The 72089-nt window shown below is 29.7% G+C and overlaps 2 protein-coding genes, 1 long non-coding RNA gene and 1 pseudogene across 5 annotated transcripts; 2 read left to right on the forward strand and 2 right to left on the reverse strand.

The window, feature by feature from the left end:
• Positions 1 to 9324: 9324 nt before the first annotated feature.
• Positions 9325 to 10370, forward strand: LOC129319245 (uncharacterized). The gene is made up of 2 exons (XR_008595467.1): positions 9325 to 9481; positions 9849 to 10370. It is a non-coding gene; the product is annotated as an uncharacterized LOC129319245 (long non-coding RNA).
• A 6069-nt stretch (positions 10371 to 16439) lies between these two features.
• LOC129319955 (uncharacterized) lies at positions 16440 to 19204 on the reverse strand. Its single transcript, XM_054965066.1, has 3 exons — positions 18969 to 19204; positions 18674 to 18877; positions 16440 to 18493 (listed from the first exon to the last, which is right to left on the reverse strand). Exons 1-3 carry the CDS (start codon positions 19063 to 19065, stop codon positions 16776 to 16778), a joined length of 2019 nt encoding a protein of 672 aa, XP_054821041.1. The 5' UTR covers positions 19066 to 19204; the 3' UTR covers positions 16440 to 16775.
• Positions 19205 to 29364: 10160 nt separating this feature from the next.
• LOC129319323 (uncharacterized) lies at positions 29365 to 31233 on the reverse strand. 3 transcript variants are annotated; one of them, XM_054964356.1, is made up of 3 exons: positions 30870 to 31233; positions 30642 to 30784; positions 29365 to 30459 (listed from the first exon to the last, which is right to left on the reverse strand). In XM_054964356.1, the coding sequence occupies exon 3, from the start codon at positions 30048 to 30050 to the stop codon at positions 29532 to 29534; it is 519 nt and encodes a 172-aa protein (XP_054820331.1). In that variant the 5' UTR covers positions 30051 to 30459; positions 30642 to 30784; positions 30870 to 31233; the 3' UTR covers positions 29365 to 29531. The 3 variants fall into 2 exon arrangements, with proteins under 3 accessions (XP_054820331.1, XP_054820332.1, XP_054820330.1); XM_054964355.1 differs by having other exon boundaries at positions 30642 to 31233.
• Positions 31234 to 48730: 17497 nt separating this feature from the next.
• LOC129319261 (putative calcium-transporting ATPase 13, plasma membrane-type) lies at positions 48731 to 51802 on the forward strand (annotated as a pseudogene).
• The last annotated feature ends 20287 nt before the right edge of the window (positions 51803 to 72089 follow it).

The following is a 72089-nucleotide window of genomic DNA, read 5'->3' on the forward strand; positions in this document are numbered from 1 at the left end:
TATTATTATTATTTTAAATAACTGATTAGTGGCTACTGAGTGCTCCGTAGCTCACTAGGATTTAGGTTCAAAATTCCATTATAACGTTATGATCCAACTAAATCAGTCTGAATCTTCTGGGCTTCGTGGGCTTAGAAAGACGCAATTTATGTTTCTGCTCAATATTCCCTTAAGGCCCATATTCGTAAGCTAGTCACGCCATGTCACGTGCTTTACCAGCCACCACTGATCATATGATTTTGTGATGCTAGTGCGAGACTTCGACTTTTTAGCAAAGACTATGAGTCGTCTCCTGAAAATATTCAAGTTATTTTGAAAATAATCATATGATTTATATTATTTCTCTTTTTATGACAGTTTTGTTCCTTATTTTGAAAATTATTTTCAAGCCAATATATATATATATATATATGAAAATCATTTCTCGTTTTGAATAGAGTTCATTAAAAAAAAGGAAAAGAAATTAAAGAAACCCAAAAGTTGTTTATTTTATGTAATATAATTTAGGCAAGGAACACAAAACTTAACACATAGATCATAGATGGATCATTTCAACGTGTTACCAGCTAATTGTGAATTGTTTTAACTAAAAGAATCAAACTTTAGTAACTTATATACCAGCTGCGACAAAGCTTTTCCCGAAAGGCAACTGCTTGTGTGTGTAAAAGTTACCGAAATTCAAAGTGAAACTTGTGAAGACACTAATTCAAAAATTTATAATCAAAATTACAATTGAACTATAATCAAATTGATCATAAATAAAATATTTTATTAAATTAATTAAGATATTAATTTAATAATTTACTAGTTTAACTAAGTAAATTGACATATATTTTCATATAATATTTATATTAAGTAAGTAGGAAGCTTTATCCAAAAGTAAAAGGATTGTATATTTTATTTCAGGGCCACATATTTTTTAGTTCTTGACTAGAATTTTCAAGCCACATGAAAAAGGGTTGATACCTTTGGAAGCGTTTGACTTGGTCGCTTTCTTAGTCTCACTTTTTGTTGTAATCCAGCCGTTATCCATTAATGGTGTTTTTTAAGTTTATAGGTCTCTAATTGGTCAGAGGATAGCAAATAGTTAGCTGGTAGGATCAACGAAAGCGATGTGTGTGTGTGTGTGTTTGGGTTGGATATTAAAGTGGGTTTTCATTGCAGATTAAACAAAAGTCTGGGACAGGGTTTAGATACATGCATGTTATGTTACTTTATTGCCCATACTCATTTTCAATATTACTACCATAGAATCATTTCATATCTTTGAATTATTTCACGCCGGCCAGATGATATAATTATCGTTGAACAAGGAATCACCTACTTTCATCGTTGTTCGATTTCAAAATCAATTAATCAACCACACATTTCTCATTGAATGTTGATTATTAGTCTTCCTCCTAATAAATCCTAATCAACCGTTAGTGTGATTATATGTTAATTAGTTACTTCTTTTTATAAAAGAGAGGGGCAAAGATCAATAATTCTGATTAGTGTCATTCGAGAAATTAAATAAACCATGACAGCTCATTCCTACCCAACATTTTCGTAACACGTATTCAAAACCGTAACAAGTATTCCCAAAATGAGAACACAATTTCTGATTCAACTTTCTCCTATGATACATGTTACCCACTTGTTGGATGTCGAAACTTGAAAGTTCTTTATTTTGTTCAATAAAGTAAACAACAAATCAAAAAGTTAATTCCTTGTCATTCTGTACATGTACTCCATTTTAAATAATATAAGGATTTTTCCATAAAATACATGAAAAAAAAACTGTAGTATAGAAAGAGTTATAGCCGCTTGTACAAGATCTTAATTTGAGTTTTTGTGAAAGCAAAAAACGTTTTTGAGAGAATACCCACAATTAAATCCAACAATGCTTGATCTGAGTCAAATACTCATATTTTTTACCCACAATTTATAAGATATTTTTTAACAAAATTCCGCATATCAATAAAATTCATTAAATATACTTATAATCTTAAGTTTTAAGAAAATAAAAATAAATTTTTAAAATACCATTCATTTAATATAACTTATTTTGTGAAAATTAAATTAAAAAATATGTCTAATGAAGGATAATATTGGAACAAATATAGATAATTAATGAAACATTATTTAATTTTTATCAAAGTGCTTTATATTTAGAATATCGAATTACACTTCAGAGTTGTTTTATGAACTGCGATGAAGGGAGTAACATCATTCTTGGATTCACATTCATTTAATTTGAAGGGCATGTTTTTCTTTTCTTCTTTTTTTTTCTTTTTTTACAAAATTGCCGTTATTAATGCACAAAATCGATCCATTAATTAATGGGTGTTCTCACATTAATAAAGGTGTTCAATGAATTCGATAGAACAGTGTGAATTGTTAACACATTCATTTTTTTTACTAAATAAATTAACCAACCACAGGATTACTATTTTCCATCATCTGCATTTATTTTCATATTTGAATTTAATGTGAAATGATGAGAGAAGCAGATGTAACAATAACAATTACCATGACATGTTTCTCACAGAATGCTTTTATTACTTTGTGAGATTATAACCACTTTTATGCGTATTCCACTTTTCTTGTCCCATTTAATCTCTGTTACGTACTGAGAAGTACTTCATAATTCATTTTTAAGATGACGCAGAGTTTAAAAATATAGCATAGATAAAGAAAGATGATATGTGGGAATGATGCAGAGGGTTGATTGTTCTTCCTCCTAGTCATCCCGCCTATACTTATATGTAATTATTAATTAATTCATTTGTTAGTGAAGTAAAGGACAAATATCAGACAAAGCAGAACTGTGACGTTTCATTCCGATGGTCAACAAACGCAAGTTTTTTCTTCTTTTGGACTTCAAAATCCAATGCATCAATGAATTCTTGATTATTCAGACTTGTCACCTTAATTTCAATGCGGAGCAAAAAGACACAACGTTCTAAAATGATACATAAGCGATAAAAAATTAATATTTGTTTTCCAAGTGGTAAAATAAAATTTTTAATTAAAAATTTATTAATGGAGAAGAACTTCAGTGAAATTATAACATTTTAAAAAATTAACTTATTACTTATATAATTTAAAAGAATTTTATTATTATTATTTTAAATTTATATTCTTTTCTAGAATATGTATATTTTGGGCTTATGGCCCATTACAAGTGTCACTTTCGTTGGAATATGTATTTTCCATTTTTCTAGTGATTAGTGATTTTTTTAACAAGTGATTAGTGATTATTGAGTGCACTGTAGCTCACTAGGGGTAAGGTCCAAAATTCCATCACAACATAATGGTCCAAATTAAATCATTCTGAATCACTTGTCTTGAGATTAAACTTCGACATTGGTGGATGGGCTTTGTAGGTTTAGATACATGCATGTTATGTTACATTATTGCCACAAACTCATTCAGCTTACATTTTTCAATATTACTACTGTTAATAAAGTAATGATTTTATTAATGTGATTCTTGACAAGTACCGTAGAATCACTTCATATCTTGTAATTATTTCACACCAGACGATATAATTATCGTTGAACAAGGAATCACCTACTTTCATCTTTATTAGATTTCAAAATCATCAATAAATCAAGCAACCACACATTTCTCACTGAATGTTGATTATTAGTCTTCCTCCTAATAAATCCTAATTAATCAACCGTTAGTGTGATTGTATATTAATTATTAATTAGTTACCATTACTACTTTTTATAAAAGAGAGGGACGAAGATCAAATAGTTCAGATTAGTGTGATTCGAGAAACAAACCATGACAGCTCATTCTTACCCAACTGGCCAACATGATGCATGTCATTTTCGCAACACGTATTCAAAACCTTACAAGTATTCCCAAAATGGGAGCACACAATTTCTGGTTCAACATGCTCCTATGATACACGCATGTTACCCATTTGTTGGATGTCGAAACTTGAAAGTTCTTTATTTTGTTCAATAAAGTAAACAATAAATCACAAAGTTAATTCCTTTTTATTTTATATATGTTCTCTTCTTTTGCATTGTTTTTAATATGTTTACATATGCTTGCTTCATTTTAAATAATATAAGGATTTTTCATTAAGACACATAACCATGAAAAACTGTAGTAGAAAGAGCTATGGCTGCTTAAGTCTGAGATATTAAATTCTAGTTATTGTGAAAGCAAAAAATAGTCTTGAAAAAATTACTTATAATTGAGCCCAACAATGATTGATCTGACCCAATCAGATAGTCATATTTTTTATCCACAATTTATAAGATGTTTTTTGATAAAATTATGCATGTCAATAAAGTTAATTAAATATGCTTTATAATCTTATTTTTTAAAATTTTCTATTTAAATACGAGTGTGTGTGTGTATTGTCTAGACTCTAGAGATTTATCAGGAAGATAAGAGAGGTTTATAATCCCCTCATTCACGTGGGGGTCTCTGTGTTTGTTTTGTCTCTTGCTTTTTTTTTTTTTTCCCTCGCTTTCTCTGTAATTATATTATTCAAGTGAGTGGGCACAAATTAGTCAAAGACGTTGTGTTGAAACTGAAAATATGATTTGAACGCGGTGGAGGAATGTGAATAGAAAAGGAAGGCAAATCCATGCTGGGAAGCGAAAGGTGATAGGATCACCAACGAAAGAAATATTTAATATTCTTTTGTTGGATTGTCAAAGTTGATTTTTTCTTCCTTCACAGATTCAAAACAGCTTGTCTGGTCAACGTATGAACAAGAAAATTAAACATGTTATTACATCACCACAGATTGGTTCAGTGTAGCTTTTTCTAATTAATAATTATTAATCATATATATATATATATATATATATATTTTTATTTGTTTCTTGACAAGTCTCGCGGACCAGAATCACTTCATATATCTTGAGTTTACACCAGAAAATAATTATTGCTGAACAAGCAATCGCCTACTTTCATCTTGATTGGATTTCAAATAATTCAAATTTGAAAAGCAATAAATAAACATATATTTCTTATGAAATTAATCAGACATGGTCCATGCATTTTGGTGTGTATGTAGATCACACCGATCAGATATCAAAAAAAGAAATTAAATTAGGAATTAATGCTTTGTGTGAACATGTTAATTATATGATACAAGAGAAACGTGAGAGTGATAGACACCAATAATAAAAATATGAAGAAAATGAAAGAGTTGAAGTGATTAAAATTTCAAATAACTAAACTATACAGGGAATTTGAATGATAAAGAATTATAATAAAAAATTCCTAGATTTTTAAGAATTGGCTCAAATCAAAATTCAAATACTTATTAATTCAAACAAAACATAAGTTAATCTCATATAACAATTTCAAGCAAGGAATATACAACATGGAGCCGTTGATTAATCTGATCTGTGCATATGAAAGGAGACCATTATGCACTGCTAATAGAAAATAGGATTGAAGACCATTTTTTTATTGATTTTTTCTAAGAACAAAATTCTTCTTCTATCAGAGACCCGCCATTTTCTTTTTTACTTGTTGATATAAAATAATTATGAGGCCTATATACGTTGAATGCAAGGTATTTGAAGAATGATAAATTTCTGTAGGTTACAATAATGAAATTTATGTAACATTTTAATATTTAATTTAAAAGTTACAAGTGATATTTAATTTGAGTAAAAATCATTGAGGAAGTGGTCGGCACTGTTTTAAACAAAAGTCCAAGTGAGAGAAAGAGGGGTGAGGGGATGGAGAAAGTAGCATACAAAGGGTTGATTGGTCTTCGACCTAATCATTAGTCGTTGTGTGTTTATTAATTATTAGTTACTCATTCAATTTCAATTTATACGACATTTGTTTTATAAAATTAGACATATTAATAAAGTTTATTAAATATATTTTATAATTTTATTTTTAAAAAATATAAATATAAATTGTTAAAAACACTCTTCATTTAATATAATTTTATTTGTGAAGAATTAAATAGAGAGAGAAAATATAATAAAGAGGGAAGGATAATACTCCCTTCATTTCTATATATAAGAGAAAAAAGTTGTATAACACAATTTAAAAAAGTTAGTTAATCATAATAATTATGTCTGAAAATAAAAAAATTAGATTAAAATGCCCTATGTTCATCAACATAAGTATGTATTAATTATTTCTTGTTAATGTAAATTATGAGGGACAATTTAAAAAATGTGTAACAAAAACTTATTAAAATATGTGATTTTACTTATATAAAAAAACAAGTTAAAAGTAGTAGTTTCTTTTATAAATAGAAATGAAGTAGTACTAAAACAAGTATAATTAATGAAATTTTATTTTTATTAAAATGTTTTATAGTTTGGGATATTAAATCATCCCTAAAAATGTTTTATAAATTAGGAGGGGAGAGTAATTAATTATTACTTTTTTATAAAAGAGACGAATAAATTAAAGATGAAGGGATGATCCATTTCGTCAATAGCAAGTTGTCTCAGCAGCAATATCATTTCCCTGCGGGCCTAACTCCCAAGGTTCAAACCTTGCTTTGTTACTTAAGTGTGTGTTTAAATTTAGCCAACGAAAGTGTGGCGCAGTTGGTCAAGAACTTAGCCTTTATCCCATAAGGGTGAAGGTTCAGATCATGTTGACTAATGTGAGCCACTTGTTGGTGGGCGATTTGTAATTCCTCCCACAAATTCTTAAAGAGGTTGGGAGGTCTGCCCTGACCCTAGTCGTTTATCAGCATCTACCCAATCCAAAACTTATTTTTATCCCAAAAAAAGAGATGATCCATTTCATACTAAACAGCTCATTCATTCATACCCAATAAAATGAAAATCTATAATACATGTCATTTTCCTGCCTCATAGTCAAACCCTAACACGTTTGATTTAAGGATAAAGAAGAAACAAGTACTCATAAAATTATCAACCATGAATATTTAGTATCCTAAAATGAAAAAAGTAATGAGTGATTATAACGTTATTTAAATTGATATAATAGTGAACAAATCGTTAATTTGCTCTGACATTCGTTAATTTCTGATATTAAATGTTGAGTATGTTTAATACCTACCGATGTTGATTACTCTAATTGTCACATGCGGAGCAAAGACACAACATTCTAAAAAGACACATAAGCAATAAAAAATTAATATTTGTTTTTCATGTGGGTGTCACATAACATTCTAGAGGTCTTTTTTTTCCTTTTTTTTTTTTTTGTCTTTGAATAAATTGACCGACACCACAAAGGAGTGAAGGACTTCAATCTTCGGAAAAGAAATTATAGTATCTACCCAGAGGACACAATGCAGTAATGAAACCAATAGGAGGATTTCCTGTAATGGATAATGTCATTGCTATCCTCAGATCCACAATATATAAATATGCCTTATTTATTCTCTTCCAAACCTAATTATAAAACACCTACTAAAAGCAATAGTTTTTAAATTTCTTTTTAATATATATATTTTCTAGTATAAATCACTTTGCAAAGCATATGAAACATTAATTTATATTTTTTTTGGATATGTCCTTTAATTTATTAATATATCAGAAGAAAAGAGCTTCACACACAATTTAATGGTTTTAACCAAGGGTAATTTAGATAAAAATCAAAACAATAATTAGTTTTAATTTTTTTTAAAATTTTTGTGATTTGGTCAAAAATGGTGTGTAAATAAAATCGGAGGGGAAGTATATATATATATATATATATTTAGTGCAATGTGTGTGACATGTTAATAGTAATTTTTCAATATAGAAGTCCTAAGTATCAACTTCTTTTATTAGTATATATCTTCAACATTTTGGTCTATATAACATATCATTTCTGCATTACAAGAAAAAAACTAAATCTACTTGCAAACTCATTGCTCATACTTGCAATTTGCCAACTTTCAAATTTCTGGTATTTAAATCACTTTAACTAGATTGTAAATTTAATTAAATGAAGTTTTGTTTTGGCTAAAAAGAGAGCTGTTAAATGAGGTTGAAAATCATTTCATTTGAGTTAGAAATTATAACTTCTAAACTTGAAAAACCTGCTAATATTGAGTGGGAAATTTTAGTCACAAAATAATTTTTATTATAGAAAAGGACCATGGAGCTCCTTGGAATAGATATTATTGATGCCCTTCTTATCTTGGCTTCAAGCCATTGATAGTGTTAGGGGTATTTTAGTCCCACAAAATTTTTATTATAGAAAAGTACCGTGGTTCTAAAATTTAATTTTAACTTCCTGGAGTCCCAAAAGGTTATTTTTCATTTTTGCAGGTCCTTTTTTATGATTTTCCCTGTATTTTTCAATGCTTTGATGGATGACATAAAAAGATATATAAATATTTTTATAACATAAATCAATTATCTTCTTATTATTAAAATGAAATGCGTGGCCTAGCCTTGTGTATGTTGTAGGCCTTGGACATCTTTTTCTTACCAAAAAAAAAAAAAAAGCAATGCGTGGTGGAGAATGGTCAAAGAGGCGACAGATTTCGGTGGATAAAGTATTCCGATGGTTTTTTTTTAAAACATGATAAAGTATATAATTTTTAATTAAAAAAATACATAATTTATTTATTAATGCAAGTAAATAACAAAGACTCATTGATGATGTAGTATATATACATTATTGTATGTCTTAATTGGATTAATTCAAAATACTCCAACTTCGGCTGTTAGAACCCAGAACGATCTTACCTGTTATATACATTATTGCTTTTCTTTCACCATACGTCCCCCCTTTCTTCTGTTTCTCTGTTATTTTTCAACGTTTGCGGCAGAATATTAACTATAATAATAAAAAATAATGGCCGACCAATTGATTAACAAATTATTTTTATTCACTTATTAATTATCATAATTAACTTATTTTAATACCTAAGTTTATAAAAAATAAATTTTAAAATATCTATATCTGTTCATTTTATGAACTTAGGGTCTATAAATTTCAGCATTGTAAAATGTAACTCAAGTATTGTACTACCGTTGTATTAACCAACGAGTATGATTGCGTTAGTAAAAGAGATTATTTTGAGTAGGATAAAAAAAAAACACAGAGAGAGATTATTTTGAATCATTATTAATAGAAAAATTTATATTTAATAATTGATCATATCTCAAATAAAATTGCATTTAATAGGAATTCTATTTTATTAGTATACCGCAATCTCAGTTGTTACGAGTTTATTATCCAAATTAAATTGATTGATCAATCTCATGTAAGTTGTTTAATTTTTTTTTTGGGCCAAAATGTGAGTTGTTTAATTAAGTGATTATAATTACGGGGAAAGCTTTTGTAAGGTGGTCACAACTTGGCTTCAAAAAGACTGAAATTAGTCTGGATTAGGGAAAACATTGTTCAATTAGCCTTTGACACATGCAATATTAATCTTACAGAGAGCCCTATACCTTCACGTCTTTCTCCCTCCGGCTATAAATATACCTCTATTCCCAAAGGCCGCTACACTCACCCACGCAGACACACGCCGGAAACTAATAAACAACTGATCGACCGGCCGCCGTTGCTTGCCCTGCAGGTAGGCTCATCCCCTATATATATATATATATATATATATAGATTCATTCAATCTATCATCTTTGGATCGTCTCTGGATCGTCTCATTCTTTGTTTTAGCTTCTTGTTGTGTTGATGAAACTGCACCTTTATGTTTCTGAATCGATCCAACCCTTTGACCCTACTGCCACCATCATCTGTAGTCGGAAATCAACGGCCGCCGTCTCCTCCTCTCCGTGGCCTGCCGTCACAGTAGTCACTGCTCTGTCACGTTCTTGCCTAGGAATTATCTTGAGAATTGCACCATGACTTTCTGATTTAAAACCGTCATATATAAAACTACTTCATGGAGAAAGTTAATTTGTCTCATATAATTTGTGTTATTGCAGGATGAGTTCGAATAGCAAGCGTGACTCCAAGAAGCTATTGAATCCCATCAGAGAAAGCCTGAGCTATGGGAGTTATTTTGGCACTTCATCAACAAGTGGTTCTTCTTCTTCATCATCTGCCACTGCCAAGAACACTTCATCGAATGCGAATGGCTCAACCTCAACCTCAACCTCAACCCCAGCAGGGAGCTAGCCTCACCACCGACAAGATCAATATCCTCCGAAAAAACATGGTCTATCAACGTATTCCGCTGCCGCCGCCGCCTGGCAAGACCATGAAAATCTGAAAATCATAGTTCTTAAACCTCTTCGTCCGTACCAGTCATTTCAACTTTCCCTTCACTCCTTTGTCTCTTAAAACTCTATGTGTGTCTTTCCAGTACTTGGTAGAATGATATTAATAAGGGAAAGTGGTCTCTGTTTCCAGTGTTTAGCTGGATGCTAGTTATCAATAAATTAGTGGTTTCTTGTTCTGTTTCACTGTTTGTAAGCCGATCTTGTAATTTAATAAGCTTTTATCAAGTTTTCATGTTGGTCATAACAACACGCGCTTGATGATTTCCCCGTCTTCCCACCGTGTGGACCACCGTCGACCGCGACCGCCGCAGATCACCACCGGCCACCACTAGGTATCTGCGCTCCGACATCGTTGGATGTTGAGAACCATAATTAGTAGTGAAAGATAGGCCCACCTTACCTAAATCTGTTATTAACTATCACGAAATAGCCTCAAATAATTATTAACATTATTTCCCCAGTTTTTCCCGGTATTCTTTCATCTTATCGCCGTCTTTCAATCGATCATCCTGAATCAACACAGAAATGATAATAAACCAGCCGGCCGAACCGGAAACAAAACAAACAAATCCAGAAACAAGATTCAGATGAACAAGGAATTAACGGAAACCAGAAATGAGATCCAGAGGAATCATATAGACATGTCCTTTATATTCACGGCAAGCAGGCCGGTGTTGCAGGGGCAGACGGAGAGGCCGTCGGCAACCTGTCCCCGGCCGATCAATTTTCGGCAGAAGTGGCTGTCGCCGGTGGAGCTGGAAGAAGAGGATAGAAAGGTCGGTGATGAACGAAGAAGAGAGAACTGAGAACGATGGACCATGGAAGTTGTATTTCAATTTGCTTATTACTAATACAATTAAAAGTAAGTAATAGTTTTCTCACTTTAAAAATTATGAGAAATGGTGCCAAATATCTTCACCTTCTTCCTTAGACATTTAAATATGCAGAAATAAAAGTAAAATATTTGGTTAATGCACTATATATATATATATATATATATATAATTTCAGAGTCACTGGTCAAACAAATCAAGATCATGTATATAATTGATAAAAGATTATTAGTTAAGTTGTGTGTGTATTTATTGAGTTATCTTTTCCTTCCAGGTGAAAATTTCAAAAAGGTTATTTGAGGGGATGACATTGTGATTTATGAAGGTACAACCGATAAAATGTTCTTGTTAAAAATGACACCACAAAATAAAAAAAAAATTAACTTAATGACAAATTGTGATAGTTATCGTATAAAATTAAAATTAAAATTAGTATACAAATAAACAGTAGTACGAATATTATATTCTTAATATATCACCCTGGAGGTAGAATCTTTTGGTGGTCCCATGCTCCACTTTTCATTGGATATGAGTGAAGCCCGTAGCTCATCCAGTTAGGAGGTACTAACCCCTCACCTACCAACACTTCCCGTTCAAAACCCCATAAAAAATCCCCACGAAGCCAGAACAAAACCTTTGATTCTCACATTTTTTATTTTTGTTAGAACACCTCGTCTTTTGTTTGTTGTGAATAGGTATTTTTTTATTAAAAATAATTTTATTTAAAATACAGTCAATAATTAATTGTAAGCATAACATCTACTAAGAATTTAAATCTTAATTGATTACATTATAAAAAATTAGTTCCTTTCACCAGATTCAACCATTGTTAGCAAGCATCTCAGGTTTTAAATAAGGGGAAAAATCTCCTTTAACATGATCCTTTTGTAAGAATTATTGGAGAATACTAAAACGCTACAAGTTACAAATTTTAACTTTATTCATAGTATTACTTGATGATAATTGATTTTCGCGCGCTGGCAAGAATTATATGTTGGGAAATTCTCTCTATGTTTTACTTTATTTCTTTTTCTTTTCTTTTTTTTTTTGAAAAAATATACTTGCAGGTCGTTACAGTTTTACTCAATTTTAAATTAGTTCCTTGCAGTTTATTTTATTTCAATCACGCCCTTATAGCTTCATCTATTATATATATTGACCCTTGAAGATTAAAATTAATAATAAATTATTAAATTTTACAAAAAAATACTATTGGAGTTTAAAAAAAAATTAATTTAATATTTTTAGCCAAAAATGAAAAAAGAAAATTTGATTTAATCCATTGTTTATATTTTTATTATAATTGTTTATGAAAATTTTATATGTATAAAAAATATTTAAAAGACAACCTAATTATATAAATTTTTTATTATAAAAATTAAATGACTAATTCTAAAGTCATATAATCATTTAATAAAAATATAAAATTTTTTAATTTTAAAAAAATGTAAGGATTTTAACTTTCAGATATTAAAAAATTTAATTAATTAACTATAAGAATTTAATTAAAATAAAATAAATTGTAAAAATTTAATTTAAAATTAAATAAAATTGTAAGGATTCACAAATACGTTTTCCCTTTTTTCCCATTAAAAAGTCATCTTCCAAAAGCTGAGCTTTGTCTTACCGTAACATTAGTGAGCTTCTGAATATACATTTTTGGTTAAAATAATAAAAAAAAAAAACGAGAGCTCATTGTCCTGACGTCCAAGTCCAATTACATTTGGGCCCACTGAGGCATTAACAAGGCTGTACAAACCCGAGTCACCTTGTTCACCAAACCCTCTTCACCCGAGTCAATGTTTTTTAAAGCTCAGTTTTTTTCTCAAATATCAAGGAACTCCATTGATCTTAAATTATAAGAAATTTTTAAATAAAATTTTATATATAAATAAAACTTATTAAATACACTTTACAAATGTATTTTTTAAAATAAAAATATAAACTTTTAAAAATATCATTTATTTAATACTTCATTAATAAAACAATATTGAGGAAAGAAAATATACATGGTAAGAATAATATTAAAAAAATATAATTAATAAAATATTATTTTTTATCAAAATATTTTATATATTGAGACATTGAATTTTTTCTAAAAGTATTTTATAATTTAAAATGGAGGGAGTATGTCTTTTGGTTTTGGTTTTTTAATTGATCAAAAATCCATTTATTAAAAGTTTATTTAATAAAAAATTAATTTTGTAAAAATTAATTATTGTTATAAAATTTGTGTTTAAATAATTTTTTAAAAAGTTAGTTTGATAAATTAAAAATTGTTGGGATTGTACATACATTTTTCCATTTATATATGGATCTAAAATTTAACAAAAATCAATACTATATAAAATCTCATAAGTCGAATTACCTTTATGCTATGTTTAGATATACATGAATTTAGATTTATATTTAAATTTGAGCCAAATCTATTATTTGAATAACTAAAAATGTATGAATTTGTTCGCTCAAATCCAAATCTAAGTTCTCTTTTAATCTCTTTGTAATTTGAAATCCTTTCTAAACTTTTATTATTTCAAATTCTAACTCAAGCTTTTTTATAATTTGACCAAAATGCATGAAGGCTTGATCGACTTGCTAATAGTAATTAGATTGAACCACCAAATTTGACAGAAACAAGTTATCACTGTTGACTGGGACAGGATGATTGACTTCCACCGGGATTGGATCAATAGCGATGGACTCGATGGCCAACTTCCTTAGGTATCGATCGATAATGATGACGGGGCATGGACTGTTGACTTTTGCTGGGATCAAATCGACGATGACGACGGGTGCCAAACGACCAACTTCCACCGACACCAGACCGAAGATAAGGATGGGAACTAGACGATTGACTTCCACCGGGACCAAACTGATGGCCACTATGGAGATTGGATCGACAAGGATGATAGGGATTGGACGGCCGACTTCTACTGAAATCAGACCTACGACTACGATGAGGATCAGACGTTCGACTTCTATTAGGATCAGACAAAGGTAATGATGGGGACCAAATGGCCGACTTCCATCGACACCGGATCGATGTCGACAATCAAAACTGGACGATCGACTTCCACCGAACTAAACCTACATTGATGACAAGGATCGAAAGTCCAACATTAACCTGATAAGGACCAAACAATCGCCTTTCGTCGCCATGCCTTCAGTTTGGTAGCCATCTCTATTGGTCCAATCTGGTGTCAGTGGAAGCCAACCATTCGGTCCCCATTTTTGGTGTTCGATCCCGATGAAAGTCAACCGTGCTGTCCCATCATCGGTGTCGGTTAGGTCTCGATGGAAGTGACCTTCCGGTCCTCGTCGTAGCTGTTGGTCCAATCCCTGTGAAAGTTGACCATCCAGTCCTCGTTGTAGCTGTTGATCCGGTCCGGGTAGAAGTTGGCTATCTAGTCCCCGTCATCGCCGCTAGTCCGGTCTTGGTGGTAGTCTATCATCCGGTCTTCATTGTAGCCGTCAATCTGATCCCTATAGAATTTGACCATTTGATGCCTGTCGTCATCATTCCAAACTCAGTGGAAGTTAGTTGTTAGGTTCTTATTGTAGCTGTCGGTCCAGTCCCGATGGAAGTCAGCTGCCCAGTCCCTGTCGTCACAGTCAGTCTAATCCAGATCCCTGTGAAAGTTGACCATTTGGTTTCCATCGTCATCGCCAGTCTAGTCTTGGTGGTAGTCAGTTGTCCTGTCCTTGTTGTCGCCGTCAGTTTAGTCTTGGTAGTAGTCGGCTGTCTCGTCCCTGTTATAGTAGTCGATTTGGTTTGGGTGAAAGTTGACAATTTAGCCCTCGTCGTCATCACCATTGTCGGTCTGGTCTCGGTGGAAGTCAGTCGTCGGTCCCTATCGTCGCTATCGGTCCAGTCTCGGTGGAAGTCAACCGTTCCATCAGCATCATTGCCACGATTTGGTCCCAGTAGAAGTCGGAGGTCCCGTCTCGGTTGTCACCGTGCCATAGTCCCAATTAACTTTGTTTGTCTAATCTCATTAAAAGTTTGGTCATTCGAATTGTTGAGTTTAACAAATTTTTTTAAGTTTCTTTTAAATTCAAATATGAAATTTAAAATTTAAAATTTTACTTTAGATCAAAACAAATATTTTTAATATTGTAATTTAAAATTTTTTATATCATTCAAATGAAGAATTTATAATCTATGAATTTCAAATGTGAGATTTTAAATATTAAATTTTAAATTTAAATTCTCAATTTAAATTCACACATCCAAACACAACTTTAAATCATTGAAACTGATTTTCGTATACTAAACATTACTAATTATAAAATTTTAAAATATTTTAATAACTGTTTTCTAAAAATTATACAGAATCTTCCACTTGATCATGCAGTTTTAGTTATAAAAAAAAGCACACAATTTTAAGCAACTGTAATATTTGCTTTTACAAAACGCGCAGAGATAAAATACTTAAATGTTGACATTGTTTGATCATTGATGTGATGTTGAAAGTTATGGGATTTTATATTTGAAAGTTTGGGGAATAATTTACGCGCAAACAAGACTTGTTAAAACCTTTTTATTACTATTTTGTATTGATATCGATTTGATTTCTTCTTTGGGAAAAGAACTTTTTTGTTTGACCAAAAAGTAAAAAGGCAATTTTTGAACCAAAGAATGCATGGAGCTGTAATACGGTGTCTCAGGGACTGTGAGTGGTCCATACTTCTTCCGCCCGAATTGTCGAACGTGTCTCTGTCTCTTTCTTTCTTTCTTTCTTTTCTCTTTTTTTGACAATATCATTTGAGTCAATATAATTTGCGGGAAAGCTTAATTAGTCTCATCTGATTGAATGTGTTGCTAAAGTAGCTTAACGAAAGAGATTTCACAACTTCTCAATTTCTCACACCACACATTTATTTCTTCCCATTTTTTCCGTCATCACCAGCGATTTATTATAAAAAGATGGGAAAATCACCAAGAGGTTTTATAGAAGGAACTTAATTTCCAAAAAAGTCACATGAATAATAAAAGTAACTTTGAATTCTTATGGGTCTTAATTATAAATAAGTTTTGGAGTACATTTACAAAAATACCCTTACCAAGATTAAACGAACATTAGGAGAGTTTTTTTTAATAAGGGCATTTTGATAAATATACACCAAATCTTATTTACAATTAAGGCTTGTGGGATTGAAGAGTTCTTTTTGCATTTCGTGGGACTTTTTAAAAATTAAATTTTCTTCTATACAACCTTAGTAATTTTCCCGAAGGTGGAGCGATGCGAGTAGACAATGCACATTAATTTATGATTGCAAGCATCAGATACTAATTTTGTTGTTTCTAATTTGAACAGATTTCAAAACCATCAAGCTTGTGTTTGTTTTGTTGGTAGCTAGTGAGGATTCCAAAGCAGCACATCAAATTATAAAAGCATGTCTCTATGTTCGTTGGGTCAAACATCCATTGAATTGCTTCGAAACTTAAAATCAAGCACAGCTTAAAAGAACCACAGTACAAGTGTCTAAATGTGTCAAACATGGCATGTCCTTGTTAGTTACAAATATGAAAATCAGATATCAAAAGAGAAAATAAAGTTGCCTCGGTAAAATTCCTCACTCTTTCTTCTTTCCACTTTTATGAAGTCTGTCGAAAGAAGTGAAAATTAACTCATCTCACCATGCTGCAAACCAATATATCTCTTCAGAATTCACATTAAAAATTCAGTTCCAAAAAAGGAAGGAAAAAAAAAAAATCAGAACCAGAACTCAGAACTCAGCACCAACAAAGCAGAAAAACTGAAGCAGGCTCATATAAGCAATTTCTGTAAGTGTGTTTAGTTTGTCAAAGTCACGCAACACATGCAGCTGCTGAAGAATGAAGGCCTTGGCTTGCGTTTTTCTTTTCCTTTAGGCAAATTATGATCCATTTCTTTCTCTTCCTTCGCACTACCAGCTTGGTTTTCTTGTTTCTTTGGCATGACAAGAAGATGAGCTTCTTCTTCTTCTTTCAAGAGACCTAAGAATGGAGCATGGAATTTTTCAGAGTAACTTCTTTCCATAGTGACTATTTTCTCCTCCACTGGCATTTCTTCTTCATGCTGTACTACGCGTTGTTCATATTCGGTGCAAGGCATAAGATTTAGAATGCTCTGGTTTGACAAACTTTCGGTTGCAGTCTTACCCTGATGGAGCAAAGGAATGTGATCTGATTCTTCCTTTGACACTTCTATTCGGAGATTGAGATTGAAACTTGGAGATTTTTGCATCAGACAAGAGACATTTGGATTCTCAGGGTTTGATTCCGTGCTATACCTTGTTGTACTCTCCATAACTTCATGAGCTCCATTTGCAAATACAGGATTGCTAAGAAGTGGAACACTGAACAGATTGGCTTCTGAAGTTATTATTTCTGCTTCTTTTAGTGAAGCTGCTTCTGCTTGATCGGAATAGTCTTTCTCTTCTTTCTCAAATGCTTCATCATCAACTATGTCCAGAGCTGGCACAGTCAAATCTGAAGAATCAAGGTTGTTACCTATGCCACCAAGGGACTTGCTTCCATTTTCTTGCTTCCAATCTGAAGCTTGCAGGCTAGTAGAAGTAAAGCTCGTGCCTTGGCTAACGTTGTCCTCTTGGTGACTATGGATATGTAACGTAGAAGAATCCTGCAGGGTTTGAGATTCTTTCGGACCTGAAGTTAAAAAATCTAAACCTTTTAACAGGGTATGTGAAGCTTCTGGCCTTTTGTCTATTTCTTCAAGAACCTTCTCCTCATTATTTTCTTCATCTTCAGGTCTGGAATTTACGACTGTTGAGCCTGAGATAATTTCATCTACTTCAGCTTCAGGAACCGTAAAATCCTCTTGAGCTGGAGTAGTGCTAATTTCGTCTGAAGTTCTGTTGTTATTAATGCACACAACAAAATGGTGTCCATTCTCAGTAACTTTGGGTTCTTCAACTTGATCAAGGTCACTAATCCCATACACACCCGGAGCAAGAACTGCATTCCCATCTCCATTGTAGTCTCCATTAGGGAGGTCAGCCTCAAAATCTTGTGAATTCTCCATTTCTGATCCACTTATGCTCAATTTTCTTTCTTCTTGATGTTCCTTGCCCTTGTCCTCACTGTCAAACTTTAGTCGGTTATCCACCATATCAGATTCTGGTGTTGAATCCATGGAAAGATCAGTAATATGATCGACGTCGGACAATCGGCTGCAATTGCTTTCTTCATCGATACTAGAAGAATTATATGTTATCTCTGATGCATATCCCGCACTGCTCCCTGATTCATCTCCATCTCCACTATCAGTGCTGACTCCGCCTAACATTTTTTCATGTTTTTCCTTTTCTTTATCTGAACTGATATCATCATCCATGGAAGGGAGTGTATCAGTATCCAGAAGATCCCTTCTTTGCAGTGATTCATTGTGTTGGAGTGATTGTTCTTCAAGAACTTCAACAAGCTCATCGTGATGAGAATGTGTATGTGACGGTTCTTGAAGTTCTACTTCATGTGATGTTAAAGCGATAGTATTCTCTTCCTCTGCAGGAACTAAAAGCAAGGAAATACAGAGATCACAAGTTCAAGTCTTCGCATTTGAATATGATAATTTAGATTCTTCTGAGTATAATTATAATTTACTTTCCGAAATTGGATGTAATGTGACATATAATCATATAAGAAGGAATAAGGCCATGACATTGAAAACGTCAAGAAGTGAAGTGGACTAACCTTGTTTGATTGAAGACTCTTTATCAATGTGATGATCATACATAACCAGGTGATTCTTCTTCAAATATAAGTCCATTTGCTTGTCATATTCCTCAGTACCTTCCAGTGAAAATTTTGACAGGATTTTACAGTTCTCACCTCTAGTGTCTGCTAATCCAGCATTTGGAGACATTTCAACTTGTATGATTTCAGTTATTTGTTGCCCTGCAGATTGGAATTCCAAATATTCATTAAACTATGATACTAAGTATTTTTTATTTTCTTGAAATATAGCATCTAAAAAGAAACTACTGGCCTGCATCAGAAAAGGAATCTTTCACATTTGATTGATCATCAGAAGACAAGTTGGTAACTGTTCCCAGAACATCTAAGTCTTCAGAAATAGGATCCATCACATTTTCACCTTGCTCATCATTATCATGTTTTTTTTCTGTGCTTTATCTTGAAGCCCACTTATTCTATCATCTAAACCAAACCTTTCAGCTTTTTCCTGGATAATTTCACCTCCGGTGGATGGATGCTTTTGGTGGTCTCCATTTTCACTGTCCTCGCACGCATTTCCTTCCCGTATGGCATTTTCTAGTGCATTTGGTACATCAACAGAAGCCGGTGATGTAGCATTGTTCAGAACACCTTCAGCTTCAACTGCGGGGGGCATTTGATTTTCTACGGTTACAACATCTCCATGAGTATCACTTTTTGAGGAATCATTGTCAAGCATGCTTATGGATTCAACCGTAGTCAATCCTCTAGCATTCTCTTCATCTTTTTCAGCATCACTTGTTGGGATTGTTTGATTTGGCTCTTTCATATCATCTGCATGACTATCTTCTTCAAGTGTATCTTTTCCAGGTTTAATTATTGCATCGCAAGAAGCATCTGCATGACTATCTTCTTCAAGTGTATCTTTTCCAGGTTTCATTATAGCATCATCAGAAACCACGGCAGCCTCTTCCAATTCATTTCTGGCCTCACATGTTGGAATCGTCTGATTCTCTCCCTTCACACCATCTCCAAGAGTAGCTCCTTTAAATATCTCATTTCCAGGCTCACTTGTATCGTTAGAAGCCAATCCATCAGCTTTTGTCTCACCATCATTTCCTTTAGCAGAAGAGATTTTCTGATTTCCTTCTTCCATGCTCTCAGCTGTAACTTCCTCATTGAAAGCTTTTTTCTCAGCTTCACTCGCATTATCTTCCACTGCAGAAGTGAAAATAAAAAATAATCAAAGCAAAAGAGACAGAATTCTACCTCACCTAATTCAATTCAATACTTGAAATAACAAACCAATTAAATACCAGTGAGAGCAGATGTTGTGTTGTTATTACCCATTTCATTGCCCATGCTCAACTTGTCAAATCCTGCAATATAAGCAATACAGAGAGAATCAGGATAACACACTATTCTTCAAACAAATGGTGTGCTTCTAATAAAGGAGAATGCATCAAAGGAAAGAACTTTAAGCTTGATATCTGAAAGACCAACAATTGTACATCATAGACCATACCATGATGGTGATGATGATATTCACATGCGCCTCAGCTTTCAACATCTTAGTACAGCTTGACTTCTTTAAGATTGCCAGAGTGTTTATACTTGAACAGAACAGCCAGTAACACTATTGCTTACAAAAGCCTTAACTTGAGTCATCTGTCTGCCTGATAATGAGTATGTAGCATAAAGTATATACTTGAACATATCTGGCACTTCTAATTTGACCATGAATGTAATGCAAACTTATGATGAGTTTATTGCGGGTCCATGCTTATCAAGTGGCCTGGTTTGCTCATCATAATGATATTCTCCATGGTTTTCTTAAACTATTATTGCTCAATAGGCTTTTAATTAAGGAAGCTATCATAATACTTCTCACAGACATTTCGACAAACGCTTTGCAGACACAAAAGAGAGAAGTTGCCAGTTGGGTGGGAATACCTACAATATATTAAATTATTATTACTATGCCGCTTCTTTCTAAGCTCATGGGAAAAAAATACTCAATCTCAAAAAGATATCCATGTGCTTTTCTTTTTCTAAAGAACCAGAAGCTCTATAGGTTGTCTGAAAGTCACTACAGAAGAAGACACAGGACCCAGTCAGGCATATATCAAATAGGCATTAGCCACTTTTCCAATAACAATTGGGCAGAATAAGATTTATACAGAAAAATTCTGAGTTAGATCCCACCAAGACAATCACCAAAACATGAATACACCAGATATACTTATCAGTAAGACATATATATCATAGTATCAAACGAATATGAGGGTCTTGATGAGGCTTCAGCAGAAATGGGTTTGTGTGGGTCTGTTAAATTGCATTTATGTGTTAGGTGCTAATGCTTTAGAGCTGTGAGGCTATGAAAGAGGGCATACTTTAGTGCTGGGCTCATCGTGGATGGTTGAGTGAGCAATTTATGCTTTTGAAACTCCAAACTTTTCAAAGGATGAAGTGTTAAATTATTGGGAAAATGAAACCTACCGACTCATAATTTATATGACTAATAAAAATCCAGTATTATCAAATAGCCAATTTTTACTAGGACCAACGTTTTTTGGTGTAGTAAATTTAAATCTTAGAAATTATTAGAGCTTAATTTTAGGTGCTTTAAGTGGTAATTTAATTATATTTTCTCTTTTAAAATATTTATCTATAATTCATATAAATTTTGGATTCATAACTATTATTTTCTTTTTTTTTGTCTTCAAAAGCTCAAAGATAAAACCATCTAAGGTGCACTATAACTAGAACACATTTTTCTTACAATTATTTTGTGAGAAAACAAAGAAAATCTAACATAAAAATACTTTTCTTTCTGATGTCCCCTCAGTGGAATTGGGAAGAGAAGAAACGTGTAGAAAGTAAACTTTTTTCTTAAAATTATCGGAGAGAAAATATAATTGCTATATATTAAAAGTTTTCTTGCAAGACCAATGAGGATTGTGTTTAAAGAAAAGTACAAGTCTCTCATAACCAATGACGGACCCAGAAAATTTTGTCACTGGGGGCACAATTTATATAATATAAATATTAATATTTTAAAATATATTATAATTATTTATTAATTAATAAAAAATAAAATCATGAAGCAATAAAATAGCTATAAAATTATAGGTTAAAAATAAAATCATCTTAATATAAGCAAAAAATATATTTTAAATTATAAAATAATTAATACTACCTCTGTCTCAAATTATAATACACTTTTAAGGAGATTCAGTATCTTAAAATATAAAACACTATATTTTTAAAGGAGATTTAGTGTCCTAAAATATAAAATATTTTGATAAAATAAAGTTTCATTAATAATACTTGTTTAATATTACCCTTCCCATTATATTTTTTCTTTAATATTCTTTCACAAATAGAGTATTAAATAAATGATATTTTTAAAAGTTTACATGTTTGTTTTGAAAAAATAAGTTAGTAAAATTATTTAATGACCTTTTTTTTATATGTGTGATTTTGCCTCACAGTGTCTTATAAATTAGGATAAATGGAGTAGCTATTAATATCATACTTTGATTCTCTTTCTTGATGAAAAGAATCACACTCTTTTAGAATAAATATTTTCAATATAAAGGATTAAAGATGGTTTTTCAATTTTACTCACACTACTAAGTAGAAATTAAAAATTAAAAAATTTACAATACCTTAAAAAGTAAAGATTAATATTTTATTTTACAAGTAGAAAAATATTGTGTAATATTTAATATATTCTTATATTTATATAATATGAACCAAAATTTTTATTAGTTGCTCAAAATTCATATCTCTACCTACTATACAATTAGCAATACAAATAGTATTAGCTTCCTTGATTGGATTAGTTTTCATGCATGAAAAACTAAAATTTTTTAAGAAGAAACTGAAGTACTGCGAGAGCATTTTTTTTTTTTTGGTGGGGATGACAATTTTATGGAGGGGGCAAATGAAATTTTCCCCTTATTATAACTAAAAGACTTCATTGGTTTTAGTGGGGGCAGCATGAGGCTAAACATAGATCCATCTTTACTCATAACATAATAAATTAATGTCTAAATTACGGACATCAAGTATTTAGCAATGTCTCAAATAAAATTGTTAAAAATTTTTCATGAAAGTGAGCGTATATTGTGAGCATTATGGAGTGTGTGTTATTATTAATTAGAAAAATGAATAAAATGCATAGGTTATATAACGGCATTTTGTAAAAAAATATATTATTAAATAAGTATTTAAGTGAAAATAGAGTGAATTATAAAGCAAGTGTTTTTTTAGAGAAAGAATTTCTTTCATATAATTTCATGAGAAAATTTCTCATATTTCTTGGATTCATTTAAGAAAAATTCTCTTCTTTCGTTTTTGTTTTTGTTTTTGTCCTACTTTGATTATCAAAAAAAAAAAAAATTCTCACTTGGATAACTTAAAAGAAATCTCTCTTTCTTTTTAGAAAACAGAAATTTCTCTCTTTCGTCAGAGAAATAGTAAGCTTTCTCTTGGGCATAATTATGCAAATTCCTCATAAAATTTTATTCACATTAATTATTTTTCACTTTTTTTCATACCTTTTTCTCAATGTTTTTTTGCGGGAAAAATTTTCTCACCTTTCCCTACGTGTTTTCTATCCAATTTTTTCCCCAGTTTTCTCGCATTTATTTTATTTTTTCGGACAGAAATTGCAAGGACAAAAATCACGGTCAGAGAAATTCTCACCAGAATGTCAATGCCACCCTCACACCAGATATAACTTTTGATAAGACTGCTAATTCAGGCAGGTCAGGCTCAATTTGATTTAAACTTATTTAAATCAGGTTTAAAATATCCTGTCTCTTTAAAAAAAAAACTTATATAGTTAAACTCAGTCTTGACACCTTTGAGTTTCAAGCTTAGTCAGGCCGGCCCAAATACTTAAAACTTTTAAAAATATTTTTTTGAACTAATTTTAATTTTTAAATAATTTTATTAAGCACAAAATAATATTTTAACTTCAAAAGAACAAAATAAAAAAATAATAACTTATCAACTTTGTGTTTATAGCTCTGCTATTGTTTTGTTATATTATGTATAATTTATTCATGAATGTTTCCTTTACTTATAAATTAATGTCATAATTGTTTAAATATTGCTTTAGTCATGGTCATATATAAATATTTTATATATTTTAATTTAATCATAGTTAGACTACTAATTTAAAATTATTGTCCTGATTAGTTTAAAATTTTTAATAACTTTTGGGTAAATTGTACTTTTTATTTTTAAAAATGTGAAAAAAATAGCCTTCATTATATTATAATAAAAAATTATTTAATTATGAGTAAAATAATTTTTTAATTATTTCTTTCCTTAACTTTTTATATTGCTTAACCTTTACATATAAGGAGTTTTTACTCTAGTTTATTTTTAATTTTTAATTAAATTTGACGTAGACGATAATCAAATAATTATCCAAACATATTTTATTTATTATATTTTTTTAGTTGTAGAGTCAGAAATTCATACATACCTGAATTTTATTTTTAAAATTATTTTTAATTTTATTTTTACTTTAAAATTAATTATCTTATTTTATAAAAAATAAAAAATATTTTTTAGATATGCAAATTATGTATAGGACTCAAATTTTAAAAAAATATTTTGTCTTAAAATATTAAAATATATTTTAAATATAATTTTAAGATATTTTATTGATTAAAACAATAAAAATATAGAAATATAAATTTTTTAATTTTTTTAAAAATAACTATAATAATGCATCAAATATATAATATTTTAATATAAAATAATATAAAATTTAAAGAGTTAATTAATATTTATTATATTTTATATATATTTTAAAAATTATTTTTTTATTTAGATATTCAGGCCAAGCCTGAACATGATTAGGCTTAACTTGAATTTTTTTTAGGCCTATTTGGGCAACTCAAATAGACCTGAATATTAAAAAAATTAACATTTTTTAGGCTTGGGCTTAAATTTTTCTAGTGAATTTGGGTTGGTCTATCAGGCTTGACCCACATTACCGATTCTAACTTTTGAATGTGGGACTGAAGTCTAAAAGCTGAAATTTTCAATTAGAAAAATTGTCATTTTTCTTTTTCTTTTTTTTACATGTAGCACTGGCATCCTAAACTTGTCCTATAGCAAGTTGAAAAGAATTTAATGGAGGGACGTACTAATCTAGATCCAATCAAAACAAGACCTCAACTCCAATCTAGGGGGACTTTAACTAAGGTACTAATTGTAACGGGTACAAAGTTCAATAAGAGAGACTATTTTAAAATACTAGCTTATTGAGTTGAAAAGCTTTTTATACTTATAAACTCTACATTACTTGTAAGGCTTTTTAATATGGGACTCATTACAATGCCATCCCATCAAGAGACGACATTCCCGATGATTCCACTCCATGGTGCTTCCCTTGACTTTCTGCTTGTTAAAATCTTCTGTGGGTACCTTTTGTAGGTGACTTTTTCCGTGACATCAGTCTCTTAACAAAAACACTAATATAATGAGCATAAGTCTAAATAAAAAGTTTATCCTAAAAAACTAGTCTGTTAGGTGAGAAAACTCTTTACACTTATAAACTTCATACCACTTATGAGATTCTTTTATGTGAGACTTGTTACACTAATTTTTTCAAATTGAATAAAAAAGAAACCCTTTTGAGTGAAAGTTATATCACTAGCACTGTTACATTTTTAGAACTTGAACTCAGATACTTTTAATTGAGGTAATATAACCAGTTAAACGGAGGGTAGGATGATTATTTGGAAAAAAAAAAAATCTTTAAACCACTCATAAACTTCCGAATTCCTTCCTTGTTATCTCCCTTTCCCTTTGCTTTTCTTTTCAACCCAAAAAGCAAAACACTTGCCGCCACAAAGGGGAAAGGAAAATTAAACAAAAGCGAAACAAAACTTGAAATGATAGTTGCAGCAGATTAATTGCATCCATAAGGAGGATTCAAAGGTTGTAGAATTTAGTATTGAATTTTACGCTAACCATCATTGTCGGTAGCATGATACTCAAAACCTTATTTAATCTTAGGGTATAAAATTTGAAGATAATTATCATTAAGGTAGGAAATTCAGTTTTACTAATATTCTAAAGTAATCATGATCATTCCCATTTTGTGCCATGTATTACTAAGGCGTGCTTATGTTTAGATATTGAACCATTTTGATGTTCGCCTAATATTGAATTGGATAACTTAATTTGTTAGGGGTATTCATGATAATGTTGTTTCGGATTCCAGTCATATCAAAATGAGTCTAGTTCAACTTGAAAATAATCAAGATGAGACATCATAGAATGAGGCAAAATTACACTTGAGACATGAATGAGACATAGGTTAATTGTCAAGATGTCTCAGCCTGTCTTATCTCAAATAAATATCTATATTATTTTTTAATTTTATGTTGTTATTACTGATTAAATTGAAAATTATTTTTGGGATATTATTCAGGGGGCGAGATTAATTATAGGCAGAGATTGGCTTGTCAACCTTAATTTTGTACATAGCAATTATGTTAAAAATGCTAACGCTATGACTATGTTTACTCATACTTTATTCTATGATAGCCATTCTTCAACCATCTTCCAGCTTTCATTAGAGAAATGAGAAAAGGGAAATGAAATAACTACGTACTTTGATCTTGTGACCTTTTGGTCTTAATAAATCACTTTCTAGTCCCTAAATTAAAAAAAAAAAGTTACATATAGTTTTGCTTATGAAAAGATGACAATAACATCTCTCGAATTATATAAATATTAATTTAATTCCTTAAAATATTATAATTTTATTAAAGGGACTTCTATATTAATAAATTTTAAATTGAAAAGGAACATTTTATCTTTATTGATAAATTGAAATTTTTTCAATAAAAATTGTTATTCATTAAACTAAATTTATGATTGGAGTTTATTATTTTGAGAACTTATTTTTTAATAATGAAAATTACATTTGATAAGTTATAATTTCTTGTTTAATTCTTGTGATTCACATAACAAAAGTTGTTATTTCCTAAACAAAAAATTGTGACAGAGGCTTACTATTTTCAATAAGGGTAAAATAGTTTTTTCACTTTAAAATTTGTTAATACAAAAATCCAAAAAAATTTCAGTGAAATTATGGTATTTTAAGGGATCAGATTATTATTTATATAATTTAAAAGATTTTATTCTCATTTCCCTTTGTTTATCCCTTTTCTTGAAAAATAGTCATATATTAAAATTTAATCGGTTAAAATCTAATTTTATTCTTAAAATATTTGTGGAGGAACACCCATTAAAAAGAAAATAAATAAAACAAAATTGGCCCTGCTGTTGGAGAGGCAAAATGTTCGTCGTTTGGATGATGTGGGCTCGACAAACATGGCATACATTTGACATTTACGAGTAAAACTATATAATTTTTTTTAACTTCTTGTTCTTCTGAACATTCATCTAAAAAAAATACACCCCAATCCCAGATAAACCGAAGACATGAGAAAAAGTATTGACATTGTGTATAAATATTAATGGTAGTCATCAGTGGGTTTTTGATGGGCCTCAAAGACTCGGAGGTCTCCACATCACGAGTATTAGAGTGACTTCAATCTAATCTTACTCATGAACAGAGTAGCCAATCGAAATTAGTGCATTGGCTTGGGCTTTCACCCTAAGAACAAACTTTGAAATTGATTTGTCGTCCTTCTTTGTGTTCTTTAACTCCTTCTTATATTGAAAAATCTTAGCTCGAGTGTGAGCTTGGAAAAAATCAGAAATACGCTTCTAGAGGTAGTACAACCGATGAGACGAGGAAGCATGGAATCAGAAATCGTAGACTGAAGCCAGGAAAAATAACAAATGATCTTCCTTATACCAACTAAGATACTCGGCCGAGACAACCCCAGCTTCAAGATTGGCACTGGATTTAAACTGAGGAGGAGATTGACCAGTTTCCAAGAAATAAAAGAGGCCGTGACCTTGGACGGCAAATTTAATCTGCTAACACCAAACAAGGTAATTGTGCTCATCGAGCTTTAAAGAAACAAAGTGACTCAAAGCTACAAGTTCACCAGGCTTAACGAAATCAACAACAAGTTTTCCATCGGATTGAGTTACAGAGGACGCAAAAGAGGCCATTGTTCAGAGCAAAGAGCTCTGATACCATACAAGGTTTTAGCGAAAAGTGAAAAAGTAGAAAGTTGAGCTCATCACATTAACAAAAGGAGTAGAGTACTGATGCACAATAAAGTCGGTTCACTAATCGCTAAACGAAACTAAATGATTACAAGTGGTAACAATATAATAGAACGAAGAAACTAAAATATACACGTGGCATAATTACACTTTACATTATGTTCTAATAATGAGGAACACGGTGCACGGAAGCAGTGCTGTCCGGCGGAGGAGGCGGTGCCTCCTATAAGTAACTGTAGAGGAGGGAATCGGACTGAAGAGGGAGATCAAAGTAGGTAAAGCGGCGGATGATCAGCATTGTAGAAGGAAGAGGTCGGCGGAGGAGGAGGATTGTCTAGTAAAGACAACTTAGATGCTGGTGTGTGAGTAATCTTCACTCTTCAGTTTGTTCAACTTGTAAATTTGTATGTTGCTGCTCTAACTTTTCCTTTTCATTTGTAATATAAACATGATGAGTTTTCTTTGTTGCTTCGACATAAAGAGGGTCTGAGACTAAGAGAATTCAAATTTAGTGATTATACCAATATAAATCATTCTGATTTTGTTGAATGAGGGAATCAAGCTGCAAGCTGTGATTTCAAGCAAGAGAGATTTGCAAATCTATAAGAACTTGCCGAGTGGGAGAAGAGACCAGGTGGGAAGAAAAGAAAGGAAGCACAGAGAGATCTGGACGTGAGCTTCAGCGGTTGACGGACGATAACGACAGACACACGACGTCTTCATGCGGCTCGCAAGTTGGAGCTGTTAGGCTTGGCGCTTCCATGCGGCGAAGACAAGGACTGAAACATGGAATACCTGCGAAAAAGGCAAACAAGGAAACGTCAACATTCAGTCAAAGTTCAGTTCGCATTTTTTAACGGGCCTTTCACGTTTGTTGCTACGATAAAAATGCACCTTTATCCTAATTTAATTTACTGAAGTTTTTGGACAAATCATTATATTGAAATTTAATTCATTTGATATAGAAATTTGAGGCATATTATTATAATAGCTAAAATTAAAACAAGTGTTGTTCACTTAATTTTATGCATTATGGCTAAATTTTTTTTGGTCTCTTGTGTTGACTGGCTGTAGTTTTGTAAGAAAAATTATGTATAGGTCTCATATAAAGAATTTATTTACAAACAGGTCTTGTGAATTTAAAAAAATAAAGCCAAATTCTTTAAAATTTGAGTGTTATTAAAGTTTTAGGTGAAAATTCTTTATGCCCCTACTTATTAAAACAAAAAAATATCAATAAATTGAAATTATATTTATCCTTCACTTAGCACTACAATTTCACAATTTTCAAGTAAAAATTTTTGATTCACAAGTAACATTTTGCATGTTTTATAAGTAATAAACTAAAATCATATTTATTTTTTACTTACAATTGAAAATTCACGATTTACAAGTCAAAATTCTTAATACATAAGTCATATTTCATGTTTAACAAATACAAATGCATCCTTTTTTCATATATAATTTGATATATTTTAATAAAGATAGTATTGTCTTTACACCCCAACCACAAATTACCATCTTAATAACTTTGATTATAATTTCTAAATTTTACAGGGCTTAATTGCAAATAAATCTCTTATACAAGACCTATGTGTAATTTTCTCTCTTTCTCGTCTCTCATAATCAAGGTTGCTTGTTACCCGTGGCGCCAAGGGACTTTACTTCCGTTTCCTGGCTTCCAATCTGAAGGTCATGCTTTGGCGGACAATGTCCTCTCGGAGACTATAGATATGTAATATAGAAGCAGAATCTTACAGGGTGAGATTCTTCCTGATCTGAAAAGATCTAAACCTTTTAACATGGCATGTGAAGCTTCTGGCCTTTTGTCTATTTCCTCAATAACCTTATCCTCATTATTTTCTTCATCTGCAGCTCTGCATTTTATAACTGTTGAACCTGAGATAATTCCATCATCTCCTTCAGCTTCAGGAACCATAAGATCTTGTTGAACTGGAGTAGTGCTAATTTCATCTGAAGTTCTGTTGTTATCAATGAACACATCAAAGTGGCGTCCATTCTCAGTAACTTTGGGTTCTTCAACTTGATCAGTGTCAAAAATCCCATACGCACCCGGAGCAAGAACTGTATTTCCATCTCCATTGTAGTCTCCAACAGAGAGATCAGCCTCAAAATCTTGTGAATTCTCCATTTCTGATCCACTTCTGCTGAATTGTCCTTCTTCTTCAAGGTCCTTTCCCCTTGTCCTCATTGTTGGTCATCCACAAAATCAGCTTGTGGTTAAGCCATGGACCGATCAGTAATATGATCGACATCTGACAATGGACTGCAATTTCTTTCTTCATCGACAGTTGAAGAATTATATGTTATCTCTGATGCATATCTCACACTGCTCCCTTATTCATCTCCACCATCAGTGCTGAATCCACCTAACACTTTTTCATGTGTTTCCTTTTCTTTATCTGGACTGATATCATCATCCTTGGAATGGAATTTGTCATTATCCAGAAGATCACTTCTTTGCAGTGATTCACTGCCTTGAAGTAATGGTTCTTCAAGAATTTCAACATGCTCATTGTGAAGAGAATGTTTACGTGATGGTTCTTGAAGTTCTACATCAGGTGATGGTGAAACGACAATGTTCTCTTCCTCTGCAGGAACTAAAAGCAAGGTAATAACACAGGTCACAAGTTTAAATTAATATATTTAAATATGATAATTTAGATTCTTGTAAGTGCAATTATAACTTTACTTTCAGAAATTGAACGTAATGTCACATCTATTTATATAAGATGGAATAAGCCTATGAAATTGAAAACATCAACAAGTGAAGTGGACTAACCTTGTTTGATTGAAGACTTAATATCAATATGATCATATGTAGCCAGCTGACTGTTCTCCGAACATAAATCTATTTGCTTGTCGTGTTCCTCAGCACCTTCCAGTGAAAAGTTTGACAGGATTTCGCAATTCTCACTCCAGTGTCTGCTAATCCAGCATAAATACCGTTGAGAAAAAAATAGCAGAACTCTGCCTCACCAAATTCAATTCAATACTTGCAATAACAAACCCAGTAAATGCCATTGAGAGCAGATGTTGCGTTATTATTACGCATTTCATTGCCCAAGCTCAACTTGCCAAATCCTGCAATATAAGCAAGCAACACTGGGAGAATGCAGAATAACACACTATTCTTCAAACAAATGGTATGCTTCCGACGAAGGAGAATGCATCAAAGGAAAGAAGTTTTAAGTTTGATATCTGAAAGACCAACAAATGTAAATCATAGACCATAACATGATGGTGATGATGATATTCACATGCGCCTCAGCTTTCAACATCTTAGGACAGCTTGACTTCTTTGAGATTGCCAGAGTGTTTAAACTTGAACAGAACAGCCAGTAACACCGTAATGCTGACAACATAAGCCTTATCTTGAGTCATCTGTCTGCCTGATAATGAGCATGTACCATAAAGTATATACTTGAACATATCTGGCACTACTAATTTGACCATGAATGCAATGCAAACTTATGATGAGTTTATTGCGGGTCCATGTTTAACAAGTGGCCTGGTTTGCTCATCATAATGATATTCTCTATGGTTTTCTTAAATTGTTCTCGTTCAATGGGCTTTTTAATCAAGGAAGCTATTATAATACTTCTCACAGACATTTCGACAAACACTTTGCAGACACAAAAGAGAGAAGTTGCCAGCTGGGGAGGAATACCTACACGTTATTAAATTATTACATTGCCTCTCTCTTCTAAGCTTACAGGAAAAAAGACATCCATGTGCTTTTCTTTTTCTAAAGAACCAGAAGCTCTATGGGTTGTCTAAAAGTGACTACAGAAGAAGACACAGGACCCAGTCAAGCATATGTCAAATAAGCATTAGCCACTTTTCCATTAATAATGCGAAGGTAGATCCCACCGAGACAATCACCAAAACATGAATGAATACGCCAGATATGCTTATCAGCAAGACTTACATACACATATACATGCATGCATATATATATATATATATATATATATCATATGGATATGAGGGTATTGATGAGGCTTCAGCAGAAGAGGGTTTGGGTGGGTCTGTTAAATTGCATTTATATGTGTTAGGTGCTAATGCTTTAGAGGTTAGAGCTGTAAGGCTATGAAAAAGAGCACACTTTAGTGCTGGGCTCATCATGGATGGATGAGTGAATATAATGCTTTTGAAAATCCAAACTTCTCCAAATGACAAGGGTTAAATTATTTGGAAAAATGAGACTTATAGACTCATAATTTATATGAATAACAAAAAATCAGTGTTATTAAATAGCCCCCCAACCTCTATTGGTGTAATTAATTTAAATGTTAAAAAATATTTTATTTAAAAAGAATTAATTTCTAAAATCTTTATCAGTGATTCATAATTGCATATAAATATTGGATCAATAACTATCATTTTCTTTTTTCTTGTGTTCAAAAGCTGAAACATAAAACAATCTAATGTACACTATAGCAAGAAAATCTAGTTATAGGACAATCTAAGATAAAATACCTTGCTTTCTGCTTTCCTCTCAGTGAAATGGGGAAGAGCAAAAACTTGTAGGAAATTAAATTTTTTCCTTAAATTATCCTAAAGAAAATGTAATTGCTATATATTAAAAGTTTTTAATTAAAGTTGGTATAAGTGGTGATATTAAAAAAAAAGAGTTAGTATGGGTAACAGGGACTCTCTATTAGAATATACTAGGCCCAATGATTAGATTCAATAGTCTGCTATGATTAACAGAATTAGCTCAACGAACTTTGTTTACTGTAAAGTTTAGTGCAGATTGTAAATATAGGGATTGTACGCAAATGATCAACGATAAGAATTATACATTCAGAGCAAATCACCTTCTTTCTTTTCTTGCTTCACTCTGGTACTTTGTATTTTCATCATTTAAACAAGTAGCTGGAAATTTGAATTTCAATCCTTATGTAAGTAACAATTTAATTGGAAAAAGTTTACTATATATCCTCAGTACAATTTTTTTTTTATTCAAGTAAGTAAGAGAATTTTGCGAGCATTATCGTGGGTCTTGTTATACATTAGAAAAATAAATAGAATATGTAGGTTAGATAACAACATTTTGTAAAAAAATATTATTAAATAATTATTTTAGTGAAAATAGAATGAATTATAAAGTAAGCATCTTTTAGAGAAAGAATTTCTTTCATATAGTTTTATTAGAAAATACCTTATTTTTCTCGAATTCAAATTTAAGAAAAATTCTCTCTCAGAATAACTCAAGAAATTTCCCTAGTCGTTTCTCTCTTTGTTATTAACAGAAATTTCTTTCTTTCGCGAGAGAAATGGTAAGCTTTCTCTTCTTCATAATTATGAAAATTCTTTATAAAATTTTATTCACATTAACAATTTTCTCTTTTCACTCTTGTCTTTCATACTTTTTCTTGGATTTGTTTTTGCTGGAAAAATGTCCTCACCTACGCATCCGTATTTTCAGCCAAATTTTTTTTTTAGAGTTTTCTCGCATTTTTTTAATTATTTTGAGAGAAATTATAAGGAAAAAATAACGGCGAGAGAAATTCTAACTAGAATGTCAACGGCACCCTCAAACCAGACAACTTATGGGTGTGGGACTGAAGTCTGAAAGCCGAAATTTTCAAGCAGGAAAATTGTCATTTTTCTTTCAATTTTTCTTGTCCATTGAGGTTATTTTAACTAGAGCCCATACTAATCTGGATCAAGTTCAGACCAGGCCATTTCAAAGTGAAAGCTATAACCCGGTAATGATCTGAGTCTCATTTCCGGATTCACTTCTTGAATATGTATATGAAAAAATATTACTTAAAAAGATAATTTTTTAAATGACACCCAAATTTTTTTAAGAATTAATCTCACAGTTATCGGCTGTGGAGATACTTTGGATAATTAAAAAAAAAAAAACATGAAAGTTATACCGTCGATGTTGCTGGCATTTTTAGAGTTAGAGTTTAAACTTGAAATCTCTAGTTAATCAAATATATGCCCAGAAAAACCACGCGTACACTGGTTTCTTTTTTCTGGAACTGTTCATAAACTTCCGATTTCCCACATTTTGATATCCTTTTCCCTTTGCCTTTCTTTTGAACGCCAAAATCAAAACATTTGGCCGCCGGAAAGGGGAAAGAAAAATGATAGTTGCAGATTAATTGCATCCATATGGAGGATTCAAAGGTTGTAGAATTTAGTATTGAATTTGAAGCTAATTAACCATCATTGTCATGGGATTTATGTCGGTAGCATAATTCTCAAACCGTTATTTAATCTTAAGGTATAAAATATGAAGATAATTAATTATCATGGAGGTAGGAAATTCAATTTTACTAATATTCTAAAATAATCATGATTATTCCCATTTTGTGTTATGAATTAATATTCGCGTTCAAAGCCTGATATTGATCTATTTTTATGTTTGCCTAATGTTGAATTGGGTTACTTTTTCTTTCAAAGCATAATATTCTATATATTAATTAAATAAAAGAGTAAAAAGAACAGTTTATTTGATTACTACTGGAGTATGTTAAAAGTTCAGAATTTACATCAATAAATGTTAAGTATAGAAGAAGGAGCTAGTCTATTATAAAATGATAAATCAATATTTAAATTCTTATTTGAAGACTAATCATATCTTAAATATAATTATCTCTTATTAATGGACACTTATAAGCAAGAAAAAGAAGTTTGGAATTTACACTCTCTTAATTTAATGTGATAAAAAAAATGAGGGAAAAGGTAGTTTGTTGCTTTATTTGGAGCAGATTGGTGTAGGGTTCTTTCTTTTTAATTTTTTTTATAAAAATATAGAATAATCTCCAATATAAAATTTTGATATAAAATAAATTTTTACAAAAATTCATAAGATTGGATTTTGAATGAAATTAAATTGGCCAGCATGATTAATTAAACTGAATTTGTCCAATTTTTTTCTCTATTCAACTTAATGTGATTACTTACATATCGTGTCGCGTTGCATTAAAATATTAACTTTATTATCAATTTTTCCTTAATTTAATACATAAAATATTTTCACATCATTCACATAAACAGGGGTATGATAGTAAAAATAATAATAAATTCTACTTTAAGCTTTTTAAAAGATACACCAGACCAGTTCTTTTCTAAAGCTGGCCAAAAAAAAAAGTTCCTTTCTAAAGAGGTCTGACTTGTACCATATTGACAATCAACATCATCTTCTTTGCACAGTGAACGAAAATTTCATTACAAAATCCCAAATAATTATATTTCCTTCCGGCAAATGGCAATTGATTATGAACCCGTCCAATTTTGTTCTAAAATTATGTGTGTGTAAAACTATGGGTCAGACTTGATGGCCTCCCATTTAAACAAGTTTTTATAAGAGTTTGAATTTAAAAAATAAAATTTTTTAATTTAATTAAGCTTTTAAACCTGACCTTATAAAAAGAGCATGAGCACAGGCTTTTATTTTGGCCTTTTTTTTATTTTACCCCTAAAAATTGAATTTAATTTGAAATATAAAATATAAAATATATGTTTATATTTAAAAACTAAATTTTATATAATTTATTTATAATTTTCAAACATTATAATTTATATTTTTAAAAAGATATGTAATATTATAATGTAAACATTAAAATTTTTCAAAAATAAAAAAAAAAAGTAAAAGAAAAGAACTTGCCCGACCCTCTAAAGTCAAATCAATAAAGGGACAATTTAAAAAATGACCAATTTTATAATAATTGAACTTTTGGTCTTGAGCTCGCCTGTTTCTCAGCCTCTATGTGAGTGGTTATTAGTTGTCAATCATGATTATCAAATGAATTTTAAGGTTTATAGTCTCTCATGATGTCATCCATGCTGCTCACACTTACATTCTTCCTTCACATATCAATATTGAGTTTAGGTATTTTCAAGTAATATGGCAAAGCCATGACTCCAAGACAAATTTTTAAAAAATAATTAATAATTTTAAAAAATAATTTAATAATTTGAAAAATTAATTATATATCTATTATATTACCTAGCTTTGAGCTAAAAGGTTGAAAAATTTGAATCTAGGTGAAGAGATCAGATGGGTAAAATATCTAAAATATTGATAAGATAGGGTGCAAAATATAAAAGAGAAAAAAAAAGAGGGTTCAAAATCTAAAATTTCATAATATAATTTTTTTTTTCAAATGAGTGATATGCCCCTCACTTTTAATGTGGCTTTGCCGTGTTTCCAAGTAAAATGTTCCGTTAAAAAACAATGAGTCTCCAATTGTATATATATCCATTTCTCTGATAAATGTTGCTTTTGACTATTGACCCGTACTCTACCGTTCTAGAAATTATTTTTATGAAAACTTAGTGTAATTTACTCCTTGACACGTAGCATTCAAACTTTCAAAGTCCACATTTTTCAAATATGTTTATTGCCTCTCTTTTTCTTTGAAAAAAAATTATATTTTTCCAAATTTTTTTTTATGGCCACACAATATATTTTTTCACCTCTAATGTAGTCATTCCTTATAAAAAAACAAAAAAAAAGTGAGACACACGCCTCCACATGCATACACAAAACAGTTTATGGGACTTTATGAGAAGGGGTGGTGTTAGTTACTAAAACAGTTTGCGTTGACATGGTCAACATTAACAACATGTTTAATTTTGTTGTCAATGTTGAAGTTTTCTGGAAATTATGCCGTGATTTATTTTACTCTACATGAAATTCAAAAGTGTATAATTATATAATTTCTTTTAACTTGTTACAGGATAAGGGACAATTCTTTTTTTATTCGTCCAATGGTTTCTTTCTTTATTTTTTTTATTTATACCATGATATGATATAAGTTAAAAAATGTAAGGCAATTTTAATCAAATCTTACCCCTCAATAAAGTAGTTATATACTTTCAAACTAATCTTATTTTTTTATATTTACCTCTATTAAATACCCTACAATAAATATAAAATTAACATTAATAGGGACATTTTGAAAAAAAAAAGCAATGATTACACCTCAAAAGACTAAAAATGTCTCACATTTTGAACGTCCAACTTCTAAAAAAATACCTTATATTTTTTAATGGAGTGAGTATATAGTATTATAATGTGATGAGATTTGAATATTGTTAAGTGTAAATGATCAGTAGTTTCCCAATATTTTTTTTCCAATGCTTCATTAATTTAAAATGTAACAAGTCATTCCTAGTGGCTACAATTTTATAAACTAGAATTCATCTTATCATTCCTATTTTCTAGCATATAATATTTGTAAGTATATAACCACGTTCACTTTTGAAATGTTAAGTATTTACACGGGAAGTGTGGTAACTGTGCTAAGAAAAAAATTATTCATCTTTACATATCCTGAATTGTTCATACTTACTCGGAAATTTTGATTTTAGATATAATAAAATATATTTTATTTGGTCAGTTTTTAAAATATTGTTTTATCATTGAATTACTTCATGTTAATCTTTTTAAAATATTTTCATTTTCATTCAAAATTTTCCACCTCTCTATTTCAAATTTTTAATCTTTACACAACCGTTATTAACTTATTACTCCATCATTTAACATTTAATATCATTTTGGCCAAAACATTATTTAATATTCTATTAAAACAAAATCTATCCAAATTTATATGTATTATTTCTGTGCAGTTTATTAATAAAAATATATTATATTATTTATCATTATATTTTTTATGAAAGATAATATTTAGTTCAAAATTTTAAAATAAAAATTTTAGAATTTCACTACATTTTCCTGTAAGAAAAGATATATGATTTATATTTTATTTTATCAAACCACTTAGTAATACTTCGGTAACGTGGCTTAAGATGAAGGGAAACTAAAAACAAATAACAGATCTTTCAACATCGACCAAAGTTATTGAAAAATGAAAATTAAGATTAAAATTTTTATATGCGTCACATGGATAGCCATGGATTGGGTTATCAAAATTTTGTAGATTAGATTAAATGAAGTTAAATTAATCAATATGATCAATTAAACTGAATTTGTCAACTTTATTCAGCCTAATGAGAGATCATATATTATAATAATATTTAACAAGATTTTCTTCAGCAATTAACAAAACATTTCTACAGTCCAATATAATATATTTAAATTTACACAGTCTTTTATAAATGTAAATTTGCTCATTGACAAATAATATTCAAAGTTAAGTCCACAATATTTTAAAGAACGTTGTGAATACTCCAGTTTTAGGGAATTTCACTGCATTTCATTCATATAGAGACTTGATATAAAACCCAGTTTATATCGGATAAGAAAGTATTAGTTTTTTCGGTTATTCAAGAAACTTGCATGTGTGCACATATAATATTAGTAATTATTTACACGTTAGGTATGTATTTCAATCAAAGTACGTAATCTCATCTTTAGTTTTTTACTTTTTTAGGATAAGATCTCCAGTCAACAAGTTCTTATAACCAAAAAGATTAATGGCTCATGGTTTTATGATTGAACCATTAATATAATAATTAAATAAAAATAATATTTAAATAAAAAAAGATCAAAATGATCTAATCGTTTGGAGTCTTGGATTTTTTTTTTTTCCAAATTTTTAGGAAACATTTAAGTCAAAACAGGCCAACTCGGGTTAATTACTAAAACAGGTCAAATGATTGAATTAAATCACTTTCTTTTCTAGCAACTGTTCAGCCAATTCGATCATCCAAACTAGTTTGAGTCTAAAAACACTAGATTTGCATATGATTCACACAATGATGAGTTCAAATCCAATTATTAACTCAAACCTTTACTAACTATTAATCTTTGTTGGGTTTATACTTCTATCAATGCGCATCTTGAGGTACACGTAACTTTTTTTTTCAAAAAAAAATAGGGGGAATGACCAAAAGAAAAATACCATGAAATATGCAAATAATAAATAAATACCATGAAATGTAACAATTATTGTGTCGTTCTGGGGACTTGTTTGATCTTTTCTTGCGAAATGACCGTTACAAAAACCAATAATCACTTTGTTTGGACTATTAACTAAAACAGAATAAAAAATATTAGTTTTTCTATAATTTTTAATTTTTTTATCAGTTAAGTGCAAGTGTGCAACTACTAAAAATTAGTTACTAGAATTACGATCAGAAAATGACTATTTATTTGGAAAAATGACTAATATTAAATTGCAAATGATAAGTACCCCCTAAATTAACTCACTAGGGTCACGTTTTGTCCCTGTAAGTTTAAAGAATATTTACAAATTATATATCACTAAATGTTTATTATTATTTTTAAGGGAAACTGCTAGTTGTGCGCCTAACATTAGGGAGGTATTGAAAATCCAGAAATTCATTTTTAAGATATATTGCATATTCTTCTTTCTTTTGACATAATATTAAGGAAAAATTACAATTAGAGAGAAACATTATAACAATTATAGACCCTAAATTATTGAGATTTTAATAACAGATCATGATCATTACTTGTAATTAAAAAAATATAAAGTATCAAATGAGTGAGGCATAGATGGTAGCAGTCTAGACTTTTAAGCATCATTATAGAATTCGATTCTTGGAGATAGGTCGTGGCTTATGTTAGGCCAAGGAGGCGATCGGCATGAAAAAAAGTCCACTCATACCTCATATAACCAATTATTATTTTTCTTGTTAAGCATTGAGGTTAACTATATATCTTATATAAATAGTTATTATTTTTTTATTGCTTATAGAATGTTATTGACAATACTAATAACAATTGCTACTATTGAAAGAGGTTTTTTGAAATTAAAATTACTTAAATTTTATCTAAGATCAACCATGTTACAAAATAAATTAAGTGGATTAGCTATATTATTTATTGAACATGAAATGTTATAATAACTTAATTATAAAAATTTAATATTTGACTTTACTGTTTAAAAAGTTAGAAAAGTGATATGAAGATACATGAATAATAATACAATAAGCCTCTTAGATGATTTTACCTTAGGCCCCAAAATCCCTTCATACAACCTTGCCTAGAGATGTGTATGGAGAGCATTGCTTGGGAAAGGTTAATCCCTTAAATAGTTCTCAAATTTTTTAAAGTATTAGTTACATGATTGCTGGTTGTGGGAACATCTTGGAAAACCAAAAAAAAAAGTGAATAGTTAGTTTAAAAATAAACAAAATACAATTAGAATTATGTATAATATCAGTTGAAAATTTATGAAGGTTAGTTATAAACTTATAGGATACCTAATTGTCATTTTCCCTAGAAAGTCAACAAGATTTTCTTAAGAAAATTAACAAATATTTGCTCATATCCACGAAAAGAAATTTTAAATTTGGGGGAAAGATATTAAAAGAAGCATCTAAAAATAAAGTAAAGGAATTACTTTGACCGTTGACTCATGTATGTACACCCCGAAGTGTAATAAATAACAGGATAAATGGATAAAAATATTCATAAAGTGATTAATCAAGGGCACCTAGTATCCGAAAGTGAGAAAAGGGATATAAATATTATAACATTACATGAATAGGTGCAAAAGTAATCAAACCGTTAACTTTGACCTAACACTATTAACTTTAATCATTAAATACTGATTGTACATGTCACACATCAATCTTTACTTATGTAGACTAATAAAGGGATAAAAATATCCACAAAGTCATCGATCAAAGACAAAAATACCTATAACATTATCAAACTTAGTGTAAAAGTGACTAGTCTATCAAATTTCTTAAATGTTGGTCATTTAGCTAACACATAAGTAGAAGTTGATCATTTTTTTTGCTGATGTAGATAAAAAGTATTCCTAAATGAATTTTTATGGAGGTTAATTGATCATCATATGAGTACCCGTAATGTTATTTTAGTAGGTCCAATAATGATCAATCTGTCAAAATTCATGCCACATAGTTTCTTTCTATCGCCACATATCCCGCCTCTTTTCTCCCTCCCTGTGTACTCATTTTTCTTATTTGCAAAACCTGAAATTCAACACAGTGAGATAAGTTGTACATAATTGAAGATCAAAACTAAACACACCTCCTTCGATGCCTTATCTTAAGAATATTGTCATAACCTTAAGTAATTTCATTTATGATAGGTTCAAAATTTTCAAATAGTTTTCGCCACTGTTGGAAAAAATGAGTGATTTAATTTGATATTCAATCAAAATGATATTTTTTACATGATATTTATACAATGACTGATTAACCTCTAGAGAATTTTATTTGAGAATATTTTTTTCTACATCAGTAAAAAAAAATAGTCAACTTCTGCTTATATGTCAGCTAAACGTTTAATATTTAAGGGATTTTATAGATTGATTACTTTTGCACAAACTTTGATAATGCTATGAGTATTTTTACTCCTGACTGAAAAATTTGTAAGTATTTTTATTCTTATTAGTTCATGTCAATAAAAACTGACACATGACATGTACACTTAATATTTAATAGTCAAAGTTAATAGCGTTTAGGTTAAAATTAATAGTTTGATCACTTTATACTCACTCATATAATATTATAAGTATTTATATTCTTTTCTTTATTTTAGGATATTAAATATCTTTAATTGATTATTTTATGAGTATTTTAACGTATTTATCGTAAGTAATAGAAAAGCCGCGAAGGAGTATATGTCATTAATAGAAAGAAGTCAATAACTTCGTCTTGTGGAAACCAATCTTTTCAATTTCCTAGGACAGCCAAGCCACCCATAGGTGCGGACCCCACGCATCGGAAAAAAAAGGTGTTTGGAGTCCGCACCTTGGACTTTGGAGGTGCACCGGCTTCATTCCCCTGTTACTGTATAGCATTTCATACGGCAGAATTATAATACTGTTAATTTTGATTTTATTTTGTAACATTTCAAATATAATTTTTAATTTTTATATTTTATTCACATTTTACTATAAATCTATATATTTTTTTATTTTAAATCCTTATACTTTATTTTTAATATTTTATATTTATTTAAGATCCTTATACTTTAATCATTTTAATCATTTAAGATTTAAAAATACTAAAAAAATAAAAATGTACGAATCTATAGCAAAAAATGAGTAAAGTGTAAGGATTAAAAGTTATATTTTTTGTATTTTTTATGTCTATCTTTATTTTCCTGTCCTAGTTAAATATTAAAAAAATTATTAAAAATTATTATTTTTATTTTTATTAGGAATATATATGAAATTTTATTAAATTATAAAAAAAGTTAATTATATTTAAGGTTTTCTTTATTTTTGATTAAAGATATTGAAAGTAATTTATAAATAAAATTGAATAAAATATTTCTTTATGTATCTCCTTTTTCTGGTTTATATATATATATATATATATATAGAAGTGCCTTAAAGACTTTTACCACTTACTATTGAATGCTTGGTTTAATGATAAGAGAGTTGTACTGATTTAATTAGCTAAACTCTCAAATTTGAGTTTTAAGGATTGTAACAACATTGACAGTAGAGTTTTCATTTTAAAGGATTGCGAATTTACGACCTAAATCAATCCATATTTTGACTGGATTTTGTTGAAGTCCACTGAATTTAAGGGCAAGTTAAAGATACAGGATTTTCAACCAAAAAAGAAAAAAAACGGATGCCAACTGAGAATCTGAAACATATAGGGCTGATCTTTAATTACTGCGAACATGGAACACAAGGATTGAAAACCATCATCAATTTTAAAAATTTAATACTTCTTTCATTTAAAAATATATATTTTAATTAAATTTTACCTTAATAAAATAATTATTTATTTTTAAATTAATTCTATCTTTTTATATTTACTTCTATTAAATATCTTATAATAAATATAAAATTATTTATTAATAAAAATATTTTAAAAAAATAATTATATATCAAAAAATTAAAAATATTTTATATTTTTAATCATTCAATTTTTTTTAAACATGTTTTACAATCTTATATATGGAGGAAGTACATGTTTGACACGAAAATGTAAACGCGATGACATCATCCTTCCTTGAATAAATGCTTCTTCCGTACGTGACTTGACGCGCGCGTCAAATTCAAATGTCAGTGATGCACAATATTAAAAGGGTTTTCGGGCAAATTTTTTGGAAATTTCCTACTGTTGATATTTTTTAATTTTTAATTGATATAATTTATTAAAAAATTTAAAAAATAATGTCATTTTTTCTATGATAATATTTGGTCAATATTAATAGCCATTTTAAATGTTAAAGGACAATTTTATTTAAAAATATAATTTATATTTTAAATTTTTGATTGGTATAATTTTTTAATTATTAATTTTTAAATTAATTATTAATTTTTAAATTAAAAAAATTTAACACGACTTGTTATAACTTAAAAACAGAAAAATATTTTAAATTAAATTACATTGAATTTGTTTAAATCAAATATAGGCTAGTCTATTGCTTTTTGGTATGCATGAACAACTCTATATTTAAACTTGTGCAAACTGAAATTATTTATAGGAGATAAGGATAAGTCTGGACTTCAAGCGAAAATCCCTAAAATCCTCAACAAATAGTTGATGTTACATAGAAGCAATCTTAGGTCACATCTTTTATTGTCAAAATCCAAAAATAAATATATGCCGTTTATAACAATAAATAAAAATTGAGGATTCCAATTGCTTATTTATAAAAAACTTTTAAGAAAAATTGCTCATTAATTTCATCAAAATTTTTAAACTAGCTGTCAAAGTTGGTTAAACGTTATTATAGGTTGGAATTGCACAATTTTTGAATCTTTTAGGAAATATTGTTTCAATCGAAAATTCAAAATAACAGCTACACCTCATCAAAAAATTAAATGACAAATTTGTCCTTAAACCCATATTAAAATATGAATGTACTCATTGAACGTTAATTAATAGTAACCGATAACATGAAGGAATGTAATTAACATAAATGTACACATTTGGTGAACGTTAAGGTTAAAGTTTAGTTTTCTAAGTAAGTAGGAATTAGCTAGGTGTCATGGCACAGTCATCATATTAGGATTAAGGTTCAATTTTGCTCTATTCTATTGTTTTTTTTAAGAGCACGAGCATCTTTATTTTTTAAGTGGGGGCAATTTTTTTTCTGAAGTATTTTTTTGAGGTCCAAAAACACCATTCTGTTGTGAGATTGTTAAGTTTTTTTTTCGTTTCTATTGACTTGACATGTGTGTGAGGCCTATACATAATGACAAGTAAGACTTTAACCATATTTTTTTAATGTTAGTTTATTTCTAAACTCTTTTTTAGGAGCATGGGCACCCTCAAATTTTTTCTAAGAGCATTAAGTACTTAAAGTCTTTTAAAATAAAATTTAATAAATATTTCTAAAATATTAAATATTTTCATATTTAATCATTTAAATATTATTATTTATAAACATTCATTCAAAACTTATAAATTACTTTTTAAGATTAACAACTCAAACTAGCATTTTACAAATTATAGATAATTTTCTTATTTTTTAAATATCAATCTTTTTCTGAGACAGTGCCCAAATTATTACATCTTTTATGCATGTAAAAACTTACTTTTATTTTCAACATTGATTGAGTTTCTTAAATTTTTAGATCATTTTTTTATAATTTTTTTTAGTCAACTAACGATCTCCCTCCAAAATATTACACTACCTAAATTAAACACTATTTGTACCTTGTAGTGTTACAAGTAAAATTATAAATATGACAAATTAAGACCAACAATATACCAACAAAATGTTTATTTAAAAGATATCATTTATTTCATTAATATGCTACAAAAATTATTTAATAAGAGAAAAATGGAGAGATGAGAATAAAAAATTCCTTCATTAATTCGAAGGTTCATTCCCTTCATTTTAATACAGAATTACAAAATATGAAAAATATTAAATATTAATTGGATGGTGTAATGCTTTAAATAATAATATTTAAATTATTAAATATTAAAATACTTAATTTTTAATAGTATTTATTAAATTTTATTTTAACAAGATTTCAGGTACCCAACACTCTTAGAAAAGAACTTAGGATGCTTGGCACTTCTAAAAAAAGAGTTTAAGAAAAAATTAGCATTAAGGACATGATCAAAGTCTTACATATCATTATACACGCATGCACATGCCATGTCAACAGAAAACAAAAAAAAAAAATTAACGGTTGATTAATAAAAAGGTTTTTTTGCTCCTCGAAAGTTAGTTTTAACGGTAAAATTGCTTCAGGTTCACTTAAAAGCATAGGGTGCCTAATACTCATAAAAAAAAGTACATGAGCAAAATCGGACCGTAATCTATCATATATTATGTGAAAAATCTTAAATATTTAAAAATATTTATTTTCAATTTAATCAAGATAAGTTAATATTTTAAAAATATAAACTAAATTATCGAATTAATGTAGAAAAAATGACAATAAAATTTCTTTAAATTATATAGTGATAATTGATCTGTTAAAAATATCATAATACCAATGAAGTCCTTAAGGACTTCTTTGTTAATAACTTTTAAAATAAAGACTATTTTTACCCTTATGAAATAACAAGACCCATTCATAACTTTTATTTAAAGAATAACAACTTTTGTTAGTAAAGAACAAAAGTGGAATAAACATTATTTGTCAAGTGTAATTTCTATTATTGAAAAAGAAGCCCTAATCATAATTTTTATTTAAAAAATAACACTTTTGTTATGGTGAATCGTAAAAGTTAATAAAAATTATAATTTTTTAAGTGTAATTTTATTATTGAAAAACAAGTTCTTAAAATAACAAATTCAATCAAAACTTTTTTTAAAAATAATAATTTTTTCTTTAAAAAATTACAATAATTAAATAAAAATTATAATTTATTATAAAAATAAAATTATTTTTTTATAAAAAAAAATATTGACAAATATTTTTTAAAATTTTTATTAATATTATGATATTTTAAGAGATTGATTATTATTTACATAGTTCAGCAAAATTTTATTATCATTTTTTTATTAATCTATTATTGTTTATTCTCCCTTTTATGTCGATCACCATCACATTCACATGTGTTGGACACGCATTTGCAGCCCTTTAATGACGAAAATGACACACAAAACAGATCGACAACGTTCATAAAGTTAATTAACGGTAAAAAAAAATTAACAAATATTATTGCTCTTGAGAATAAATCATTATTTATATTTCTTAAATTATAATCTTATATCCTTAGTATTCTGTTCAATTTCAATTTATAAGATACTTTTATATAAAATTAAATATATCAATAAAGTTCATTAAATACATGTTACAACCTAACTTGTTTCCAAATAAAAAATATAAATTTTAAAAATATTCTTCATTTAATATTTTATTGTGAAAAAATATTAAAAAAAGAGATATATGTGAAAGATAATATTAAAATAAAATATTAATAAAACATTATTTTTGTTAAAAATATTTTTATATTTTGGAGCATCAAATTATCCCAAACGTATCTTATAAATTGAGAGTGATAATACAATCAAACATCTTTGGTTATAACATTAATAAACATGATCATATTTGTGTGATTTGATGAACATGAACCATTTAAAATGCATATTAGAATCGTTGGTGATGACATGCACGCATTTATATGAAACCTGAAATTAATTGATGAGTTATTATTATATTATTTATGATCTGTAACCAACAATCTTCCTACACTTAGACATTTAGACCATATACCCAGATTGAAATTCTTGAAAATTTCTAATGTAATGTGCAGTGTGTGGTGTGTGTGGTAAGACAAAGAGAGCACCATAGGGTTTAATGAAAGAATTATTTTATCAAAAGGAAGAAAATAAAAGAATCAGTTGATCATTGACCTGAACATTTTCATTCTTAAATTGTTTTTTAGTGTAAATTCCGATCATCATCGACGCATAGTACGTACTACAACATTTACTTAACACCTACTTTGTTTTTTTTTTAAAAAAAAAGATGTGTTTGTTGTGAAATGTTAATGCTCCATTTTAGGGAATCTCATTCCAACAGAAAATTGATTAGTAACTACATCTTATTTGTTTTTTGAATTTTTTTAATTACATCTTCTTTCTAAATTATGTTAACGGCTGATAAGTACTAGTTTTTTTTTTTTAATTCTTCGAAGAATCTTTGTGTGTCTGAATGGATATACATACACAAACTTCTATTGTGAAACGCATGTTCACTACTTTATATATATAGATTAAAATTTTTTTAAAATTAGCAAAAAAAACTTTTGTAAAGTTGCATAATTATCATTAATCAAGTTAAAATTAATTTTAACATTATAAATTATAATTCACATATATTCATTTCTAAGATACAAATTGTTTTTAAAAAAATTAAAATAATAATAAAAATTTGTAATTTTAGAATACAAAACAAACACATTCTAATCTTTAAATTTAACTAAAAATATAAATATTTCAATTTTTTGGCTTAAAATAAATATGATCTTAAATAAGTAGCCTAGCTCTAACAAGTTTTTTCGAGCTTAAATGTGTCGAGCTCAGTAGCCTTTTATACTAAATTACCCAATTCGCAAAGATTATGTCCAAAAATAAGTTTAAAAATAAGTAGTCCGATAGACCAACCTGTACTTTGGCATATACATATATTACTCTGTTTTATTTATAAAAAAAAACTATCACTTTTTTACTTATTTTTTTTGTATAAGTAAAATCACATATTTTAATAAGCATTTGTTACATAATTTTCTAAATCACCTTTCATATTTATATTAATAAAAAAAATAATTAACGCATGTTTATGTTGATTAACATAAAATATTTGTGTCCAATTTTTTTTATTTTCAAACATAATTATCATGATTAATTAATTTTTTAAATTGTGTAATATAATTTTTTTTTATATAAAATGGAAGGAGTATAGTTGCTAATTAAACCAGGGATGGTTATTGAAAAAACAAAATCCTATATATGTTACCGTAGATTAGATCTTCCAAGAAACTTTTAGTATCATACAGTATGAATTAGTGGGAAGTGTTTGAGATTAATTTGTCGGATGTTGCGAAGTTTTAGGTAAGAATGAGAGCTGTCATTTGCTGATGAAAAATGATCATAATTATCTCTTTTTCGTTGTCGATCACGCATCATCACACGCCCTGTACGCATTACTAAATGTTTATAACATCGAAAGTGACATATAAGAACCTGAGAAAGTTTATAAAGTAACCGTCACCACTGTTTTCGAAGAACATAAGCCATAATAAAGAATCAAAAGTAACAAATTAAATCCATTGAATACAAAAATTATTATTTATCATAAATAAACAAAATAAAAATGAGAATCCAAAGACCAAATTACTAAAACCTTTCGAGGCATTCTGAACAAAAATAAACACGTGACTTTAATTTTTTTGACTTAGTTTAAATCTGGACCATCCATATTTTGATCAGGATGGTCCAGATGGTGCTCAGGGTCCACAGAGCCTTCCCGCGAAGCCTCGGAAGTCCAATAAAATTATTCAACGCGCCTTGTGAATTTTCTCGGATACCTCCTTTCGACGATCGACGTGGCTTCGCAATCTGGAAATCTCTACAAAATCCATCGTCACATATCCACTACCCTGCAATAATATTCCTGCCCGGATACACATAACATATTACAAACTTTCAGTTCTTGCTGCATTTACAAGTCTCTATCATCGATCTCATTATATTCTTCAGGTGCCAAAAACTCTCCTACGACGTTCATATTTCATTCATATATACATATATATCAACCAACCTGCTATATATACTTCAGTTTCAGAAACCTTTCAGTTCTTACGTTGTCTCTGTCATATACTCTCATTATATATTGCAGTCTTCAGTTCCTGCATTCAAATTTCATAGTCTTATTAGCTTGTTTAGCTCGCTGCCCATACATCTCAATTCTGTCATTTCTCGTATTGCACTGTTTTTTGTAAGTTTCCTCCACCTATCAAAGAAAATATGTCTCTGTCATTTGTGACCATTTGGAGACGACGCATATGCTTTTAACTGCTCCGAAGAATCTTAGCAAACCAAACAAAAAATGGCATTTTGCGTTTGTTAGCATATATTGTTCGAGAGCTCTCTTGTCTCACTTCAAATCCAATTTGCTTCTTCCCATCACCACCGACAACCAACACAAACCTGAGTTGTCACCTTCTTCCTTCGACACCATCATTGATTTACACCATCATTGATTTAAACTCCGACCATTCCTTTGGTGTTAATCAAACCACCCTCAGTCATCTTGTAAGGAGAAAAATATAAAACTCTGCAAATCTTGGTGGGGTCCATGGATTGGTCTCTGCTCTAAAAACAACGTAAATTATGGAGTCAAAGGCGGTGATGATCTCAGTGACGTCATTAAGAGGCGTGACGCGTTTGGTTCTAACACTTACCCAAAACCACCCACAAGAGGTTTCTTTCACTTGTGTAATTGAAGGCTTCAAGGATCCAACCATTCTGATTCTCTTGGTTTGTGCTGCTCTGTCCTCTTGTCTTTGGCATCAAAGAGAAGGAATCAAGGAAGGCTGGTATGAAGGTGGAAGCATCTTCGTTGCTGTTTTTCTTGTCATTGCTGTGTCATCTATCAGTAACTATAAACAGAATAGACAATCGACAAGCTGTCCCAAGTTAGCAATAACATCCGAGTTGATGTTCTACGACGCAGTGGTCAACCGGCAACAAGTTTCTATATACGACATCGTGGTCGGCGATGTCGTGATGTTGAAGATTGGAGACCAAGTTCCCGCTGATGGCTTATTCTTGGAGGCCATTCTGTGCAAGTTGATGAGTCAAGCATGACAGGTGAGAGTGACCACGTAGAAATTAATGGAGACAAAAACCCATTTTTTGTTCTCTGGGGCCAAAGTGGCTGATGGGTTCGCTAAAATACTTGTTACTTCTGTTGGGATGAACACAACATGGGGTCAAATGATGTCTACGATCAGTAGAGATAACAATGAAGAAACCCCTCTACAAGAACGCCTCAATAAGCTTACTACAGCGATAGGCAAGGTTGGTTTGGCTGTGGCTTTTCTTGTTCTTGTTGTTCTGTTAGTTCGATACTTCACAGGAAACACGACAGATGAGAATGGGAATAAAGAGTTCGATGGGAGCAACACACCAAGTTTAATGACATCATGAATGGAGTTGTGAAAATTGTTGCTGCTGCAGTCACTATTGTAGTTGTTGCAATTCCAGAAGGGCTTCCTTTAGCTGTGACTTTGACGCTGGCTTATTCCATGAAAAAGATGATGGCTGACATGGCTATGGTGAGGAAGCTCTCTGCTTGTGAGACTATGGGCAGCTACAACTATTTGTACTGATAAGACTGGGACTCTAACACTTAATCAGATGAAGGTGACCAAGTTCTGGCTTGGAAAAGAACCTATCGAAGGGAAAGTTCACAAATCATCAGTATATTCAAATGTTCTTCAATTGATCCAAGAAGGAGTTGCCCTTAACACAACAGGTAGTGTTTACAAGTCTAAATCATCAACAGATTTTGGATATGAGTTTGTAGGTAGTCCAACAGAAAAGGCCATTCTTTCCTGGGCTGTTCTTGAATTGAACATGAACATGGAGCAGTTGACACAACATTGCACCATCCTTCGTGTGGAAGCCTTCAGTTCAAAGAAGAAGAGAAGTGGGGTTTTGATTAGAAGGAAAGCAGACAACAAAGTCCATGCACATTGGAAAGGAGCAGCTGAGATGGTACTAAGACTATGCTCAAAGTACTATGATGCTTCGGCAATATAAAAGACCTTGACAATAGCATTCAGTTGGTGTTTGAGCAAATCATTCAAGGAATGGCTGCTAGCAGCCTTAGATGTATTGCTTTTGCCACATGCAGAAGTAGTTGAAAAAGATGATGGAGTCCAAAAGGTAAAAGAAGATGGCCTCACCCTCTTAGGAGTTGTTGGTATTAAGGATCCATGTCGTCCAGGTGTCAAGAAAGCTGTAAATGATTGCCAACAAGCAGGAGTAAATGTGAAGATGGTCACAGGAGATAAATATTTTCACAGCCAAAGCCATAGCCACAGAATGCGGTATTCTCCACCCAAATCAAGACACATCAGAAGCTATAATCGAAGGTGAGGTATTTCGAAACTTGCCTCCAAAAAAAAGACTAGAGAGAGTGGAGAAAATTTGTGTGATGGCACGATCCTCCCCATTTGACAAGCTCCTCATGGTTCAATGCCTCAAATAGAAAGGTCATGTAGTTGCAGTCACAGGAGATGGCACCAATGATGCACCAGCATTAAAGGAAGCTGATATAGGACTTTCGATGGGAATTCAAGGCACTGAAGTGGCAAAGGAAAGCTCAGATATAGTTATCTTGGATGATAATTTTGCCTCAGTTGTGACAGTTTTGAGTGGGGAAGATGTGTCTATAATAACATCCAAAAATTCATTCAGTTTCAACTCACAGTGAATGTTGCAGCACTTGCAATTAACTTTCAGGAGAAGTGCCATTAACAGCAGTCCAACTCTTGTGGGTGAACTTGATAATGGACACTTTGGGTGCTTTAGCTCTCGCAACAGAGAAGCCTACAACAGAGTTATTGAACGAACATCCAGTAGGTAGAACTGAGCCTCTTATCACCAACATCATGTGGAGAAATCTCTTGGCCCAAGCTTTATATCAAATCACAATTCTCTTGACAATGCAGTTCAAGGGTGAGGATATATTGGTGTGAGTTCAAAGGTAAATGACACGTTGATTTTCAATACCTTTGTGTTATGTCAAGTGTTTAATGAGTTTAATGCGAGGAAGCTAGAGAAGAAGAATGTGTTCAAGGGAATTCACAAGAACAGGTTGTTTTGGGAATCATAGGGATAACCATCTTGCTTCAAGTATTGATGGTGGAGTTTCTAAAGAAATTTGCAAATACTGAGAGGTTGAACTGGGGGCAATGGGGTGCTTGCATTTTAATGGCAGCTATTTCTTGGCCTATTGGTTGGGCTATGAAGTTTATTCCTGTCCCAAGAAAACCGTTGCTCAGTTTGTTGAACATGAAGAAGAAGCAATGAGCACAATATCTTGCATATATGGGACTTTCATGGGATCTAATATTTGTCGTCGATGTTTAATGTTCTTTTGTTTTTTGTTTTTTTTTTTGTGCTTTCTTATGTGTAAAGAAAACCCCATTCATTAATTTTTTTCATTATTATGTATTTGATTGATTGTAAGTTAATAAACGGTTTGATTCAGAGGAGTAGAATTGTTATATATTTCTTTGTTTGTTGTTGAATTTTTATGTATTTCACATTCGGACACCAAATTATACATACATACAATAAGTCACAATATGGTTTACCAAAACAAAAAATAGAAGTCATACTATCCATAAAAATTGTAAATGAAAATAATTCTTTTCATATAAATTTGGAGAAAATTAAAAGTGTTATAATAAAATTATTCACGTAACTATGAGATTTCAATTTTCCTCCCCTATAAAACAATTAAAATAGTCTTAATTAAAGACATGTCTAAACCCCGTCCGAGAGAAAATTGAAGTGGAGACGGTCCAATTTTTCTTATCTTAGAACTATAGTTTAATAATTTTTTATTTCAAATTAAATTAATTATTTTTTTCTGGCCAGCATCATATTTTTGCAATTAAACCTAAGTCAGTCACCTATATGTTTAATATGGTTGATCTGTCCTTATAACACCACCAGGTTTCCTTGTTCATCTAAAACACTGTACGTGTATCCATGAATAAGAATTATGACACGCAAATAAAACTTGAACATTTTATTATAGATAAACCATCTTTTACTTTTTTTAAATATATATATATATATATATATAAAATTCAAGTGTTATCATAGTTTCTTCTTCAAAATTCTTACCGACAATTGAAGGAATTTTTTTTTTGATAAAAAACAAATAGTTCAAATATAGGATAAAAAAAGAAAAAAACAAAACAATAAATAAAGGCGGGAAACTAAAAAAGAAGTGAAAAGATAGAAGACCTGCGTCCGCTTGCACAGGGATTGATTTTAAGATTTTTGCACAAACTACATTGAAATTGGTGAGTGGAGAATGAATGTATCTTGTTATCACTAAACTAAAGCCTCTGGTTGAGAGTTCATTTGGGGGGGGGGGGGGAACACAATTCGGTCAATATAAGAAGATGAAATCTTGCAAATAAAAAAGTTTCCTGGGATTTGGGGTGACATATGAAATCCAAAGCAGAGTAGATCAAAGGCAAAGAGTCACAAAGTTACTCAGATCAAAAGACCTGCGTTTCGATTAGGTAAATCAGACAAGTTGTTGTCCTTTGATGAAGAACAAAATGTCAATTATTATTAAAACATGCCTTTTTTTTTTTTTCCTTGGTGCAGATGAAGCACCATTATAATCCATGAGTGAAGAAAATCGCCTTCTATTAACCATGAGATTACGCTTGCCCAATGGGGTGTAAGGAGCACTGAAAACTTATGCATGCAAATCTCTTTCATCCCAAGTACAAGCATGCTTTAGGGAATGATATGAGTGATGAAATTCTTGTATAGTTCTATTAAGCTTGTGACCATTATGAATGATAAAATTCTGAATCTTCCAAATATTATGTATTAAAATTATGAATTAGTTATGTAGATCTAATTCCTTATCCAAAAGAGCCTCTTGATAAAATTTTCACGAGGCTGCAAGTAACTTAAATAATTCAAGAAATCTGTAATGAATGAATATAATCAAACTAGAGAGCCTTTGAGAAAGGATACTCAAAAAGAAGGTGGGGAATCAATTCCTCATCTTGACAACTAGAGGAACTTTTGTTATTAGAAAACAAATGGTGTTTTCAGAGAATGTCATTGATAAGTAATGCTTCATGAAGAAGCTTCCAAAGGAAGATAAGCATTTTTAAAGGAAGTTTAATCTTCCAAGCCATAGGAAAGTATCATGATGGAAGTTGCTCAATTTCCCTGCAATTGATTTATATCAATCCTTAGTGTTGTAAGATCTAGAGGCACATCCTTTCCAAATGAACCTATCTTGTTGATATTAACTATCAAGTAGAAGTAATTTCTTTTCGTTTACCTCCAATTTTTTTCCCCTAACAACTCATACCACTAGCTAAAGTAGTCACACAAATTTCATCTATTAAACATATTAAATAGATAGATTTAGAAGAGTAAATGATCAAATCATTTCATAAACTTTAGACCCAACAATATCATAGACTTTGAATTCATTTATTGTACAAATTATTCTCTTGACTTTTGAAAACAGTACAATCTAACTCTTGTTATTAACAAAAGTTAACTTTACTTATTAGTTGACCAGAAAATGATATAAAAAGACTACAAAAATTGTAGAAAATGAGCAAAAAAATTTCTCCTTTTATGTAATATATTGGGTCTTTGTTTGTAATTTTTTCGTCCTTTATTGTATTTTTTGGTTATTTGTTATTATTTTTAAGGTCATTTTTATATAGTTAACTAATGGTCAAAGTTAATTTTGATGAAGGGAAAGAACTATATTACACTATTTTAAAAGTTAAAAAATAATTTGCACAATAAATAAGTTCAGAGACTATAATATTATTAGGTCTAAAATTTAGGAGTAATTTTTGCTCATTTTTCTATAGATATTTTAAATCAATAACATTTGATCTAATAACTTTCTAGGCCAAATTCATTTCCCTGGATTCGAAGCAAAATTGTCCCCACTATAACATTAATTTATGTGCTTTTCATGCAACACACACCTGTATGTTGGAAATTTGCTGTCAATTTTGAGTGCTTAACAAGTATTTAATTTGTAAATACTTTTTATAACTATTCTGAGCCCTAAAACCTTGTCCTTACTCGAGTCACTAGTGAGTCCCCAATATATCGTTAACAAGTAAGTAATTTGTAAAAATCTACTTTTAAAGTTTATCCTATGATAGTGCCTGGTTCCCATAGAATTTCTTCATCATAGCAATACATGGGCAAGATAGAACCCTAACCCACATTACAAGTTTTCTCAAATTGTTACTGTAGGGTTTGAAATTTGGACTCCAGCGTTGAACAGCAACATAGTGACCTTGAATATCACCCATAGACCTTGAAATTCAACCCCAGTAATGATTTTGTGATAATGAAAATATCGCTGAATCTTACCGCGTAGTATCCATTTGCTAGATCAATGAATTGTAAGTTGTGATAGAAACGAGGTTTCTAAAACACTGTTTAACGGATATATAAGATTGTGTGTGTGTGTGTGTTTTGTTATTCAAGAACGCATGCGCGCGTATAATATTTCTCGTTAAGTGTTTCGATCAAAGTATGTAATCTCATCTTTGTATGTGCATAACTTACTTCTAAAAAAAAAATACAATATTTGTAATGATTTTGAAATTATTTTCTTCACGGAAAATCAATAATTAAACACATTTTATTTGGCCCCATAAAACTAAAGACAGTTTATTTTTTAAAAAAGCAGGTTAAATATCTACATATTTATTCTTTTTTTTAGTAAAAAAATATTAAAAAAAAACTTATATACTTAGCCTTATATACTTTTATATACTTATGATGTTTGTCTCTAACCAAATCAACATGTATGGATTGAGCTTTATAGATTATTTATTTTATAACAAGATGTTATTATTATATTATTAACATTAACACAGTAAAATCTGTTTGTTTTGGCTTGAGATTAAATAAAAATATAGTACTTAAATCTAGTCCAAAAAGTTAGGTAATTTTGGTTTCATAAACTCACTAAAATTAGATCATGCCTTGAATCTCCAATAATAATACTTACAAAAATATTTATAAATTACATATCACTACATGTTTATTATTCTTTTTAAGAGAAACTGCTAGCTGTGCGCATGAAATTATGGAAGGATTGAAAGTCCTCCAGAAATTTATATTTTAGATAAATCAAACTTTCATTTTTTTTGTCGAAATATTAACACCATTTTATTTTAAAATATACACAATTTATTTTGAGTAAAAAAAGTATACAAAAATTTTTTAAAACAAAAAAATTAGTTAGATTTAACTTTTAATCAAAACATTTCATAAAAATAAGGTGCAAAACAGAAAAAATAATATTTAATATATCTCTTTAGAACATAAAAATAAAATTTATTCTGAGCCATAAAAAAGTTTTTTGTGACACTCATTATTAAAAAAATTATAAAATGCATAAGTGTGGGAGTAGGTCAAGCTCCTATCAATAGCTTAAGGCCTAGCTTGACCTCTGCCAACCCTATATACCAAAACAAGCCAAGCATGAATTTAAAAAATTTGTTATATAATTAGAACCTAAAATTGAAACTTACATTTATTCAGTTTGTTTTAAATATTTGAATTGATTTTTTTGACTAATTTTAAAAAATTGTTTTAAGATTTAAATTTCATTAATTAATTTAATATTAGATCTAACTATCATTTTTCTTAGTTATTTGAGTTTTTTTAGCTAGTTAAGAAATTGATATTCATGAGTCATGACAAAGTTAGTTGGAAAAGATTTGAATGATATATTCAAGGGCCGTTGACACAATTTAATATTAAATAAAAATTTAAAAATTTTACGATAGAACCATGGTATTGATTATTTGAAAATAATTTTAAATGGAGAACAACAATAATACTCCATCTTTTTTTTTTAATAAACTTATCAATTGATAAACGACTTCTTATTAAATGTAATAAGTACTTGTTGAAACATATTTTACACTTGTCCCTATTCACAACCAAGCCTTTTTATATTTTTAAATTTATCAATTAATGAATAACTTCTTGTTAAATGTGAATGGGTATTTGTTAGTCAACGAATGACTATTTGTTAATTGAAATAGAAAAATAGGGGTGTTATAATTTTTTCCCATCAAAAATTATCTTGCAATGATATTTAAAATTTTTTGTCCTTATTTTGACATTACGTTGCTTCAACAGTCTTTGAATAATATTTTCTCAAACTCATACGAGAATAAATCAGTTTGATATTCCTAGAATTTTTATTTATATTTTCTTAAATTATAATTTCATCACCTTAAATCATGATATATGCAAACATATACGGTGATAACGTCAACAAACATGAATGATACTGTTAAAATGTAATAATTATAACTGATTTTTATATTTTAATTTCTTTTTTAAAATTTAGACTTTTTTTTATTGTTCATATATATCTTTCTTTTGGAGGTAATTTTGTTCGGGTCATGGTTAGGTATTAAATATGAATATCTCTTTAAATAAGGATTTAAATATTGATTTACGATATTATGGAGGACTAGTTTTTTTTACTAGACACAATGCTTATCGTTAAATTTAGACTTATTTTATTGTTAACTTTATATTTTTCATTATTATAATATAATTCGATAAGTACTATATTTTTACTATATTTTTTCTAAACTTAGTTATCTTTTATCTACTGTTTTCAGTATATACAGTAAAAGTTTAGTTGTTATCAGAGGCAAGTGTATCACATACAGTTAAAAGTTCTTAGTCCTTTATACATGAGTTGGCCCAAAAAAAAAAAAGACATTCTTTATACATGAAATTTATTATTTAAATTAATACAAATATTGAGGATAAGAGCGCCAAATTTTCACAGCATCCCCAAGCAAAAGGCCACCGAAACGTAACCGCCATTTCACGTTCATTTCCGCGGAAACTCGAACTCGGACTCCGTGCGTTATGTGGAAATTGATTAAGCAAAAGCCACGCAACCGAAAAATACAACACGGCGGGACAATAGTTATATTCCTTTGGTTAAATTATACAAAATTCGCTTAAATTTTAAAACATATACAAAATAACTCTCTTAACCTTTAAAACTTAATAATGAACCTTTTTAAGCTTCTGAGTTTATACAAATAACCCTTGACCATTAATTATATACCCTATTAAACTTTATTTTTGTGCATTTAAGTCCCAAACTTTAATTAATATATGGATAATTCTCCTAAATTTTAAGTTATGTATAAATAATTAATATATAAAATTAATCATATATAGTTCCCTACATAAATATAACAATTGAGGGGGGTTCATTGTAAAATTTTAAAAGTTAAGAAGGTTATGTGTACATGATTTAAAGTTCAAGAGAATAATGTATAATTTAACCTATTCCTTTGTCTATATTTTTATTTATAAAGTAGAAAGAATATTTATTTTTATTTAGACCATTAAGAGACACAAATTACATATGATATTTTATAATGATTATTATCAAGGACTTATGCAAACTTATGCCCACCATAAGATCTTGGAAAGAAAAGCAAAAAAAAATAATATTATTCAAGCCATTCTTACTTTAACAGTTATCTCCAATCAGCTTTTTATTTTTTTCTTCATTCTAATATGCTCCCTTTCATGGTTCAGTCTTCCTCCTGCGTCTACCAGTCTCTGTTCACGATGCTTCTCGTTTTTCAATTCGGATCCTTTTTAAAGATCAACATTGAATCTCTCTCAGTCTCTCTCCTTCTCGGTCTCCTTCTTTTTCTAACCTCTAGAAATTTCTGTTGGTGCTCTCTCACTCTCAGTCTCTCTCATCCGTTTTTCCCTTAACGTGCTCAACTCCCTCTTCTCTTGTCTATGATAGTCCGACTGTGTCCGAGAGAGAGAGATGAGAGTTTTGTGCGGCGATGAACGAACTCGGGCTAAGAAGAAATGAGGCAAACGAACTCATGTGGTTGTGACAAATTCTCCACCCTAACTCGTGCGATTGAGGGAAGAAGAAGATGATGATCTCGTTTAGTCCAAAAACCCATGTGCGCATGCATGCTACTATTTTTTGCATTTTCTTCTTTGGTATAAATGTGCCATCAATCCCTTTGTTCCTTTGCCTGTGTTTTTTGAATGCTGATACATATCTGAACACCTTCACATCAGAGTGCTCAATCACTCTCCTCTCGCTCTCTCAGCTCCAACCTCTTCCGGATCTTTGTCCTTTTTTTTTTTTTTGAAAATTTCCTCCTTATCTCAGACTCTCGGTCCTCTCCCCCAAACAAATCTTTGCGTGAGAGATTCCTTTATTGTTGAAGCTCAGATCTTCCTCTTGCCGTGCCTATTTAGACTCTCCTCCTCTTAGTCTCTCCCTCGCTCTCAGTGCCTGTTCAGACTTCCCTCTCTTGGTCTCTCCCTCGCCCTCAGTGCTCTCTGCTTCCCCTTTTTATGCTATATTTTTTCTTCTTTTCGTGCATCTTTGCCTTTTTTTTCTGATGCGTCTCTGACTCCTTTTCTTTGTGTGTGTGCATGCTGTGTTTCTGCTCCTTTTCTTTGCGTGTGTCTGGCATTCTGTTCTTTTTCTCTTCATGTGGCCGAGCATTTTGGTCTTCTTGGTCTATGGCTTTGTTTTTTTCTTCTAATGGCCGAAAGTATATGTGTGTGCATGTTTTGGTTTTCGTGTGTGCCGTATGCTCTCTTCTGTCCTTTTTTTCTGCATTTTCATCTGGCTGAACGAGTTTGGGGCTGAGGTTGCTTGCTCTGCGTTTCTCTCTCTTTCCTTTTCTTCCTTCCTTTGTGTGAATGACCGCATTTTCTGCTTCCTTCGTTCGTGGGTGTGTCTACTCTGCTCTACTTGCTTTACGCGTGTGGCCGGATGCTTAATGCTTTCTTTCTCTCTTTTTTTAATGCTTAATGCCCTTTTTTTTAATGCTTTCTTTTTTTTTATGTTATGTTAATCACAATTTTGAAAATCAGATTAAGAGAGAAAAATTTAATTTTGAATTAAGCAAGAATATCTTTTTTTTGGGAAAATAAAAAAATTTAAAAGAAGAAATTTAAAAAAAGTTGACTCTCAAAAGTTAGTTCCTAATATCTTTAATGATTGGGATAATTTGAGAGAGATTTTTCAAAGATTTAAACAAGAATATTATTATTATTATTATTTTATTTTTTTTTTAAATTTTGTTAGATTATTTTTTTTAAAAATGTAATCCTAAAAAGGATTAAATTTTATTTTTATATTTTTATATTTTTTTGGTTATTTTTTTAATGAACTAAAAGAAATAAGATCCTAACTAATAAAAGATTATTTAGGTTAACATAAAATTAAACCTATTAATTAAAGATTTTTTTAATTTTGAAAATATAATCATAAAAATGATAAAATTTTATTTTTGTATTTTTATTTTTGGTTGAATTTATCATTATTTTTATTAAATGTAAAATATATTCGGATAAAATACAGTGTTCACACCAGGTCAATTACTAAAATGAGCCAAATAGTTGAACTAAATCACTTTCTTTTCTTAAGACGGTTCGACCATCCAAGTTGGTATGAGTTTGAAAACACTAAATTTGACATATGATTTACACAATCATAAGTTCAAATCCTACTACTCACTCAAATCCTCACTAACTATGTTAACCTTTGTTAGTTTTATGCTTCTATCAATGCACATTTTTAGGTACACGTAACTTTTTAAAAAAAAAACAAATTGGGAGAATCACCCTAAAAAAAAACCATGAAATATGAAAATGGCAAATAAATACTGCAAAATGCAATAATTATTGTGTCGTAGTCCTAGAGACTTGTATGGCCTTTTTTTTTTTTGAAATGACATATTTGCTCTCAATTTAAAATTTAAAATAAAAAAGAATGGTTACAAAAACCAAGAATCACTTTGTCTGGACTATTAACTAAAATGAAAAAAAATGATTAATTTTTCTGTCATTTTTAATTTGTTTATCAGTTAAGTGCAACTACTAAAATTAGATACTAAATTACTATTAAGAAATGACTATTTATTTGGAAAAATGACTATAAGACACATTTTAAAAAGTTTATCTACTCCCATTTATAAATTACAGTGCAGCTTCTAAAATAATATTTAAAAAGCATTTTCAATATTATCCTTCATAAGAGAAAAAAAGTAACATGATATCACTTTTTAGATTTGTTATATAGGGACGTACTTAAAATTTTGCACAATTGTATTCCTTTTACTTTTTTTATATTGGTATTAATGAGTTTAGTAAAAATAATTTATAAATAAGATCGGATGAGTATTTACAAATTATATATCACTACATCTTTATTGTTATTTTCAGGGAATTGCTAGCTGTCCGCCTGAAATTAAGGAGGTATTGAAAGTGGAAATTTTTTTTTAAGATACATTGCAATTCTTCTTCTTTTTTGACATAATATTAAGGGAAATACAATTATAAACCCCATAAGAACATTATAACAACTACAAACCCTTCGATTATTAAGATTTCAGTAACAAACCATGATCCTTACTTGTAATTAAAAAAATATAAATAATATCAAATAAGTATGTCATAAATGGTAGTGGTTTAGACTCTTAAGCATCATTTTAGAGTTTGATTTTGAAGATGTATATGAAGAGCATCACTTGAGAAAGGATAACCCTGGTCCTTAAATAGCACTCAGATTTATCAAATGATTAATTTCATAACTGCTAGCTGTAAAGATATCATGGTAACCCAAAAAAAAAAAGTGAATAATTAGTCGAAAAATCAATAAAATACAATTAAAATTATTTATAAGTTATAATGTTACTTGAAAATTTACGAGTTGGTTATAAACTTACAGGATACCTGAATGTCATTTTCCCTAGAAAGCCAACAAGATTTTCTTAAGAACATTAACAATAATATTTGCTCATGTCCACGAAAAGAAATTTTAAATTTGGAGAAAAGATATGGAAAGAAGTATCATTGCATAAAGAAAAGGAATTAATTTGACCGCTGACTCGTGTATAGTCATCCCGGAATGTAGGAGGACATTTACTCATTGAGTAACCATTACACGTAGGATTCAAAGTCCACATATCTTTTATTAAGGATACATGGTTGTTGTGGTACTGAGACTTTGGTCTGTATTGTATATTATTAGGAGCTTGGACAGTGGAACCGGAAATTGATTGGTAATTACTCCTTTCATTTCCATTTGTTAACGGATAAGGCATTCGCATTTGCAGTGTCTTTATACATAAATATCTGCCAATAGACGTGTGATATGAATACCTCCACACTAAAATATAAAATATACATTTCACAAAAAAAAACTTTCTTGTATTTAATATAAGATAAATTTTGAAAGGTTTTTATTTAGCCCTGCATGAGATAAAGTTAGAGTAATATGTTTCTTTTTTAATTTTATCCCTTGTTTATGTATTACTCCCTTCGTCTCAAATTATAAGATACTTTTAGATAAAATCTCACATACTAATAAATTTTATTAAATATACTTAACAACCTTATCCTTTTAAAATAAAAATATAAACTTTTAAAAATATCCATCATTTAATATATTGAAAAGAGAAGTGATGGAAATTAATTATAGAGAGATAAAAGGTAAAATTAAAATTAATGTATTTAATGAAACCTTAATCTATTCAAAGTGTCTTATATTTTGGGACGCAAAAATTCTTTCAAAAGTGCCTTATAATTTGAGACGGATGGAGTATCATTTTAAATTTTTAAACAAAAATTTATTATGATTATTAATTAAAAAGATAAATTGAAAATTTACAAATTTTCTATAATTTCAAAATTATAACTTATAACTAACATTTTTTAATATAAATTTTTATTACCTTCATTGATCAAGATATTAAAGTTGCCTTGTGTACGTCAATTTCTATAGCATGTTATAAAATTTTTAGTTATTTTTATAACTCATTTTCGGATTTAATTAGGAGTACTTTTTTTAAAAAATGTTCACAAACTTGAGATTTCATATTTAAGTGGTCATAATTCTTTTCATCAATACTAATTCCCTTGAGTGATATGCCTATATTTAATGTCCATGAAAAAAATAATTTTAATTATTTTTAATTATGAAAGTAAAAAATAATAATACATGCCACGAAGGAGTATATGCAGATTAATGGAAAAGAAGTCAATAGCTTTGTCCCCCGTGGAAACCAATATTTCCCATTTTCTCGGGCAAGCACCGATGGGTACGGACCGCACGCATCGGGCAAAAATGAGTTTGGAGGTGCACCACTGGACCCCACTAGCATAGCTTTTTCACGAGATTAGATAAATAATATTAATTTTCATTTTATTTTATGACACTTTATTATTTTTTATATTTATTCTTATCTCCCTGCTCTTGTTAAATATTAAAAAATTATTAAAAGTAATTATTTTTATTTTATTAAAAGTAGATATAAAAACTTATTAAATTTTATAATAGAATTAATAAAATTTAAATTTTTTTATTTTTGATGAAACATGCTGGGAATAACTAATAAATAGAATTGGATAAAGTATTTTTTTATTTTTCTAAATACTCCTCTAATCTTATTTATAGGGTAGAGAAAGAAAAAAATTTGATCTTATTCATAAGACATATTTATTAATTTTCAATATTTTTCTTTACATTTTATCCTTATTAAATTTTTTGAATGAAAATACCAAAAATGAGATTTAAGAATGTTCATTAAAGGTAAATATAAAACTTATCAAATTGTAAGATAAAATTAATAATATTTAAAAATTTTTTATTTTAATAAAATATGCTCTAAGTAACTTATAAATAGAATTAAAAGTAGCACATATAAAAGTGTCTTAACAATTGTTATCACTTGTTATATATGATTGGGTTGACTTGTAAAGAAGTTATACATACCAACTTAGTTGAAGTGTTTGGGTTGAGTTTTAAAAATATAAAACATTAGTGGCGGAGTTTTCATTCAACGAATTGATGATGTAACTCAATTCATATTTAGATTGGATATTGTTAAAGTCCACTCAATTTAAGGTGGGGCAAGTTAAGGATACAGAATGTTCAACCAAAAACAAAAAGATTGCCCATAAGAATCTGAAACATGTATAGCTGAAGTCTTTAATTACTGTGAACGTGGACCACATGGGTATGAATTTCTGAAAGTTGACATATGTCGACCACAACGTGTGAACCCAATAAGTAATAACCCCGCCATCCTTTCTCGAATAAATGTTCTTCGTACTAACATTGTTGCCATCAAAAGTTTAGAATATTAGCTACACCTGGTTAAAAATTTTCAAAACAAATTTATCCTTTAAGCATCATTAAAACATGAATATACACATTTGTTGAGCGTTAATTAAGTTTAGTTTGCTAAGTCCGTAGGAAAGAGCTAGGTGTCATGGTACAGTCAATCATATTATTATATGACAAAACTTAAATATTTAAAATATTTATTTTTAATTAATTCAAGGCAAGTTAATATTTTAAATGTACATAACTAAATATCTAATTAGTCTGGTATTTATTGTATTTCTCTCACTTTTATGTCGATCAACCATCATATTCACACGTGTTGCATACGCATATGCAAAAAAAAAAAAAAAAATTAACGACGAAACTGACGCATAAAACCGATCAACAACGTTCATAAAATTAAATTGACGGTAAAAAAACTTAACAAATATTCAATGCTAACTTAACAAATATTCAACGCTCTTGAGAATAAATCCTTATTTATATTTCTCAAATTATAATCTTATATCCTTAATATTCTTTTCATTTCAATTTATAAGATATTTTTAGACAATATTACATATATTAATAAAGTTTATTACATACACTTTACAATCTTACTTTTTTAAAATAAAAATATACTTCCTCCCTTTAAAAATGTAAAGCATTTTTAACTAAATCTCACCTTCCAATAAAGTAGTTATCTACTTTCAAACTAATCATATCTTTTCATATTTACCCCTATTAAACACCTTATAATAATATAAGGTCATTTATTAATAGGAAAACTTAAAAAAAAAAAGCAATGATAACATCTTAAAAGACTAAAAATGCCTTACATTTTTTAACATTTAACTTCTCAAAAAATACCTTATATTTTTTAATGGAGAAAGTAATTTTTTAAAAATACCTTTCATTTACTACTTTATTTATGAAAGAATATTAAAAAAAGAGAATATATATAAAGGGTAATATTAAAAATTATTAATGAAAACTTTATTTTTATAAAAATATTTTATATTTTGAAACATCAAATCACCTCAAAAATGTCTTATAAATAGGGGCCGAGGGAGCACTACCACAAAAATGGGTATATATGACGGGCCTTATTGCACGATTATCACCCCTTGACTCACCGAATGACCCACTTCCTGACCTGTCGACGGGTGATCATCCTTCTACATCCACCAGTTAGCCTATGGCTAAAAATGCTCAAGAAACTATGGCTACATCAATTAGAAAAGACTTGGTATTGATGGGTGAGTTTAATCGAAGACGGTTGGCTGGACAGAAATATTCTCTTCAGTGAAATTCAAAGGGTCAACCAATTAGGACTAACAATCATAAATTTTCCAGCTATATTGGGGCTATGACTAGAGGGCATTTAGGATTATCAATGAATAGTTGGCATGATGTAGATTCAGCTCCAAGGATTTCATATGGGAACAAGTTGAGGTAATATATATGTATTTATAATATTAATTGATTTATTATATTATCATGTAAATTTTCTAACTTATATCTTAAATCAATTGATTGAGTAGTCAACATTTGGATTGATGTCATTCGAAGGTATTTTGTCATGGAAGTAGCATGTAAGGCATATCATGCCTTCCAATATTTTGTAGGATCAAAATACATAACTCATACTGATGGCTATATTAGTCCTACAGTCCCTGAGTTGATAAGATCCATTATCAAACAAGAGCATTGGGATACTTTTGTTGCTAGGCGCCTTAACAAATCATTCTTAGTAAGGATCATGATATTTTGTGTAATAATTTTATATGAATTGATCACTAAAATCATGGTACTTTTTATTTTTTTAGGAACTAAGCTAGAAGAATAAATATTTAAGGGCAAAAAATCTTTTTCCCTTCCTAAAAGGACGCTTAGGGTATTCAAGGATCGAGCAACAAGTGGTATGTTTTGAATTTATTAATTGATATGCAATATGTAATGTCACTAATGTATTTTAATGCATAGATCGATGAAGAGGGTACACCAGAGAGTTCTATATCACAGGCCAAACTCTTTATATTAGGTTGAACTGATAAAGATGGCAATTATGTCGATGAACATATTCGAGAACTTGCCAAAAAAATCGTAAATATTTTCATTTTCAACTTTGCATAACATGTTAATAATTGTTATTTTAATTACTTGTGTTTTCTAAATTATGATGAATAGAGTGTCATCTCAAAAGAAGTTTCTAAAGGCGAGCTTCCTCAGGACGAAGATGTCTTAGAAAAGGCATTAGGAAATCGTGATCACCCGGGACGTGTTAGGGATGTTGGCATGGGGGTCTTAAGGAAACAAATAGTAGGAAAAAAAGACTCTAAAAGATGTGCCTTCTTCGGCTAAATTTAATGCTCTAAGATAACAAGTAGAAGCACAATAAAAAATGATTGAGGCACTGCTTAGGGCTAACGATTCTGGGAAGTCACCCTTTGAGCACATAAGTCCTAGCAAGATAGATAGTTACACTATGGCCCAGCCATTTGATCAAATTTTGAGATATGTATTATTTTTATTTCTTAACTTTGATTCACCATTATTTTATTAACTTATATTTATTTTTATTTAGGGTGAGCACGATTACTTTTTTGTGGCAAATAGCTCTGGTAGACACAAAATGGCAAGAGACTGTGTTTAATATCCCTAGGGAAAATACTATACACAATGTGCCAATGCCTGCAGACTATTTGTGAGGGTTGATTCTTGAACCCATTAATGCCAACTACTCGTTGCCCATTCCCACCTTAGATGTGTTTACTATTAGAGAAGCAAATGGTAACTTTATTGCATGGCCCAGGGTTTGCTTCTGTAAAGAAGATGAAGTACAAAATCAACAAGTATGCTAATTACCTTTTTATGTATATGTTACATAATTGGTCTTTAACTATATAATTGGAAAGATATCACTAGACAATCGAGCCAATTATCCAAGGTTGAGATAGCCGTGCCAAACCAACTACCAAAAACCTACCAGAGCATACTTGAGGCATATGTAAAGTTGTTTGTTGATTCTATAATGCTTATCATCTTTGACCAGAGCATGTACGGTAGAAAACAACACAATATAATTAGGGTTGAAATGATCAACGAAGCCCTTAAGTGCATTTTGATCAGCCAAAACATGGTTCATTTTTATATGAGGTACCTATTATTTATATGACTTTTTATTATATTTTAAACTTAATATAATATAATAATTTGTTTATTTTTTTCATTTAGGTACCTATATGAAAATTTTATCATCCCTGGTGATCTTGGGTCAAAATTTATCTTTGTATGTCCTCATGATGTCTCTGCCCATCGCAACATCACTACTAAGGTGTGGTATAGCCAAGCTCAAATATTAGCAAAGTACTTTGAGGCAAAAAACCCTACTGTGGGGACGTTATTTCTGGTACCTTATATACAAGGGTGAATTTAGTGATATCCTAATTTATTTAATTTATTTTATCATTTTAAGTTTCATAACATATGTTTTCAAATTATTTTAGGAGCCACTGGATGTTGATCGGCATTATGTCAGATGCTGTTAAAACTATAAAGTTTTACTACTTGAATTCTACTAGTGACCAATCAGATAATAGACCAAATATGATAGAATTATTTAATTTGTAAGTTTATATTTTGATTAATATTTCTATATTTTTTTCATTTTAAATTTCTAATTTTAACTTTCTTTTTTCTTATCAGAGCTGTGGTGCTTTATCGCACTGAAAAGAACTTGCCTACCATTAAGATACAAGTCATATGTCTAGCCTATCCTAATTGAAAGATAATAAAGGTACTTCTCACTACTAATTTTAACAATCAATTTTAGTTTTCTAATTAATTCAATAACATATTTATTGATTTTTCTATGCAGTGTCCACGAAAAATAGCATATAGCAAGGATTGTGGATATTGAGTCATGAGATTTCTTAAAGACATCATCACTCATGGGATAACTCTAATCCCCCTTGCGGTATGTATGTTATTTACATTAAATTAGATGTGATTATGAATTTTAATTTGTTAAAATAATTAACTTTGTTGTCATATTACATTATTGTAGTATTATCCCGATTCATATTGTTTCAGGGATCGTTACATCAATGAAGTTATTAAGGAATGGTGTGAGTACATTTTTCAGCTGTGGACCAAAAATAAGTAAATTGCACTTTTTTATTTTAGTTTTTATAATTTAGAATAATTTTGGTTTAGTCTAGCAAACAACTTTGTTTTACTTATATTATGTTGAACAATTGTATAGGTAACAAATTTTTTTATTTTAATAAAATTGTTAGTTTACTATAATTCAATTTAGTTTAGTATAATTATGAATTAAACTAAATTAAATTGGACCGATCTGTATTTGTATTATATTGTTGTAAGGGGGCTACAAGAAATGAAGCCAATGTATTTAAAAAAATTGCAATATATTGGATGGTTATTTACTAAATAACCGTTCAATATATAATTATATTGAAAGATTATTATTAAAACTGTCCAATATGTACTAGTATATTGGACGGTTATGACCAGAATTGTCCAATATCTAATATATAGTTGTCCTATAGCACCTATTCTAACACTATATTGGACAGGTTTTTGAACCGTCCAATATTATATATTGGATGGTTCTAATAACCATTCAATATTTGTTTTATTAATATATGATGGTCTCATATTGGATGGTTCATATAAGCAAAAATAATTGTTCAATATTACCTTTTCTATAGTGAAGTGTATAATTTGAGAGCGATTTTTCACTTAATTAAGAGTGATAATACAATCAAACATATTTGATTATAACATTAATAAACATGCATGATCTTATTTGTGATTTTATGAACAATTAACCATTTCAATGACTTTACATAGAATTCAATGCATATTAGAATTGGTGGTGATGACATGCACGTATTTATATGAAATCTGAAATTAAATGATGAGTTATTATATTATTTATGATTTGTAAGCAATACATATGATATATGTAAGACAAAAGAGAGCACCATAGGGGTTAATGAAAGGAATTATTTTATCAAAAGTAATAAAAATAAAATAATCAGTTTGATTATTAATCTGAACTACATTTCATTCTTAAATTGTGTTTTAGTGTAAATTCCGATCATCATCCGACGCATAGTACGTGTTACAATTTACAAGTCCACATTTTTGCTAAAGAATGTGATTGTTGTCAAATGTGAATACTCCAGCTCTAGGGAATCTGTTATGAGTCCCACATTGGGAGATCAAATTGATGGAGTATAGTTTATAAGTTAACTGAGCATCCTCCTCATACAAGATGCTTTTTGGAGAGAAGTTCTACCTAGAGGGCATGTTTTCATAACATTGGTGCTCTCGTTGAGAGTTTTCATTTGTGAAAAGGGCCTCTTATAGAAGGTTGATCAATTGAAGGCTTAGTGAAGCATCATAAAGTGTGAGACATCGTGGACACTCCCTCTTGAAGGTGGGCTATGTTATGAGTTTTACATCGAGAGGTCATATTAGTGAAGTGTAATTTATAAATTAATTAGACACCATTCTCCTATGAGGTGCCTTTTAGATATGGTTTATAACTCATTTTTGGATTAATTAGGAGTAATTTTTTTGAAAATGTTCACGAACTTGAGACTTCATAGTTAAGTGGTCATAATTCTTTTCACCAATACTTCCTCCGTTTTTATTTGTAGGAAAAAAACAATTATATTATATAGTTTAAAAAAATGGTTAACTATATTAATTATGTCTAAAAATAAAAAAAAATTAGACTACAATACCTTTGTTAATTTTGTGAATCAAACCTTCATTAAGTGCTTCTTATTACTATAAATGTTAAAATTATGAGAGATAATTTAAAAAATTTGTAATAAATATCTATTAAAAACATGTAATTTTGTTTATATAAAAAATAAATTAAAAGTGGTAGTTTTTATTATAAATAAAAACATAGGGAGTACTCATTCTCTCAAACAATATGCTTATATTTAATGTCCACAAATTTTTTTAATTTTAATTAAGAAAATAACAAATAATAATACATGCCACAAAGAAGGATATGCGGATCAATGGAAAAGAAGTCAATGGCTTTGTCCCTTGGGAAATCAATCTTTCCCATTTCTTAGGGCGGTGATGAGGTGGGGCCCACGCATGAGGTAAAAACGAACTTGGAGTGCGCCACCGGATTCATTTCCCTGTTATCCACTTGCATTGCCTTTTTATGAGGCGGAGAGATAATATTAATTTTGATTTTATTTTATATCACATTTTTATTTTTAATATTTATTTTTATTTTGCTACTCTTATTAAATATTAAAAAATTATTAAAAAATAACTTTTTGTCTTCATGAGACTAGATATAAAAATTTATTAAATTTTAAGATAGAGTTGATGAGATTTAAAAAATTTTTTATTTTTAATAAAATATGTTGGGAGTAACTAATAAATAAAATTGAATAGAGTATTTTTTTTGTTTATATATATAAGTGCCTTAAAGACCATTATCACTTATTACTATACGGTTGGTTTAAATTGTAAAGAAGATAAACTTCTACTTATATCAACTTAGTCGGCCGAAGTGTTGAGTTTGAGTTTTAAAAATATAATAATATTAGTGATAGAGTTTTCATTTAAAAGAATTATGAACTGACGATCTCACTCATTTCATATTTAGATTGGATTTTGTTAAAAGTCCACTCAATTTAAGGTGGGGCAAGTTAAGGATACAGAATATTCAACAACCAAAAGGAAAAAAAAAAAAAAACAGTAGCCAAACGAGAATCTGAAACATATATAGCTGAAGTTCTTTAATTACTGTGAACTTGGAACACAAGGATTGAAAACCATTTTGAATTTGTGAAAGTTGACATGTGTTGACCTGAACATGTAAACCCAATAAGTAATAACGAAATTGGATTTTCTCTTCTATAAAGAAAAGAAGAAAAGATATCAATGTAAATTTGAACTGTTAAATTAAATTTAATAATGTTTAAAAATATATATTTAATTTAAACAATTCAGATTTACAATAAAAAAGCAATAAAAAAAAAGTGAAGAAGAGAAACCACCAACGTAATTACTAACACCTTCCTCCCTCGAATAAATGCTTCTTCCGTACGTGACTTGACGCGGGCATCAAATGTCAGTGATACACAAATCTTAAAAGGGTTTTGGGCAAATTTTCCCAAACTTTTCCGTCGTATATTACTAATATTTTTAATTTTTGATTGGCACAATTTTATTAAAAACTTAAAAAATGATGCAATGCTATCCCACAGTAATATTTAACCAATGTTAATTATTATTTTGGACGTTAAAGAGCAATTTTATTTAAAATTTAATTAGTATTTTAAACTTTTAATTTGTACAATATTTTTGAATTATTAATTTTCAAATCAAAATAAGGATCTAGCATGACATGCTATAACTCAAAAATAGAAGAAAATATTTTTCATTGAATTACATTAAAAGCATTTAAGTAAAAATATAGGCTTGTATATGTTGCCCTTGGATAGGTGTGAACAAGTCTGTATTTAAACATGTGCAAGTCGGGAATATTTTATAGGCAAAATAAGGTCAAGTTTGGACTTCAATAGAAAGTTTGCAAAGAGCTCAGCTTATAGTTGATTTTGCATCGAAGCAATCTCATGTCATACCTTTTACTGCCAAAATTCAAAAAAATTAAATATGAATCATTTTTAACAATGATAATAGATAGTTGAGGATTCCAATTGTTCATTTATAAAAAAATTTAGGATAAAATTGCTAATTAATTTTAGTTAGAATTTTTAACTAACAGTCAACATTAGTCAAACGTTACTATAAGGTGGAATTTCACAATTTTTGAAACTTTTTGTATTATATTGTTTCAATCAAAAGTTCAGGATCCTAATTACACTTGGTTAAAACCTTTCACAACAAATTTGTCCTTTAACCCATATTAAAACATGAATATACTTCTCACAGACATTACAACAAACACTTTGCAGACACAAAAGAGAGAAGTTGCCAGTTGGGGAGGAATACCTACTAGTTATTAAATTATTACAATGTTTCTCTTTTTTAAGCTTATAGGAAAAAGATATACATGTGCTTTTCTTTCTCTAAAGAACCAGAAGCTCTATGGGTTGTCTGAAAGTGACTATGGAAGAAGACACTAGACCCAATCAAGCATATATCAAATATGTTATATCTATACATCTCAATTCAAATGAATAAGTAAAGAATGTATGCGTACTTGAAGAATTCATAAGCGCTTGAGAAATTTCAATTACCTCGAGTGTAGACAGGTGCACAACCCATAGGTTTCCAGAGCTTTCAGAGAGTTCAGAGATAATAGAGCAGAAGAAAATGAATCGTGTGTTTGCAGTTATCAACTGATCGACTTATATGAATCAGATTGGTAATTGCCTTATTATATAATTAAAATAATTATATCACATTATCTCTGACTCAGT

Source organism: Prosopis cineraria, unplaced genomic scaffold (assembly GCF_029017545.1).
Source record: "Prosopis cineraria cultivar Desert tree isolate PC_DT_omini unplaced genomic scaffold, ASM2901754v1 PC9, whole genome shotgun sequence".
Taxonomy (NCBI): Eukaryota; Viridiplantae; Streptophyta; class Magnoliopsida; order Fabales; family Fabaceae; genus Prosopis; species Prosopis cineraria.

What these genes read in the sequence shown, in the direction of transcription:
- LOC129319955 (XM_054965066.1), bottom strand. Translation starts at nt 19,065, where the DNA reads ATGGATCCTATTTCTGAAGACTTAGATGTTCTGGGAACAGTTACCAAC. An exon ending in AGATTCCTTTTCTGATGCAG is followed by an intron (nt 18,878 to 18,968) that starts GCCAGTAGTTTC and finishes TCCAATCTGCAG; the next exon opens with GGCAACAAATAACTGAAATC. An exon ending in AGAGTCTTCAATCAAACAAG is followed by an intron (nt 18,494 to 18,673) that starts GTTAGTCCACTT and finishes CCTTGCTTTTAG; the next exon opens with TTCCTGCAGAGGAAGAGAAT.
- LOC129319323 (XM_054964356.1), bottom strand. Translation starts at nt 30,050, where the DNA reads ATGAGGACAAGGGGAAAGGACCTTGAAGAAGAAGGACAATTCAGCAGA.